The sequence below is a fragment of the Thalassophryne amazonica genome, chromosome 10 (assembly GCF_902500255.1).
Source record: "Thalassophryne amazonica chromosome 10, fThaAma1.1, whole genome shotgun sequence".
NCBI classification, from domain to species: Eukaryota; Metazoa; Chordata; class Actinopteri; order Batrachoidiformes; family Batrachoididae; genus Thalassophryne; species Thalassophryne amazonica.
The window spans coordinates 806-72,894 of NC_047112.1; positions in this window are offsets into that span (position 1 = coordinate 806).

Genomic DNA, 72,089 nt, shown 5'->3' on the forward strand with positions numbered 1-72,089 from the left:
ATTGGACTGAGGAAGGATTTAAGGCTGTCCATTCACAGTTAGAAGCCACGTCCCTTATGGCCTTCCAGAACCGTATTGCTCTGGATATGTTGTTGGCAGAAAAAGGAGGTGTTTGTGCCATGTTCGGAGAACAATGCTGCACATTCATTCCCAACAACACAGCTGCAGATGGCAGCCTCACTCAAGCCATCGACGGGCTGAGGACGTTGAACAGGAAGATGAAAGAGCACAGTGGAGTAAACACCGAAGGCTGGGATTGGTGGCTGGAAGGGATGGGAAAATGGAGGTCTTTGATTTCTTCACTATTAGTGTCTATAGCAGTATTTGCTGCGATTCTAACATTGTGTGGATGTTGTTGTATTCCATGTCTTCGAGGCCTTGTAAATAGAATGATAACCACAGCAATAGGTCCAGGACCAGGAGGGGGACCAGCTTCATATCCACTCCTGGGGCAAAACGACGACGAGGAGGAAGAGGGCTCTCATGACCTGTACCCAGACCAATGGAAGTATGATGACCCAGACACCGATGATGATGACAATGATGACATAACCTCTGGGGTGTAAGCCTGTAGAACATACCATGATGAACCTCTTAGTGAAAATCTCAAAAAAGTGCTAAGCTAGGTGATGCCTACTATATGTTTAACAAGTGATAACAGGAGGGAAATGTTAAAGATTTTATATATATATATATTTTTATCACTGTTAAACATTTGTACCTTTGTCTTCTTTCTTATGAAAACGTTATTGTGCTGTTTTGCACCAGTCTTAAGATAACCCTGAGAATGCACATATTATTCAACTTCGTTTTAGCATGCTGGGGTCAGTCTGAACTGGGAGTAAAGAACTGGAGGTTATTTTGACCGTTGTGAATTTATGGCCTTGTGATATGTGATGCTTAGTGTGAAGAACAGGACACTCTAGGCAGATGCAGAACAGATGATAAGTGCAACAAACGAACGGGATGTGCTGACCTTCGACGATAAGATTAAAGGAAAGAAACTGTTTTTCCTTACAGCTGCACTTATTGACGTATGTGTTTATGTCACGGGAAGAAACTTGTCTTGCGTTGTCCCCCCCACCCTTAGGACAAGTTTTATGATGTGGTTAGGGCTTCTCCAATAAAAGAACAGGAGCGCAGGCCAGACTGTTAAGGATTTTATATATATATATATATATGTTATCACTGTTAAACATTTGTACCTTCGTCTTCTGTCTTATGAAAACGGTGTTGTGCTGTTTGCACTTCACCCTGAGAATGTATGTGTTATTCAACCTTGTTTTAGCTTTGTCTTCTTTCTCATGAGAACGGTGTTGTGCTGTTTTGCACCTGTCTTAACCAAGCCTGAGAATTCAATTTTGTTTTAGCACTCTGGGGTCAATCTGAGCTGGGAATGAAGGGCTGGATGTACTTATTATTATAATATAACTTTGTTTTCGCAGCCTCTTAACGACTGGGAGTAAGAGAACGTTTTGACTGTTGTGATGTGGTGCTTAGTGTGAAGGAGTGTGAAGGACAGGACACTTCAGGCAGATGCAGAACAGCTGATAACTGCAACAGACGAACGAGATGTGCTGACCTGTGTAAAAGAAAGTGTCCTTCCTTACAGCTGCACTTATTGACGTATGCGTTTATGTTACGGGAAGAAACTTGTCTTGCGTCATCACCCCCACCCTTAGGACAAGTTTTTTGTTTATGTGATGAGGGCGTCTCTTAATAAAAAGAGCGGAAAAGCAGGCCAGACTTTAGTGTAGCCTTGGTGTACAGCCTGGCCGCACTCCGCGCGTAATATTTGACTTTCTGTCTCACTGGTGTTTCTTGACTCTGTTTGTCTTGTTAAAGGTTTAAAAATGTTTGGAGGAGAAAATACCCAACATTGACTGGGGGCTCGTCCGGGATCTCAACAATACCGGAGGTGTCCAGCGGAGGTCGTCAAGTCCAGACGTAAATCCTTGGCCAAGGTCCGATCGATTGATCGTGTCTGCAATTGTCGACCACCGTTGGCATCGTCTGGTTGACGAGATTTTCCCGAAGAAGACAGACAGGAAGTCGAGTCAGTGAGTAGAATTTCTTTGTAAATAGTACTGAGTGAGTGGTGATCAGATCACATAAACAGTTAAATTCCGCAAGCGATGATACAGAATCGTCTGTTAATGCAAAGCAGTTAAACTCTGTAAGGAGGGTGCGGACTCCTCTGTTTATATACGCGTACCGGTAGGGGATAAAAGTGATCACATAAAACAGTTAAACTCCGTAAGCGATGATACAGAATCGTCTGTTAATGCAAAGCAGTTAAACTCTGTAAGGAGGGCGGACTCCTCTACGGTTGCGAGGGACGCAAGTAGTTAAATTCCGGAAGGAGGATACGGACTCCTCTGTTTTAATACGTAAAGGAAATCCCGGGTAGAAATACGTGCACTGTAAAAGGTAGTTAAATTTGGCAGGGACGGCGGAGTCCCCTAATGCAGGACATTAGTTAAATTTCACAGGGGGGTGAGCTCCCCTGGCATAAGAATACGCGTACGATTATTAGGAGTGTTTCTATGTGTAAATAGTGTTTTGCGCAAGTGTAAATAACTGTGTGAAAACTGTGTGTGTGTAATACTTTGGACAACGTTAGTGACAACCGTGCGTGTGGAAGCAGAGGCAAGTGATTCCGCTTCCTACGGGGAGGTGAAAGGAATCAACCACACGATGGCAAATTAATTGTCACGTCCAAAGAAAGTGTGAAAACTTCAGATTTAGAACACCCTAGGTGTGCCCCCGTCTGAAGTCCAAATTATAACAAGGGATAATAAAAATGGGGGGTAAGACGTCTATAAATAAGGAAAATTTATCAACTGACGACTGGAAATTTATGGAAGCAAAAAAAAATCCAAGACCAACAAAAAATTGGAGACCTGGATTAATAAACATGACTTTGACGGACGACTGAACCTGATCAGTATACAGAAGCTGAAGAAGGAGTTAGAACAGCAACATAAAGGTGATGAGAAAAAGATGCAGAAAGTAGGGGCAGATTTAGTGGCATTTTGGGAGGAGGAAGCAGAGAACAGACAGAAGGGAGCAGAGAAGCGACGATTAGAGAAAGCAAGGAAAAAGAAAGCTGTAGGTAAGGCAGAAGAAGATGTGATAATTCAGCACAGAGAACCAGAACAGCCTCAACATTCACCGCCGGCTGGATCGTCGGTGACAACAACACCTTTATATCCCTCTCTACCAGAGGATGACGATGTACCGCCACCACAGTATGATTTAGCAGTAAAACCTAAGGTAAAAAGTGAAAAACCAGAAAAACCACAAACACGCAGTCAAGCGAAAGTGCCCACAGCCCCTCCCATGGTGGAACACAGTGACCAGGGAGGTGCCTATCCTATGATAGAAGTACCAAATCCTCGTGCAGGAACAGCAGGACAGCGATCAACCATGCTCGTATATCGGACATGGAATGCTGATGATATCAAAGCAGCAGTCGACATGATACCATCGCCACATGTCGACATTGAGGGATTTATGCAGGATATAGAAAACATTAGAACATCTTACCACCTTAATGGACCTGAGGTCCAACAGGTGTGGATGAAAGCATGTGGCCCTAAATGGAGTCAGGTACGTGGAGACTGGAATCCTGCAGATCAACAAGGCGTACCACTGACACATGATGATCTAGTCTTGAAAACAAGAGTGGAAGCTACGATTACACGTGCAAAAGGTGTGTTAGGACCAAAGATAAATTATACTGAAATTACCAGGACAACTCAGAAAGAAGGAGAGCCATGGATAGAGTTTAGATGCAGATTTGAGAGTGTATTTAGAGTCCATAGTGGCATATTGCCAGGAACACCAGTGTATGAAAACAAATTGAAAAATGTTTCACCTGTGGAGCTGACAATGACCGATTTGATTCATGATGGCAACTCAACAGCTGTCATAACAGTAACAGGTGCCACTGAAGATGTTTTAAAATTGAGATTCACAGGTATGCCATTACATGTGTCACTTTGTAAACCATATTTGACAGAATGGCAAGAATTGGGACTGACAGTCATAACAGCTTTGTCAGCCACTGATTGGAGCAGAGTTGGACCACGAACGGAGTTCAGTCCATCAACTAAATTGTATAAAGTGCCAGTTAATGTCTCATTGGTGCTGACAGCTGGAACACACATTAATGTGTCCACTTCACAATCCTGAGTGTTTCAGTTGAGTCCTGAAGAGGATGATCTTCTCTCTTCTGTACCATCAGGATTGTGGACAACAGGTCCTTCAGACGTAGGACTGATAAAAAATGCACAACCTGTAGTTATAAGACCAAAAACAGAATACAGACCATGTGTAAGACAGTATCCATTGAAACCTGATGCAATTGAAGGAATCAGGCCGGTAATAGAGAATTTATTAACAGCAGGAGTAATAGTGCCATGTCCAGATTCACCATGTAACACACCCATATTTCCTGTAAAAAAAGGCTCCGCCCTCAGTGGGATGGAGATAGATTCAAGATCTGCAGGCAGTAAATGCTGCTGTGATTAAAAGAGCACCATGTGTACCAGATCCGCACACACTGTTAAGCTCATTGAGATTAAATTCTAGTTGTTTTTCTGTAATAGATATCAGTAATGCATTTTTTTTTTTTTTTTCCTGTACCAGTACACCCAGATAGTCAATTCTGGTTTGCTTTTACCTTTAAAGGACAACGATATACATTTACCAGATTACCGCAGGGTTACGCAGACAGTCCAACTATTTATTCTCAAGTCATGTCAGCATGTTTAGCCAATTTCGTTCCACCGGCAGATAGCCAACTATTAGTGTATGTTGATGACATTCTGATTGCCTCTGACACACGAGAAAACTGCATAACTGACACAGTAGCATTATTATGTTTCTTATTTGATAATGGCCACAAAGTGAGTAAAAACAAAGTTCAGTTGTGTAGGGATAAAGTAAAATATTTAGGACATGAATTATCAGCCACAGGGCGTACTATCCTGTCTGACAGGAAGGAAGCAATTTTGCACGCTCCAAAACCACAAACCAAAAAGCAGATGATGTCATTTCTTGGACTGACTAATTACTGCAGGGCATGGATTCCCTGCTATGCAGAATTGACTAGTCCACTTTCTGATTTGATGTACAAGGATGTTATTTCAATGTCAACCGTGTTGGAATGGAACAAAGATGCTGAGGAAGCTTTTGTAAAGTAAAACAAACAGTGTCATCCACAGATTATAGTAAACCATTCATTCAAACAGTTGATTGTAAGAATAAGTTCATGACTAGTGTTTTGGTTCAAGTGTATGGCTCAGAATTGAGGCCAGTTGCCTACTACTCATCTAAATTGGATGCAGTGGCAAGTGCTCTACCACCATGCGTACAGGCTGTTGTTGCAGCCTTTATGGCTGTTCAAAGTAGCAGTAATGTTGTTCTATTCCATCAGTTGACACTGGAAGTTCCACATGCAGTTTCTGCACTTCTGTTGCAGACAAAAATGAGCCTTTTGTCCCCAGCAAGACATCTTTCGTGTATGTCCTTGCTATTATCACAACCACATCTTACGGTAGAGCGCTGTACAACATTGAATCCATCCACATTGATACCCTTACCTGAGGATGGTGAGCCGCACAATTGTCTTGATGTAGCTACGGTCTGTACGAAAGCACGTCCAGACCTCCAGGACACACCCATCCCAAACAGTACAATTGTGTATGTGGATGGTTCTTCCACTGACAAAGCTTATGGACAAACACAATCTGGATATGCTGTTGTCACAAATTCAGAAGTATTGGATTCTGCTTCATTGCCATCGTCATTTTCAGCACAAGCAGCTAAATTAGTTGCTTTAACTGCAGCTTGCTATCTGTTTAAAGGTACGGCTGTAACAATTTATACAGACAGCCAGTACGCTTTCAGTACGCTGTGAAATTGCCTAACCAAATTGCTATATGCAAATGTGCGGCTCACACCAAAGGCTCTGACAGTGTTTCAAAAGGAAATGACGTTGCTGACAAAACCGCGAAGGCGGCAACAGCTCTTTCTATTTTTCTCCTATATGACACCCCTCCGGATATGACCACAAAAGAAACCCATATTGCCAAAAAAAAAATATGTTTAAATGGGCAGCTATTATGAGCCATGGCGTGACGCATGTCTCATCAGGGGGTATGATATCGCAATTGCAATCTATTTTTTGTCTTTATGGGTTCGATGCATATGCAAAACAGCATTGTAGAGCATGCATGACATGTGCAAAACACAACTCACAAGGCAATTTGAGACCCCAAAGAGGTAAATTTCCAACACCACAATATCCCTTTCAAGTGGTTCATATGGATTATATACAGCTGAGTAACATGAAGGGAAGGAATTTTGTTTAGTCATAATTGATGCCTTCTCAAAATGGGTAGAATTGTTCCCTACAAAACATGCAGGTGCACTTACAGTGGCTAAGGCATTGTGCAAAGACATCATTCCATGATTTGGAATACCAGAAACAGTCTATTCAGATAATGGAGCGCATTTTGTTAATACAATAGTGCAATACGTAGGAGAAGCGCTACAGGTCAATCTCAAAAATCATTGTGCTTATCAACCACACAGTGCCGGATTAGTGGAAAGGACAAAGGGCACATAAAAGGGCGCAATAAAAATAAGATTAAGGAAATGTATAGAAGAGACAAAACAAACCTGGATTGAATGTTGGACCTAGTAAAATTGTATATGAGAATAACACCAACACCATCAGGGTTAACACCATTTGAGATACTTTATGGACGACCATATCGTCTACCAATTTTGACATGGATACTAAAACAGCAGATGAGGAACAAACATTAGCAAATTTTATGAAAAAGACATTAACACAGAAAGAGATAACTTAAACACATTTACTGCCGAATAATTTTGATCTTCCACAGGACGGCCTTCCAGTAGTCTAGCCAGGAGACTGGGTGTTCATCAGAGTCCAGTCCTCGTTGGGAAGGTCTATACCAAGTGCTGTTAACAACACCAACTGCAGTAAAGATAGCGGAGAGATCAACGTGGATACATCACTGTAAGATACAGCGTGTGTTGGCGGCCTCCACAGTGGAAGGGGAAGTCTGGCTACAAAGGGAGTCTATTTAATTAGCAATAGATTGTCTCAATGCCAGTGAAGCAGGGAGATCCTTGCACTATTAGGTGAGGTGGTTAACAACACTGTATCCTAGCAATCATGACTGAACTACAGCAGACCCCGGAGCGGCGTGCTCAGCGCCGCCGCTGCCGGACTGTTGGTAGGGCAGCCGGTTGCGTTGTGATCTTAGTGTGTTTCGTGCTCCTCGGATTCCTGGCCTGGTGGAATGGAATTACGTTACTAATTGTTATGTTTGTTCACAGATACCTATATCCTCAACACACCCAGCTCTGGCGGCTAAACCGTACCCTGCTAGGGTGACAGAATGTCTTATCATACGGATGCATAATCAAACTGTATTTCGGGGGCAGCAGTTCTCAGCAAATCTGATAAGATGTAACACCACTTGCCTCAGTGCAACCACTTATATGATAGGGATTTCAACAGAGGACGTACAAGCGTGCCCAAGTGCTGCTCCATTGACTAGACTGAAGGGAAATGCAAAAAATATCATCACGTTAAATTGTCATCACAACGGCCATTCCCAATTTGCTTTTACGGGACAGGGAATAAAAATGTAGGTAAAATTAAGAAACGTCTGTGTACCCAAACGTATGTTTTATCAAATAATTTAAGCCTAACCAAAACATAATATGTGGATGGTACTTATCTTCATCACATTGGACGGGGATGTAATTATACAGGCTCCTGTCCATGGGGAACGGATGAATTATGTGCTTATGTTAGTAAGTTTTTGCTACCACCTATAAATGGTACTCCGGTGTATGATGACATCTATTGGCTTTATGGTTCCAGACTGTACATGAGTCTCCCACCAAATTGGGGTGGTGTGTGTGCACCTACCCAGGTGACTGACCATACATATGTGGTAGGACCTCCACAGAGAAGAATGGCAGCACCAGACGGAGGAGATTGATATACCCAGATGTGTTACCACATGATCACATGTGGGGCTCGGATGTACTAAAGGACCAAAAAATTGTGGTCTGTAGGAGATAAAATAGCACATTCATTGTTCCCCTGGATAGGAGTGGGAAAAAATTCATTAATGATTGAAACTCTGAATTATCGATTGGGTCTGTTCATGAATGTAACTAAAAAAAATAGTAGCAGCTCAAAACACTGAAATAGATGCTTTATGTACCATGGTGATGCAAAATCGCATAGTTTTAGACTTGCTTACTGGTTCACAGGGAGGAGTTTGTGTTCTGCTGAACACAACATGCTGTACTTTCATCCCAGACTCCATTCATTCAGTGGATATGCAGGACGCATTGGAAGAGCTGAATAAACTTCGTGATGCAATGCATAAAGACACCCTAGCCGTGAACCGGTGGAATCCCTGGTCCTGGTTGACTTCAGGACCATGTTGGCAGTTACTATTGAAAATGGTGACACCAGTTATTATAGTCCTAATTCTGATTGGACTTTGCATGTGTTGTGTGATCCCTTATATCAAAACAATGGTTGGCAAAATGGTGTCAAATACATTTGTACAGTGTAATCTGGCCTTCCAACAAACTATGCCAAAATATCAAGCATTGAAACAGTCAGACCTTAGTGGAGAAAACTGTAATGACTGTACTGAGAATTATGATGATATTGAAAAGCTCACAACTCCAGTTCAAGCTTGAACTGTTGACGTGATGAGTTAACACACTCTTAGCCTATGAAGCTTTAGCTGAAAAAGTAATAAGACAAGTGGTGTAGTCGAATAATACAGAAAAAACAGTTCATTTATACCAGTCGGTAGGAGTGATGTATGGTGGTGGTGTGGTGATAACAGAATCTTTGACAGACTGCCACGAAATGTGTCAGGTTATTGTGCATTAATATCATTATTGTTACCCATGACCCCTGAAGACGTTACGACATATGCAGCCTCTCTTATTCCTGAGGATTGGCAGAAAGGCATAGCCAGACATAGAGTAAAAAGAGATTGGAAAGGAGTAGGAAATCCAACATATATTGACGCAATAGGAGTCCCCAGAGGAGTGCCTGACGAGTATAAACTGGTTGATCAAATAGCAGCTGGATTCGAATCTTCCATCTGTTGGTGGTGTTCAATTAATAAAAACGTGGACAGAATAGATTAAGTTAATAAACTAACTAACTAAGCTGGGTGATGCCTACTGTATGTTTAACAGGTGATAAACAGGTGGGAAATGTTAAGGATTTTATATATATATATATATATGTTATCACTGTTAAACATTTGTACCTTCGTCTTCTGTCTTATGAAAACGGTGTTGTGCTGTTTGCACTTCACCCTGAGAATGTATGTGTTATTCAACCTTGTTTTAGCTTTGTCTTCTTTCTCATGAGAACGGTGTTGTGCTGTTTTGCACCTGTCTTAACCAAGCCTGAGAATTCAATTTTGTTTTAGCACTCTGGGGTCAATCTGAGCTGGGAATGAAGGGCTGGATGTACTTATTATTATAATATAACTTTGTTTTCGCAGCCTCTTAACGACTGGGAGTAAGAGAACGTTTTGACTGTTGTGATGTGGTGCTTAGTGTGAAGGAGTGTGAAGGACAGGACACTTCAGGCAGATGCAGAACAGCTGATAACTGCAACAGACGAACGAGATGTGCTGACCTGTGTAAAAGAAAGTGTCCTTCCTTACAGCTGCACTTATTGACGTATGCGTTTATGTTACGGGAAGAAACTTGTCTTGCGTCATCACCCCCACCCTTAGGACAAGTTTTTTGTTTATGTGATGAGGGCGTCTCTTAATAAAAAGAGCGGAAAAGCAGGCCAGACTTTAGTGTAGCCTTGGTGTACAGCCTGGCCGCACTCCGCGCGTAATATTTGACTTTCTGTCTCACTGGTGTTTCTTGACTCTGTTTGTCTTGTTAAAGGTTTAAAAATGTTTGGAGGAGAAAATACCCAACACAGACTTTAGTGTAGCTTTGGTGTACAGCCTGACTGCACTCCTCGCGAGATAAATTTGACTTTCTGTCTCACTGGTGGTTCTTGACTCTGTTTGTCTTGTTAAAGGTTTTAAGAATGTTTGGAGGAGAAAATACCCAACAAGAGCCACCAGGGGGAGCCCTACTTCCTTTGCCCATCTGCTATCCAGCAGATTCCCTTCCGACCCCGTGTCTACCAGTGCTGGGGCGTGAAGGGTTAAATCCCCACAAAGGATCGTTACTGGGATTCGTGCAGATTTGCGGGGTTTCCCCGCGTGCGTGTTATGGCCCACCCTTAGCCCAGTTTCTAAGGACGGGCGTTGTAGTTTGACCGTTTTGGGGCAGTCCTTCTGCATATGCTCACAAGAGCCGCAGACAAAACATTCCCCGCGGGCCAGCCTCCTTTGTCTGATGTTTGTTTTTATTTTGGCCCTGCTCGTGTCCATAGCCTCCTCAGCAGGGGGAGCTGTAGCCACATGGAGCTCTCTGGCAGTGAAGCGTGGGGACGACGTCACCCTTTCGGAACCGGAAGGGGGAGGGACGGCTCGTGCCCGGTCACGCCCCCCGGCTTGCTCCCGACGATGCTCATTCAAACGGTTGTCTAAGCGTATAACCAAATCGACAAGCCCGTCAAAATCCTGCGGTTCCTCCTTAGCCAGCAGGTGCTCCTTCAGGACCAGAGACAGTCCATTTACGAAGGCAGCGCGGAGCGCAACGTTATTCCAGCCGGACCTCGCTGCCGTGATGCGGAGGTCGACTGCATACTCGGCTGCGCTGCGGCGCCCCTGTCTCATTGACAGCAGCACGCTCGAAGCGGTCTCGCCTCTTTTGGGATGGTCAAAAACTTGTTTGAACTCCCGTATAAACTCAGCATAAGACGTTAGGAGCCGTGAATTCTGCTCCCAAAGCGCCGTAGCCCAGGCGCGTGCCTCTCCTCGAAGCAGATTAATAACATAAGCCACCCGGCTGGCGTCTGACTCGTACATGACAGGACGCTGTGAAAAGACGAGCGAACACTGCATGAGGAAATCTGCGCACGTCTCAACACAGCCTCCGTACGGTTCTGGAGGGCTTATGTATGCTTCAGGGGATGGTGGGGGGGGTCGTTGAACGACCAGTGGAACGTCTGTTACAGGCCCAGAGGAGTGGCTGCAGCAGCATCCTGATCGCGCGCTTCCACCCTGGCGGTGACAGACTCCACCCTCCGGTTAAGGAGAACATTCTGCTCGGCCACTAAATCCAGCCGAGCTGTGAAGGCGGTTAAGATTTGCTGCAGCTCACTCAACACGCCTCCCGCTGACGCCTGCACTCCTGGCTCTTCCATTGGCCGTTCAAGCTCGGGTTGACGCCCCTCAGAATCCATGACGATGGCCGAGAAATCCTGTTCGGAAGGTGTCGTAGCACGGACCCACAACAGCGGGTGCAAATGAACGGACAATGAGTAAGCCAAAAAGTAACAATTTAATGTTGTGATAATACACAACTAAATTTACAGAAATTTGCACAGTCAATTAACACCAGGTGACGTGTGGGCAGGCTCGAAGATAGAAGACCCCTGACGAGAGAGAAGCCGCGTCCCACATGGCTTCCACCACCAACGGTCTGAAGAACACCGGAGCCGCCAAGTCCTGAGTCCCCAGGTGGCCTCTGTCTTCGGCTGTCGACCCTGGTACTGCTGGCAGAAAGCAGAGATAAGATGTATGAGTGTGAGTCTGCACACTCAGTAATCCACAGTCCATACACAGTTAGGAGGGAAACACCTCCACCTCCAATCACACACTCGTGCAGCTCCTGGTTTAACCACTTATCTGGGTTGGGATGTGAGGCGAAGCCGTCGCTGTCACACCAAACGCCAATCCCTCAGACAAGGCAACACTCCAGGAAAACGGCTGCAACAGAAGTTCAGGTTATACACACAAAGTGTCTGTCAGCAGAGAAATGACCTTTTCAATGGTAGTCGATTTCTCGGCGAGGAGGTGGAGTTGCAGTCCCGCCTTTATGGTCATGATGATGAGTGACAGCTGGTGCGATGAGTGACAGCTGTCACTTCTTCTGGGTCTGGCGCCCTCTCGTGCTTGGAGCCCGCACTCCCAGCATGGCGCCCTCTGGTGGTGGTGGGCCAGCAGTACCTCCTCTTCAGCGGCCCACATAACACTTAATTAGAAACATGTCTAGAGATCATGACAGTCTGTTGATCTCTTGCTTACACAACCTCCTATAATGTTCAGTATTTCTTCCTTTTCAACCTTGCCAAGAAAGATGCTGTTCACATTGTCCATGATTAGACTTCCAACTGCAGTATCACCCTTTGTTTTTGGAATATTAGCCGCTAAATTTGGGCCATTTCCTAACCCTCTAGTCATCCATGGTTTGTCAACAGCATCCCTCCTGGCAAAATTCATCATAGTTTTTATGATACAACATTGTGAAAATTTTCATAAATGCATCTTACGCTTCATTGACATCATTTACAAATATTCCTGTTGTGTGGGCCGCGGAAGAGGAGGTACTGCTGGCCCACCACCACCAGATGGCGCCCTGCTTGAAGTGCGGGCTTCAAGCACGAGGGCGTCATAGCAACCGGGAGTGACAGCTGTCACCCGTCATCAGCACCAGCTGTCACTCATTCACATCATACCACCACCATCATAAAGGCCGGACTGCAACTCCACCTCCCTGCTGAGAAATCAGCTACCTTGGAGGTAATTTCTCTGCTGTATTCAACTCTGACAAATAGTCTGAACTCTTTTTGCAGCCGTTTTCCTGTGGTGTTGCCTTATTTGGGGAATTGGCGTTTGGTGTGATCAGCGACGGCTTCGCTTCACACTCCAACCAGATAAGTGGTTAGACAGGAGCTGCACGAGTGTGTGATTGGAGGTGGAGGTGCTCCCTCCCTAAAGAACACAGACGGTGGAATTACTGAGTGTGCGTACTCACACTCATCAAAACTGTTTCTGTTCTCTGCCAGCAGTACCAGGTCTGACAGCTGGAGACGGTGGCCACCTGGGGCTCCAGGACTTGGCGGCTCCGGTGTTCTTCAGGTCCGTTGGCGGTGAGGGCTGTGTGGGATCCGGCTCGGTTCTAGACGGACTCAAGCCTGCCCACACGTCACTGAACATTTAATTGTCTGTGGTACCAAAACTGTGTTTGTCTGTATTCCGTTGTGCACTTCACAACATTAAATTGTTACTGTTTGGCTTATCCATTGTCCGTTCATTTAGCGCCCCCTGTTGTGGGTCCGTGTTCCTACACTTTCACAACAATTCCATCCCAATTCTGGTTTTTAAGGTCTTCCTTTAGTGCCAGTAATGCTTTTTCGGATCTGTTTGACTATTCTTTTATTGGTGGTTTCCTTAACATTTTTTTTTCATATATAGCAAACACAGGTAAGTGATCACTCACATCCGTTATTAAGATTCCGCGCACTACTTTTCCAACGATTATATTAGTAAAAATACTGTCAATTATAGTATCACTCTGAGATGTGATTCTTGTTGGTTTTGGTATCATTGGAAATAGACCCAAACTAAACATTGTATCAGTAAAAACATCAAAAGAGTGAAGTCCACTAGGATTATCCATATCGATGTTGAAATCACCACACAAAAACACTTCTTTGGCTTGGTTTTGGTCAAACAGTTCTGTTATAATGTCAGTGAATGACTCTACATTAGTTCCTGGTGCTCTATAGACACAGCTCACAAGTACATTTTTTGATTTCTCATTTACTATTTCCACAGTTATATTTTCCATTATATTATCAACCACTGATGTCATATTGCTAACGACTTTTCACCTCACGGATGAGTTCATATGCAAAGCTACCCCCCCACCTCTTTTATTTTTTCTATTTACATTATATAAATGATATCCTTCGATCTGAAGTTCATCTAACTCATCATTCTTTATCCAGGTTTCAGACACAGCAATTATAGTAAAATTGTCTTTAAACTGTTTTAAGTAATCTTCTGTTTTAGATAAATTACAATTTAAACTTCTGCTATTAAAGTAAATAATGGATAGGTTACCCTTCATCATTATCAATTGTGATCTGTATCCCTATCTATGTTCTAAATCCTCTACTATGCTAGCATAAGTGACCATGTTTTAGTGTAAGTATCACACTCTATCAAACACAGAGTTCTTGTCAATGATACTCCCTGAATACTGAGCATGTTTTCATAACCAGATCCTTACTCTGGATGGCATTACCCTGAGCTCTAGTAATACTGTGAGAAATCTTGGAGTCATTTTTGATCAGGATATGTCATTCAAAGCACATATTAAACAAATATGTAGGACTGCTTTTTTGCATTTACGCAATATCTCGAAAATTCAATTCAATTCAATTCAATCAATTTTTTTATATAGCGCCAAATCACAACAAACAGTTGCCCCAAGGCGCTTTATATTGTAAGGCAAGGCCATACAATAATTATGTAAAACCCCAACGGTCAAAACGACCCCCTGTGAGCAAGCACTTGGCTACAGTGGGAAGGAAAAACTCCCTTTTAACAGGAAGAAACCTCCAGCAGAACCAGGCTCAGGGAGGGGCAGTCTTCTGCTGGGACTGGTTGGGGCTGAGGGAGAGAACCAGGAAAAAGACATGCTGTGGAGGGGAGCAGAGATCGATCACTAATGATTAAATGCAGAGTGGTGCATACAGAGCAAAAAGAGAAAGAAACAGTGCATCATGGGAACCCCCCAGCAGTCTACGTCTATAGCAGCATAACTAAGGGATGGTTCAGGGTCACCTGATCCAGCCCTAACTATAAGCTTTAGCAAAAAGGAAAGTTTTAAGCCTAATCTTAAAAGTAGAGAGGGTGTCTGTCTCCCTGATCTGAATTGGGAGCTGGTTCCACAGGAGAGGAGCCTGAAAGCTGAAGGCTCTGCCTCCCATTCTACTCTTACAAACCCTAGGAACTACAAGTAAGCCTGCAGTCTGAGAGCGAAGCGCTCTATTGGGGTGATATGGTACTACGAGGTCCCTAAGATAAGATGGGACCTGATTATTCAAAACCTTATAAGTAAGAAGAAGAATTTTAAATTCTATTCTAGAATTAACAGGAAGCCAATGAAGAGAGGCCAATATGGGTGAGATATGCTCTCTCCTTCTAGTCCCCGTCAGTACTCTAGCTGCAGCATTTTGAATTAACTGAAGGCTTTTTAGGGAACTTTTAGGACAACCTGATAATAATGAATTACAATAGTCCAGCCTAGAGGAAATAAATGCATGAATTAGTTTTTCAGCATCACTCTGAGACAAGACCTTTCTGATTTTAGAGATATTGCGTAAATGCAAAAAAGCAGTCCTACATATTTGTTTAATATGCACTTTGAATGACATATCCTGATCAAAAATGACTCCAAGATTTCTCACAGTATTACTAGAGGTCAGGGTAATGCCATCCAGAGTAAGGATTTGGTTAGACACCATGTTTCTAAGATTTGTGGGGCCAAGTACAATAACTTCAGTTTTATCTGAGTTTAAAAGCAGGAAATTAGAGGTCATCCATGTCTTTATGTCTGTAAGACAATCCTGCAGTTTAGCTAATTGGTGTGTGTCCTCTGGCTTCATGGATAGATAAAGCTGGGTATCATCTGCGTAACAATGAAAATTTAAGCAATACCGTCTAATAATACTGCCTAAGGGAAGCATATATAAAGTGAATAAAATTGGTCCTAGCACAGAACCTTGTGGAACTCCATAATTAACTTTAGTCTGTGAAGAAGATTCCCCATTTACATGAACAAATTGTAATCTATTAGACAAATATGATTCAAACCACCGCAGCGCCGTGCCTTTAATACCTATGACATGCTCTAATCTCTGTAATAAAATTTTATGGTCAACAGTATCAAAAGCAGCACTGAGGTCTAACAGAACAAGCACAGAGATGAGTCCACTGTCCGAGGCCATAAGAAGATCATTTGTAACCTTCACTAATGCTGTTTCTGTACTATGATGAATTCTAAAACCTGACTGAAACTCTTCAAATAGACCATTCCTCTGCAGATGATCAGTTAGCTGTTTTACAACTACCCTTTCAAGAATTTTTGAGAGAAAAGGAAGGTTGGAGATTGGCCTATAATTAGCTAAGATAGCTGGGTCAAGTGATGGCTTTTTAAGTAATGGTTTAATTACTGCCACCTTAAAAGCCTGTGGTACATAGCCAACTAACAAAGATAGATTGATCATATTTAAGATCGAAGCATTAAATAATGGTAGGGCTTCCTTGAGCAGCCTGGTAGGAATGGGGTCTAATAAACATGTTGATGGTTTGGATGAAGTAACTAATGAAAATAACTCAGAACAATCGGAGAGAAAGAGTCTAACCAAATACCGGCATCACTGAAAGCAGCCAAAGATAACGATACGTCTTTGGGATGGTTATGAGTAATTTTTTCTCTAATAGTTAAAATTTTGTTAGCAAAGAAAGTCATGAAGTCATTACTAGTTAAAGTTAATGGAATACTCAGCTCAATAGAGCTCTGACTCTTTGTCAGCCTGGCTACAGTGCTGAAAAGAAACCTGGGGTTGTTCTTATTTTCTTCAATTAGTGATGAGTAGAAAGATGTCCTAGCTTTACGGAGGGCTTTTTTATAGAGCAACAGACTCTTTTTCCAGGCTAAGTGAAGATCTTCTAAATTAGTGAGACGCCATTTCCTCTCCAACTTACGGGTTATCTGCCTTAAGCTACGAGTTTGTGAGTTATACCACGGAGTCAGACACTTCTGATTTAAAGCTCTCTTTTTCAGAGGAGCTACAGCATCCAAAGTTGTCTTCAATGAGGATGTAAAACTATTGACGAGATACTCTATCTCCCTTACAGAGTTTAGGTAGCTACTCTGCACTGTGTTGTTATATGGCATTAGAGAACATAAAGAAGGAATCATATCCTTAAACCTAGTTACAGCGCTTTCTGAAAGACTTCTAGTGTAATGAAACTTATTCCCTACTGCTGGGTAGTCCATCAGAGTAAATGTAAATGTTATTAACAAATGATCAGACAGAAGGGAGTTTTCAGGGAATACTGTTAAGTCTTCTATTTCCATACCATAAGTCAGAACAAGATCTAAGATATGATTAAAGTGGTGGGTGGACTCATTTACTTTTTGAGCAAAGCCAATAGAGTCTAATAATAGATTAAATGCAGTGTTGAGGCTGTCATTCTCAGCATCTGTGTGGATGTTAAAATCGCCCACTATAATTATCTGAGCTAAGCACTAAGTCAGACAAAAGGTCTGAAAATTCACAGAGAAACTCACAGTAACGACCAGGTGGACGATAGATAATAACAAATAAAACTGGTTTTTGGGACTTCCAATTTGGATGGACAAGACTAAGAGACAAGCTTTCAAATGAATTAAAGCTCTGTCTGGGTTTTTGATTAATTAATAAGCTGGAATGGAAGATTGCTGCTAATCCTCCGCCCCGGCCCGTGCTACGAGCATTCTGACAGTTAGTGTGACTCGGGGGTGTTGACTCATTTAAACTAACATATTCATCCTGCTGTAACCAGGTTTCTGTTAGGCAGAATAAATCAATATGTTGATCAATTATTATATAATTTACCAACAGGGACTTAGAAGAGAGAGACCTAATGTTTAATAGACCACATTTAACTGTTTTAGTCTGTGGTGCAGTTGAAGGTGCTATATTATTTTTTCTTTTTGAATTTTTATGCTTAAATAGATTTTTGCTGGTTATTGGTAGTCTGGGAGCAGGCACCGTCTCTACGGGGATGGGGTAATGAGGGGATGGCAGGGGGAGAGAAGCTGCAGAGAGGTGTGTAAGACTACAACTCTGCTTCCTGGTCCCAACCCTGGATAGTCACGGTTTGGAGGATTTAAGAAAATTGGCCAGATTTCTAGAAATGAGAGCTGCTCCATCCAAAGTGGGATGGATGCCGTCTCTCCTAACAAGACCAGGTTTTCCCCAGAAGCTTTGCCAATTATCTATGAAGCCCACCTCAAAATCAGAAAGGTCTTGTCTCAGAGTGATGCTGAAAAACTAATTCATGCATTTATTTCCTCTAGGCTGGACTATTGTAATTCATTATTATCAGGTTGTCCTAAAAGTTCCCTAAAAAGCCTTCAGTTAATTCAAAATGCTGCAGCTAGAGTACTGACGGGGACTAGCAGGAGAGAGCATATCTCACCCATATTGGCCTCTCTTCATTGGCTTCCTGTTAATTCTAGAATAGAATTTAAAATTCTTCTTCTTACTTATAAGGTTTTGAATAATCAGGTCCCATCTTATCTTAGGGACCTCGTAGTACCATATCACCCCAATAGAGCGCTTCGCTCTCAGACTGCAGGCTTACTTGTAGTTCCTAGGGTTTGTAAGAGTAGAATGGGAGGCAGAGCCTTCAGCTTTCAGGCTCCTCTCCTGTGGAACCAGCTCCCAATTGGGATCAGGGAGACAGACACCCTCTCTACTTTAAGATTAGGCTTAAAACTTTCCTTTTTGCTAAAGCTTATAGTTAGGGCTGGATCAGGTGACCCTGAACCATCCCTTAGTTATGCTGCTATAGACTTAGACTGCTGGGGGGTTCCCATGATGCACTGTTTCTTTCTCTTTTTGCTCTGTATGCATCACTCTGCATTTAATCATTAGTGATCAATCTCTGCTCCCCTCCACAGCATGTCTTTTTCCTGGTTCTCTCCCTCAGCCCCAACCAGTCCCAGCAGAAGACTGCCCCTCCCTGAGCCTGGTTCTGCTGGAGGTTTCTTCCTGTTAAAAGGGAGTTTTTCCTTCCCACTGTCGCCAAGTGCTTGCTCATAGGCAGTCATTTTGACCGTTGGGGTTTTACATAATTATTGTATGGCCTTGCCTTACAATATAAAGCGCCTTGGGGCAACTGTTTGTTGTGATTTGGCGCTATATATAAAAAAAAATTGATTGATTGATTGATTGAAATCAGGAAAAAAAATTGTGGCAGTCAGTAACGGTTACTTTTTAGACCAAGCAGAGGGAAAAAAATATGGAATCACTCAATTCTGAGGAAAAAATGATGGAATCATGAAAAACAAAAGAACGCTCCAACACATCACTAGTATTTTGTTGCACCACCTCTGGCTTTTCTAACAGCTTGCAGTCTCTGAGGCATGGACTTAATGAGTGACAAACAGTACTCTTCATCAATCTGGCTCCAACTTTCTCTGATTGCTGTTGCCAGTGATCACTCCTTTTTAGATGCAGACTGAGCAGATCTGATTTGATGCAGGTGTTAGTTTTGGGGATGAAAATTTACAGGGTGATTCCATAATTTATTCCTCAGAACTGAGTGAGTCCATACTTTTTTCCCTCTGCTTGGTCTAAAAAAGTAACCGTTACTGACTGCCACAATTATTTTTCCTGATTTCTTATAGTGTTTATTAAAGCCAGAAAGTTGCCATTTGAAATGACTTTAGTTTAGTGTCATGTCTGTGATCTGCTTTTTTTCTACAAAATTAAACAACTGAATGAACGTCCTCCGAGGCCGGTGATTCCATAATTATTGCCAGGGGTTGTATATGTTACCTTGTGCTCCTCCCTTTTCTTAAAGTAGGTATTCACCACAGCCATCTCCATCATTTTTGCAAAATCAACTACCATCTGTCCTTCCCCATTCCTATCCTTGATACCGTATCTACCCATTACTTCCTCATCACCTCTGTTCCCTTCACCAACATGCCCATTGAAGTCTGCTCCTATCACCACTCTTTCATGCTTGGGTTCACTCTCCACCACCTCATCTAACGCACTCCAGAAATCTTCTTTCTCCTTCATCTCACAACCTACCTGTGGGGCATATGCACTGATGATATTCATCATCACCCCTTCAATTTCCAACTTCACACTCATCACCCTGTCAGACACTCGCTTAACCTCCAACACACTTTTAACATACGCTTCCTTTAAAATGACCCCAACACCATTTCTCTTCCTGTCCTCACCATGGTACAACAACTTGTACCCACCGCCGATGCTCCTGCTCTTACTTCCCTTCCACTTGGTCTCTTTCACACACAATATGTCTACCTTTCTCCTCTCCATCATATCAGCCAGCTCTCTCCCTTTACCAGTCATACTACCAACATTCAAAGTCCCCACTCTTATTTCCACCCTTCTGGTTTTCTTCTTCTCCCACTGTTTGTGGAAACGTTCTCCTCCTTCGTCGTCTTCACCCAGCAGTAGCCCAATTTCCACCGGCACCCTGTTGGGCAACAGCACTGGTGGTGGACGTTGTTAACCCGGGCCACGACCGATCCAGTATGGAAATTTGATTCTTAGTTTGCATAGTTAGGTTGGCTTGTTTTACGCCGGATGCCCTTCCTGACGCAACCCCTCCTCATTTATCCGGGCTTGGGACTGGCACTCAGAATGTACTGGCTGCACACCCAGTTCATGATTCATGATTATCTTAGTTAAACACCTAAATTCAACCCTAATTCCAATGAAGTTGGGACGTTGTGTAAAATATAAATAAAAACAGAATACAATGATTTGTAAATCCTCTTCAACCTATTTTCAATTGAATACACCACAAAGACAAGATATTTAATGTTCAGTCTGATATGATGATTTGATGAGCAAATGATTTGCTCGTTTTGAAATAGATGCCTGCAACACATTTCAAAAAAGCTGGGACAGTGGTATGTTTACTACTGTGTTACATCACCTTTCCTTCTAACAACACTCAATAAGCGTTTGGGAACTGGATGAAACTTAATGTCACCTCTGTCATCTTACAAAGCGAAAATAGCTATATGTTTTAGTTTTAAAGTAATGCACTAATTTTGAAGGTTTTAGCATTTAAAGATGCGCATGCTGCAAAGCATGATGGGAAAATTAGCTTCCTGATATCAGTGGTTGGTCAGTATATAACACAGAAGTTACTGTTATGCGTGGTGGGTTTTACAAATAAACCTGTATTTTTTTCATTTGTAAAAAAGGCAATTAAAAAACCCTGAAAATTCTGTTTAAGTGATTCAGCACTTTTAGTGAATGTGTGGCAACTGCTCTTCACACTGCCATGAACACTGCCATGTACTGGATGGCCAGTAGATGGCAGTTTTCCCATAGTGCACGGTGGCATGTGTGTCTGTAAAGGTTAAACCTTAAAAAATAGTGCATTACTTTAAAACTAAAACATATAGCTGATATTTTCACTTTGTTAAAAACAACATAGGTGACGTTAATTTCAATAACTTGTCCAGAATTAGTTTGTTTAAAATTTTAACTATAAATCAAAACTGTCTGCCTGTGCATGACTCGTGTGATATGCCTGCAAGTCTGTATGGTGTGAAAGTAAATGATTCTCTCTCTCTCTCTGGTCACCAGGTCTCTTTTGCTGAATGAAGGCCGATCTGAGACAGAAGCACTAACTTGTTGTTGTGTCAGTAGCTGCCAGTGTACTGGAGTCACAGGTAACTTTTTGGTTAGCTGTGCCCACCACTGGTTGTGTCAGATCAGCAATGATAAGGTTTTGTCTTTGTTTCATCAAAGTCATTAGAATTTGTCAAACAACTGGCATTGATGGTGAAGTGTTTGAAATTCTGTGAGTGGAATCCCTGCATACAGGCGGGAGTCTGCATCACTCTCTAAGATGCAGTCAGCTACAGGGTGTGGCGGTCCTAGTAGTGGTGGATGCATTTCACAAGTGATGGTGGGTCCTTTTGAACAGGTGTTATCCTCCATCTCTGGGCATCACATGATGACTTCCTCACTCTGATCCATCTCATCCTGTTCATCTGAGGGCAGCAACACAGGACATGATGATCATGAAGTGATGCATTGGGGTTTTCATAACAACACTTTAATTACACTATGAACCTTCCATCAACCCCCAGCCCAGTCTCAAGTTTTTTTTCGTGCTCCCATGACGAAATGAGTAAAATTTTCGAGACGGAGCTTTTTAAACTCACTATTCCTAACCCTATTCCCACCCCAACCCTAACCTTAACCATAACATAATCTTACTCCTTCCCCCCACCCTAACCATAACCACCCCAACCCCCTGCTTCATTTTAATTTCATGCAGCCATCATGGAATGAATGAGACTGAATTTGTGCTGCCGTGACGGAATGAGGTGGTTTTCATCACAATATCACGAACCAATAGATTAATGTATATTTTGTGTTGCTAAAGCACGACTTGCCGTGAGACCAGGTTGCAACCCCATGACTTCCCACTGGTAAAAGCATCACCTCTGTGCTCCAGAAACCAAGAGACAACCTGGTACATAACAGCTACAATATTAAATTCAGATCAAGATTATAATACTGCATCATTGAATGTTTTATGTCTATTCTGAAATTATGGCATTTTTACCGAGCAGCGTGAGGCGGCAGAGCTGCCGAGCGAAGCGAGGATGTTGACAGATGGGCGTGACGTCAGAGTCGTAGTCCATCCAACTCACTTTCTGCCATGACCGCAAACTGGAAGCACGCTTTTGTCACCGCAAACAGGAAGTTAAAACAGGAAGTACACAAGAAGCATGATGGGAGAAACCGAGGTGCACAATGGTTGAAAGCCGTTACCTGGTTAACGCTGTCGTTGTTTGGCGGTCATCAAGCCGGCAGAGGTGTCAAGTAACGAAGTACAAATACTTCGTTACTGTACTTAAGTACACTTTTTAGGTATCTATACTTTACTCCATTACTTATTTTTCTGCCTACTTCTGACTTCTACTCATTACATTTTCACACAAGTATCTGTACTTTCTATTCCTTACATTTTTAAAACAAAGAGCCTCGTTACTCTTGGCTTCAGTTTAATGTTTATATATATATTTCACGTCATGTGCGTCTGTAATCAACTTTTCTGCAGCGCGGCTTTGCTTTGAACCGTGAACCAATTGAAGCAGTGGTTCGCAGATTGAAGCAATGCTTCGACCATTGCTTCGTTTATTCTTTCTTTCTTTCGCTTAATTTTCCCCCGCTAAAACCCTAAAGAGCATACTTCTGTGAGTATTATTTACCTTTTCTATGTTAAACCGACCTGTTATGGTCTTCTGAAACAGTTGATGGATGTATTTTATAACTTAAAAACGGGAGCGACGCTAACGCGTTAGCATGTCTTTGGCATTTTCAATGTTAAAAGTTAGCATTAAGCAGCTCTCATCACGTTCGGGTGCATTTGTTTTCAAATTGTAATATTTCTTAAATTTATTTTTGTTTATATATTAATAATCTAATGATTATTATATACAATTCTAGAGAAAGAGGCAAAAAGAACCTGAATAGAAACACAACAGAAAATATAAAAGCAACTAACAAAGAACATACATAAATAAATACATACATAAATAAATAAGTGTTTCCTGTGAACACTTAGTGACTCTCACACCTCCACTTCATCCCTGTCTTATTTAATGACAGTTTGTTTCGGTCAAACCATATTTTCATTGTGTTAATTTCTTCAGTGATTTCCTCCAGAACGATCTGACAAACTAGAAAACTGCTGCATCCTAGTAAGAGCAGAATATTACTGGAATGAATTTGAATAAGGAAAGTTGTGTTTTTTTGTTTTTTTTCCTCACTAAATGGATGCTGCACTCACTGCAGTTTATTGTCTGGAATAGTCCCAGATTGCATTTCACAGCTTCTAGAATTGAAACAACAACGTGCAGGTGGTGTTGGGGGGTAATTTTGGGTTTTGGGTCTTGGGCCACATGTAGAATGAATCAGTTTTTAAATTAAGCTTTCAATTCATATAGTGGCATCTACCTTTTTTTTTTTTTTTTTTTTTAAAAGGTTACTTTATACTTTTATACTTTAAGTAGGTTTTGGAGCACATACTTTTTCACTTTTACTTGAGTAAAGAGGTCAAGTTGATACTTCAACTTTTACCAGAGTGTTTTTAAACTGCAGTATCTATACTTCTACTTAAGTAACAAATGTGTGTACTTTTGACACCACTGCAAGCCGGACACCAGCGACCGGCAGGTGCAGGAATACACTAAGCAAGCCGCATTACCACCGTACGTGTACAGCATGTTGGCACAGAAATACACTGAACAAGCCGCATTACCACGTACGTGTACAGCATGTTGGCACAGAAATACATGAAACAGCCGCATTACCACGTAAGTGTACAGCACTCGTTGCACAGAATACACTGAACAAGCCGCATTACCACCGTACGTGTACAGCAGTGTGGCACAGAAATACACTGAACAAGCCGCATTACCACCGTACGTGTACAGCATGTTGGCACAGAAATACACTAAGCAAGCCGCATTACCACGTAACTGTATAGCTTTGATCAAAAGTAGTTCAGAAAAAATAATTAATGTAATAATTAGCCCTTCCTGTACTAATTAAAAGGCAACAGAATAATAATGGAACTACCCTCTGGACTTGTACAACTACCTGTTTTCATCCAATTGAGGGGGTATTAAAGGATTTTCAAAGAATTCTGAAGTTTGAATTATCTGAAAGGCAAATATATAAAGCCCTGTGAACTGCACCTTTTACTAATATTATTAACTATGTATTTGTTCAAACATCATGCTACCAAAACATTGACTGATATTATTCTATTAACTATGGTATTTGTTCAAACATCATACTACCAAAACATTTGACTGATATTATTATATTAACTATGGTATTTGTTCAAACATCATGCTACCAAAACATTGACTGATATTATATATTAAAAACTATGGTATTTGTTCAAACATCATGCTACCAAAACATTTGACTGATATTATTATATAACTATGGTATTTGTTCAAACATCATACTACCAAAACATTTGACTGATTATTATATTAACTATGGTATTTGTTCAAACATCATGCTACCAAAACATTTGACTGATATTATATTAACTATGGTATTTGTTCAAACATCATACTACCAAAACATTTGACTGATATTATTATATTAACTATGGTATTTGTTCAAACATCATACTACCAAAACATTTGACTGATATTATTATATTAACTATGGTATTTGTTCAAACATCATGCTACCAAAACATTTGACTGATATTATTATATAACTATGGTATTTGTTCAAACATCATGCTACCAAAACATTTGACTGATATTATTATATTAACTATGGTATTTGTTCAAACATCATGCTACCAAAACATTTGACTGATATATTATATTAACTATGGTATTTGTTCAAGCATCATGCTACCAAAACATTTGACTGATATTATATATAACTATGGTATTTGTTCAAACATCATGCTACCAAAACATTTGACTGATATTATATTAACTATGGTATTTGTTCAAGCATCATGCTACCAAAACATTTGACTGATATTATTATATTAACTATGGTATTTGTTCAAGCATCATGCTACCAAAACATTTGACTGATATTATTATATTAACTATGGTATTTGTTCAAACATCATGCTACCAAAACATTTGACTGATATTATTATATTAACTATGGTATTTGTTCAAACATCATGCTACCAAACATTTGACTGATATTATATTAACTGGTATTTGTTCAAGCATCATGCTACCAAAACATTTGACTGATATTATTATATTAACTATGGTATTTGTTCAAACATCATGCTACCAAAACATTTGACTGATATTATATTAACTATGGTATTTGTTCAAGCATCATGCTACCAAAACATTTGACTGATATTATTATATAACTATGGTATTTGTTCAAACATCATGCTACCAAACATTTGACTGATATTATTATATTAACTATGGTATTTGTTCAAACATCATGCTACCAAACATTTGACTGATATTATTATATTAACTATGGTATTTGTTCAAACTCATGCTACCAAAACATTTGACTGATATTATTATATAACTATGGTATTTGTTCAAACATCATGCTACCAAAACATTTGACTGATATTATTATATTAACTATGGTATTTGTTCAAACATCATGCTACCAAAACATTGACTGATATTATTATATTAACTATGGTATTTGTTCAAACATCATGCTACCAAAACATTTGACTGATATATTATATTAACTATGGTATTTGTTTCAAACATCATGCTACCAAAACATTTGACTGATATTATTATATTAACTATGGTATTTGTTTCAAACATCATGCTACCAACACATTTGACTGATATTATTATATTAACTATTGGTATTTGTTCAAACATCATGCTACCAAAACATTTGACTGATATTATTATATTAACTATGGTATTTGTTCAAACTCATGCTACCAAAACATTTGACTGATATTATTATATAACTATGGTATTTGTTCAAACATCATGCTACCAAAACATTTGACTGATATTATTATTAACTATGGTATTTGTTCAAACATCATGCTACCAAAACATTTGACTGATATTATTATATTAACTATGGTATTTGTTCAAACATCATGCTACCAAAACATTTGACTGATATTATTATATTAACTATGGTATTTGTTCAAACATCATGCTACCAAAACATTTGACTGATATTATTATATTAACTATGGTATTTGTTCAAACATCATGCTACCAAAACATTTGACTGATATTATTATATTAACTATGGTATTTGTTCAAGACATCATGCTACCAAAACATTTGACTGATATTATTATATTAACTATGGTATTTGTTCAAACATCATGCTACCAAACATTTGACTGATATTATTATATTAACTATGGTATTGTTCAACATCATGCTACCAAAACATTTGACTGATATTCTTATATTAACTATGGTATTTGTTCAAACATCATGCTACAAAACATTTGAATGAATATTATATTAAACTATGGTATTTGTTCAAACATCATGCTACCAAACATTTGACTGATATTATTATATTAACATGGTATTTGTTCAACCATCATGATACCCAAACATTTGACTGATATTATTATATTAACTATGGTATTGTTCCAAACATCATGCTACCAAAACATTTGACTGATATTATTATATTAACTATGGTATTGTTCAACATCATGCTACCAAACAATTTGACTGATATTATTATATTAACTATGGTATTTGTTCAAACATCATGCTACCAAAACATTTGACTGATATTATTATATTAACTATGGTATTTGTTCAAACATCATGCTACCAAAACATTTGACTGATATTATTATATTAACTATGGTATTTGTTCAAGCATCATGCTACCAAAACATTTGACTGATATTATTATATTAACTATGGTATTTGTTTCAAAATCATGCTACAAAAATTTGACTGATATTATTATATTAACTATGGTATTTGTTCAACCATCATGCTACCAAAACATTTGACTGATATATTATATTAACTATGGTATTTGTTCAAACATCATGCTACCAAAACATTTGACTGATATTATTATATTAACTATGGTATTTGTTCAAGCATCATGCTACCAAAACATTTGACTGATATTATTATATTAACTATGGTATTTGTTCAAACATCATGCTACCAAAACATTTGACTGATATTATTATATTAACTATGGTATTTGTTCAAACATCATGCTACCAAAACATTTGACTGATTTATTATATTAACTATGGTATTTGTTCAAACATCATGCTACCAAAACATTTGACTGATATTATTATATTAACTATGGTATTTGTTCAAACATCATGCTAACCAAACATTGACTGATATTATTATATTAACTATGGTATTTGTTCAAACATCATGCTACCAAAACATTTGACTGATATTATTATATTAACTATGGTATTTGTTCAAACATCATGCTACCAAAACATTTGACTGATATTATTATATTAACTATGGTATTTGTTCAAACATCATGCTACCAAAACATTTGACTGATATTATTATATTAACTATGGTATTGTTCAAACATCATGCTACCAAAACATTTGACTGATATTATTATATTAACTATGGTATTTGTTCAAGCATCATGCTACAAAACATTTGACTGATATTATTATATTAACTATGGTATTTGTTCAAACATCATGCTACCAAAACATTTGACTGATATTATTATATTAACTATGGTATTTGTTCAAGCATCATGCTACCAAAACATTTGACTGATATTATTATATTAACTATGGTATTTGTTCAAACATCATGCTACCAAAACATTTGACTGATATTATTATATTAACTATGGTATTTGTTCAAACATCATGCTACCAAACATTTGACTGATATTATTATATTAACTATGGTATTTGTTCAAACATCATGCTACCAAAACATTGACTGATATTATTATATTACTATGGTATTTGTTCAAACATCATGCTACCAAAACATTTGACTGATATTATTATATTAACTATGTATGTTCACAATCATGCTACCAAAACATTTGACTGATATTATATATTAACTATGGTATTTGTTCAAACATCATGCTACCAAAACATTTGACTGATATTATTATATTAACTATGGTATTTGTTCAAACATCATGCTACCAAAACATTTGACTGATATTATTATATTAACTATGGTATTTGTTCAAACATCATGCTACCAAAACATTTGACTGATATTATTATATTAACTATGGTATTTGTTCAAACATCATGCTACCAAAACATTGACTGATATTATTATTTAACTATGGTATTTGTTCAAACATCATGCTACCAAAACATTTGACTGATATTATTATATTAACTATGGTATTTGTTCAAACATCATGCTACCAAAACAATGGAGGTGTTTATCTCAATTCAATATTTTGTTGCAATGCTCCTCATTACTTTGGGCAAAAATATATTTAATGTATCTTTCTTCTGGCACTACTTTGGACTTTTGGTGGAACTTTTATGATAAATTGTGTTCTATCAAAACATCCATTGCCATGATTTATTACAGATATGAAGAGGCAGTAAACTTCAAAGGATGGAAGAACTAATAGATCACAACTATCTGCCAGCAGAAGATGTGAAGACATGGGAACACAACTATGCTGATCCCAGTCATCAGAATCCCGATGACCACAATACACAGCCATATCCGAGGGACCAACTTAGTGATAAAACTTATGCTGGCTCTATTCCTCAGCACAGCCAGACTGGCCATCTCAGTCAGCAGAATCCTGATGACCAGTGTACACAGCCATATTCCACGGGCAAACTTTCTGATAGACCTTCTGGTGCCTCTCTGTCAACACATCCAAAGTGGTAAACAAAGTCTGAAAGGTCATACTAGTCAGCGGCAACCTGGTAGCATTCCCAGTGACCATCATCCTTGTCAGCAGAGCCAAACAAAATTCCACAGAGTCCTGGTGACATTTCCAAACAGTCTCATGCCAGTTTTGATGTCAAAGATTCACAACCTTCATATGAGATAGTGGATGTTCCAGGAGATGGGGATTGCTTTTTTCACTGCCTAGCAAAATACCTTCAAGGTGTTAATATCTTACCATCCCAAGTTCTACGAGGACATGTATGTTGTTACATTTTGAACAACTGGCAAATGTGGGAAGATATAGCACAAAGAACACATTATGATGGCATAACTCCTGCTTTGTATTACAGAGATATGCTATTATGAAAAGGTTGGGCTACTTCCTGTGAAGTTCTTGCATCATCATTCATCTTCCAGATTCCAATTACAGTGTGGATGAAGAGCCAAATCCTTTGGAATAACCAACATGTGCAAGTTTTGACACCTGAAACTTATACTGCATCAGGATTCTACCACATGTCCATGTATACTTGCATGATCACTATCAGATCATGCAGCTGCCACCAGATCAACCAGTTACATACATCCCTCTTCATGCTCCAGTTCCTTCAACACACGGAGAAGTGAAAGAGTACCATACCTCAAGTGCACCGAAGCCAAAAAGAAAGAAGAAGCAGTCAAACAAAACAAGTTCGAGAAAACAAGATAATCAGCCCTATGTAAATAAAGCATTCTTTACCTCACTCCGAAAGGCAAAGAGACTGGAAGTCAAGACTCTTGATATTGTGAATGACATTATGCTGTCTGAAGAAAATTTGCAAGTCACATCACTAGAGGACATTGCAGCCACCTTTAACAATTTGGATAGAGATGATCAAAACAGAGTCCATAGGAAGCTGCAACAGAGAGTGTTTCAGGCTGAAGAACAATACAAGGTACAATTACATGATTTGCCTGATCCACTAATCTGTGAGGAGGATATGGCCTCAGACAGTGGACTCATCTCTGTGCTTGTTCTGTTAGACCTCAGTGCTGCTTTTGATACTGTTGACCATAAAATTTTATTACAGAGATTAGAGCATGCCATAGGTATTAAAGGCACTGCGCTGCGGTGGTTTGAATCATATTTATCTAATAGATTACAATTTGTTCATGTAAATGGGGAATCTTCTTCACAGACTAAGGTTAATTATGGAGTTCCACAAGGTTCTGTGCTAGGACCAATTTTATTAAGTTTAAACATGTTTCCCTTAGGCAGTATTATTAGACAGCATTGCTTAAATTTTCATTGTTACGCAGATGATACCCAGCTTTATCTATCCATGAAGCCAGAGGACACACACCAATTAGCTAAACTGCATGATTGTCTTACAGACATAAAGACATGTATGACGTCTAATTTCCTGCTTTTAAGCTCAGATAAAACTGAAGTTATTGTACTTGGCCCCACAAATCTTAGAAACATGGTGCCTAACCAGATCCTTACTCTGGATGGCATTACCCTGACCTCTAGTAATACTGTGAGAAATCTTGGAGTCATTTTTGATCAGGATATGTCATTCAATGCGCATATTAAACAAATATGTATGACTGCTTTTTTGCATTTCAATCAATCAATCAATCAATTTTTTTATATAGCGCCAAATCACAACAAACAGTTGCCCCAAGGCGCTTTATATTGTAAGGCAAGGCCATACAATAATTATGTAAAACCCCAACGGTCAAAACGACCCCCTGTGAGCAAGCACTTGGCTACATTGGGAAGGAAAAACTCCCTTTAACAGGAAGAAACCTCCAGCAGAACCAGGCTCAGGGAGGGGCAGTCTTCTGCTGGGACTGGTTGGGGCTGAGGGAGAGAACCAGGAAAAAGACATGCTGTGGAGGGGAGCAGAGATCGATCACTAATGATTAAATGCAGAGTGGTGCATACAGAGCAAAAAGAGAAAGAAACAGTGCATCATGGGAACCCCCCAGCAGTCTACGTCTATAGCAGCATAACTAAGGGATGGTTCAGGGTCACCTGATCCAGCCCTAACTATAAGCTTTAGCAAAAGGAAAGTTTTAAGCCTAATCTTAAAAGTAGAGAGGGTGTCTGTCTCCCTTATCTGAATTGGGAGCTGGTTCCACAGGAGAGGAGCCTGAAAGCTGAAGGCTCTGCCTCCCATTCTACTCTTACAAACCCTAGGAACTACAAGTAAGCCTGCAGTCTGAGAGCGAAGCGCTCTATTGGGGTGATATGGTACTACGAGGTCCCTAAGATAAGATGGGACCTGATTATTCAAAACCTTATAAGTAAGAAGAAGAATTTTAAATTCTATTCTAGAATTAACAGGAAGCCAATGAAGAGAGGCCAATATGGGTGAGATATGCTCTCTCCTTCTAGTCCCCGTCAGTACTCTAGCTGCAGCATTTTGAATTAACTGAAGGCTTTTTAGGGAACTTTTAGGACAACCTGATAATAATGAATTACAATAGTCCAGCCTAGAGGAAATAAATGCATGAATTAGTTTTTCAGCATCACTCTGAGACAAGACCTTTCTGATTTTAGAGATATTGCATAAATGCAAAAAAGCAGTCCTACATATTTGTTTAATATGCGCTTTGAATGACATATCCTGATCAAAAATGACTCCAAGATTTCTCACAGTATTACTAGAGGTCAGGGTAATGCCATCCAGAGTAAGGATCTGGTTAGACACCATGTTTCTAAGATTTGTGGGGCCAAGTACAATAACTTCAGTTTTATCTGAGTTTAAAAGCAGGAAATTAGAGGTCATCCATGTCTTTATGTCTGTAAGACAATCCTGCAGTTTAGCTAATTGGTGTGTGTCCTCTGGCTTCATGGATAGATAAAGCTGGGTATCATCTGCATAACAATGAAAATTTAAGCAATACCGTCTAATAATACTGCCTAAGGGAAGCATGTATAAAGTGAATAAAATTGGTCCTAGCACAGAACCTTGTGGAACTCCATAATTAACTTTAGTCTGTGAAGAAGATTCCTCATTTACATGAACAAATTGTAATCTATTAGACAAATATGATTCAAACCACCGTAGCGCAGTGCCTTTAATACCTATGACATGCTCTAATCTCTGTAATAAAATTTTATGGTCAACAGTATCAAAAGCAGCACTGAGGTCTAACAGAACAAGCACAGAGATGAGTCCACTGTCCGAGGCCATAAGAAGATCATTTGTAACCTTCACTAATGCTGTTTCTGTACTATGATGAATTCTAAAACCTGACTGAAACTCTTCAAATAGGCCATTCCTCTGCAGATGATCAGTTAGCTGTTTTACAACTACCCTTTCAAGAATTTTTGAGAGAAAAGGAAGGTTGGAGATTGGCCTATAATTAGCTAAGATAGCTGGGTCAAGTGATGGCTTTTTAAGTAATGGTTTAATTACTGCCACCTTAAAAGCCTGTGGTACATAGCCAACTAACAAAGATAGATTGATCATATTTAAGATCGAAGCATTAAATAATGGTAGGGCTTCCTTGAGCAGCCTGGTAGGAATGGGGTCTAATAAACATGTTGATGGTTTGGATGAAGTAACTAATGAAAATAACTCAGACAGAACAATCGGAGAGAAAGAGTCTAACCAAATACCGGCATCACTGAAAACAGCCAAAGATAACGATACGTCTTTGGGATGGTTATGAGTAATTTTTTCTCTAATAGTTAAAATTTTGTTAGCAAAGAAAGTCATGAAGTCATTACTAGTTAAAGTTAATGGAATACTCAGCTCAATAGAGCTCTGACTCTTTGTCAGCCTGGCTACAGTGCTGAAAAGAAACCTGGGGTTGTTCTTATTTTCTTCAATTAGTGATGAGTAGAAAGATGTCCTAGCTTTACGGAGGGCTTTTTTATAGAGCAACAGACTCTTTTTCCAGGCTAAGTGAAGATCTTCTAAATTAGTGAGACGCCATTTCCTCTCCAACTTACGGGTTATCTGCTTTAAGCTACGAGTTTGTGAGTTATACCAAGGAGTCAGGCACTTCTGATTTAAAGCTCTCTTTTTTAGAGGAGCTACAGCATCCAAAGTTGTCTTCAATGAGGATGTAAAACTATTGACGAGATACTCTATCTCACTTACAGAGTTTAGGTAGCTACTCTGCACTGTGTTGGTATACGGCATTAGAGAACATAAAGAAGGAATCATATCCTTAAACCTAGTTACAGCGCTTTCTGAAAGACTTCTAGTGTAATGAAACTTATTCCCCACTGCTGGGTAGTCCATCAGAGTAAATGTAAATGTTAATAGATAATAACAAATAAAACTGGTTTTTGGGACTTCCAATTTGGATGGACAAGACTAAGAGTCAAGCTTTCAAATGAATTAAAGCTCTGTCTGGGTTTTTGATTAATTAATAAGCTGGAATTGAAGATTGCTGCTAATCCTCCGCCCCGGCCCGTGCTACGAGCATTCTGACAGTTATTTGCGCAATATGTCTAAAATGAGAAAGGTCTTGTCTCAGAGTGATGCTGAAAAACTAATTCATGCATTTATTTCCTCTAGGCTGGACTATTGTAATTCATTATTATCAGGTTGTCCTAAAAGTTCCCTGAAAAGCCTTCAGTTAATTCAAAATGCTGCAGCTAGAGTACTGACAGGGACTAGAAGGAGAGAGCATATCTCACCCATATTGGCCTCTCTTCATTGGCTTCCTGTTAATTCTAGAACAGAATTTAAAATTCTTCTTCTTACTTATAAGGTTTTGAATAATCAGGTCCCTTCTTATCTTAGGGACCTCATAGTACCATATCACCCCAATAGAGCGCTTCACTCTCAGACTGCAGGCTTACTTGTAGTTCCTAGGGTTTGTAAGAGTAGAATGGGAGGCAGAGCCTTCAGCTTTCAGGCTCCTCTCCTGCGGAACCAGCTCCCAATTCTGATCAGGGAGACAGACACCCTCTCTACTTTTAAGATTAGGCTTAAAACTTTCCTTTTTGCTAAAGCTTATAGTTAGGGCTGGATCAGGTGACCCTGAACCATCCCTTAGTTATGCTGCTATAGACTTAGACTGCTGGGGGATTCCCATGATGCACTGAGTGTTTCTCTTTTTGCTCTGTATGCACCACTCTGCATTTAATCATTAGTGATTGATCTCTGCTCTCTTCCACAGCATATCTTTTTCCTGGTTCTCTCCCTCAGCCCCAACCAGTCCCAGCAGAAGACTGCCCCTCCCTGAGCCTGGTTCTGCTGGAGGTTTCTTCCTGTTAAAAGGGAGTTTTTCCTTCCCACTGTCGCCAAGTGCTTGCTCACAGGGGGTCGTTTTGACCGTTGGGGTTTTTCTGTAATTATTGTATGGCTTTTGCCTAACAATATAAAGTGCCTTGGGGCAACTGTTTGTTGTGATTTGGCGCTATATAAATAAAATTGATTTGATTTGATCATTTGAAGGAAGCTCTATCTGCCATCAGGACCTTTGAGCATGAGCAAATGTCTTATATTTTCAATCACTGTAAGATCTGCAATGAAAGGCATTTAGCAACAAAGGATTGGCGTAATGGCATTTGTCTCAGGTGCAGCAAAGACAAGAATGACATCAAAATGTTTTCCAGAGCAAATAACATGGACCCTGGTCTCGTGCCTCAACAATTAAAGAATCTAACACTTATTGAACAGCAATTGATATGCAGAATCTCTCCAACTATGTCTTACATTTGCTGAAACATGGTGACTTAGGAGCTTCCTTTCACTGTGTCACATTTCCACAAGAAATCAACGGACCTGTGAAAATATTTCCAAGGCTACCAGAAGAAATCAATGTGCTTCGACTTCGAAAAACCGGTCGCGCCGACAACAGTAAAGAACTTACAGTGCATTGCTATGTTGTTCAAGAAGCACTTCATTATTTGAAAGGTAACTGTCCTCCTTTCTTTGACATTGATATATCTCAGGAATGACTCAACTTACAGTAGTGTTCAGAATAATAGTAGTGCTATGTGACTAAAAAGATTAATCCAAGTTTTGAGTATATTTCTTATTGTTACATGGGAAACAAGGTACCAGTAGATTCAGTAGATTCTCACAAATCCAACAAGACCAAGCATTCATGATATGCACACTCTTAAGGCTATGAAATTGGGCTATTAGTAAAAAAAAAAAAAAGTAGAAAAGGGGGTGTTCACAATAATAGTAGCATCTGCTGTTGACGCTACAAACTCAAAACTATTATGTTCAAACTGCTTTTTTATCAATCCTGTGAATCACTAAACTAGTATTTAGTTGTATAACCACAGTTTTTCATGATTTCTTCACATCTGCGAGGCATTAATTTTGTTGGTTTGGAACCAAGATTTTGCTGGTTTACTAGTGTGCTTGGGGTCATTGTCTTGTTGAAACACCCATTTCAAGGGCATGTCCTCTTCAGCATAAGGCAACATGACCTCTTCAAGTATTTTGACATATCCAAACTGATCCATGATACCTGGTATGCGATATATAGGCCCAACACCATAGTAGGAGAAACATGCCCATATCATGATGCTTGCACCACCATGCTTCACTGTCTTCACTGTGAACTGTGGCTTGAATTCAGAGTTTGGGGGTCGTCTCACAAACTGTCTGGGGCCGTTGGACCCAAAAAGAACAATTTTACTCTCATCAATCCACAAAATATTCCTTTATTTCTCTTTAGGCCAGTTGATGTGTTCTTTGGCAAATTGTAACCTCTTCTGCACATGTCTTTTATTTAACAGAGGGACTTTGCGGGGGATTCTTGCAAATAAATTAGCTTCACACAGGCGTCTTCTAACTGTCACAGCACTTACAGGTAACTCCAGACTGTCTTTGATCATCCTGGAGCTGATCAATGGGTGAGACTTTGCCATTCTGGTTATTCTTCTATCCATTTTGATGGTTGTTTTCCATTTTCTTCTACGCATCTCTGTTTTTTTTTGTCCATTTTAAAGCATTGGAGATCATTGTAGATGAACAGCCTATAATTTTTTGCACCTGCGTATAAGTTTTCCCCTCTCCAATCAACTTTTTAATCAAACTACGCTGTTCTTCTGAACAATGTCTTGAACATCCCATTTTCCTCAGGCTTTCAAAGAGAAAAGCAGGTTCAACAGGTGCTGGCTTCATCCTTAAATAGGGGACACCTGATTCACACCTGTTTCTTCCACAAAACTGATTAACTCACTGACTGAATGCCACACTATTATTGTGAACACCCCCTTTTCTACTTTTTTTTACTAATAGCCCAATTTCATAGCCTTAAGAGTGTGCATATCATGAATGCTTGGTCTTGTTGGATTTGTGAGAATCTATTGAATCTACTGGTACCTTGTTTCCCATGTAACAATAAGAAATATACTCAAAACCTGGATTAATCTTTTTAGTCACATAGCACTACTATTATTCTGAACACTACTGTACCTTCTATAGACAGGGAGGTAGATGGAATTAAAACATTAGATACAACCACCACTGCAAAGAGTTTCTCGGAAGAAGAACGAGGTCCTGCTTTTGGCCAAGTACATCCTGGTGATGTTGGGAACTTGGAAACGACATCTGGAGCACTCCTACCTGAACAGTCTGTCAATATCCAACAACAAGTTGAGAATATAGTGAAAGATGTTGTTGGTGAAGGTTATGATGAGGTAACCTCAAGAAGAGGAAGAGCCACACTTCCCTGGCCTACAAGGGGAAATGAACCAGTGTCTGAATTTGTCACCACACTTCTTTTACATTGCATTCCCTTGTTTATTTCCATAGGTGATTTTCGAATGAACCCACCTTGTACTTGTGAATCTATGGCTCATTGGGCTGATCACCTTTATGGTATGTTATGCCAAATCATGTGGTATGAGCCACTGGCATGGCCTATGTTGGAGAGTCAATAGGGAGCAGCTCCAACTTGCGAAGATGAGGAAAACCCACTATTAAAGCTCCTTCAAGATGCTGCAGATAGCCAAGAAAATTTACTCCAAGACCATCTACGCCTGTGCAACAAAGTGTGCCTTTGTATATGTTCTCAATACTGCTTGCGAACAAAAAGAGGAAGTAAAGAAAAGCATTGCAGAATGGAATTTGATAGAGTCTAAACCTGGAAAGGAACTGAGAGAAGAGCCAGCAGTTGTTCATGACAAAAACAACTGTTTAAGGCTGGAAATGGCTCGTGATCACCCAACTTTAGTCCATCTTCAAGGCTGGAGGGCAAATGGAGATGTGAGCATAATCCTATCGAAAAGTAATCCAGCAAATCCATCAATAAATGACATTATTTCTACAGAACGATATGTTTCAGGATATGCTTGCAAAGGACATGAATCGGCCAGTGCCCTAGCTGATGTTTTTAAAGATATGGTCAACTCCGCTGATAACAGCTCAGGAGCAACAGCAAAAACTATGGTGACAAAGTTACTTATGAAAACACTAAAATGTGACATCTCAGCTGTTGAAGCATCATATGAACTTTCATGTTTGCCCCTATATCGCTGCAGCCACAAATTCAAATCTATTACTTTAAGTGGTCTGAGAATGCTAGAGAAGAAAGGGGAGACAGCAACAAAATCGACACCTCTTGATCTGTATCTCTCTAGAAGAAAAGATGACACCTCGTCATTTTGGCAATTCGTAGCCAAATCGGGTGTTGTTCCAATAGTCTCTGGTGCTGGAATTTATGCATCCTAGCCTCTTTCTGAAGATTACTCTAAAACAACCCTTGTTCTCCACTGGCCAAACTGGCATACCATCGATGAAATCAAAGGTGAATCTTCTTGGATTGAAAAAAATGATGGAGTTCCTTGAAAGCGATATATGCCCAAATTATGTGAAAGCCAAAGTTGAACAAAGTAAGAATCAACACCTAGAAGAACTTCATAATGAATCTGACAGTGAGAGCAAGACATGGAGGAACTAGATCAACCATCCTGGTGTGAGCTAATCCGTCCTAACCCACTTTTCAAAGATGATTTGATTTGTAAACACGAATCGTTGCTGATTGGACAGCGGTCCATCCAATCAGCGATGACTCGTGTCGCCCGTAGGTACCTACCTTTTCCGTTTTGGTTAATGTTGTTGTCGTTTCTCTTTTGCTGTTGTGTTGTGCAATTTACTGTTGTGCTGTGCGACTTGGTGTTGTGTTTTGCACTTCAGGGCCACGTATAAGATAACTTTTCATTTAGCTTCGATAACCATTAATCTGATAACATTTTGGTTAGCTGTGCCCACCACTGCAGGTAAGGCACCACTGAAAAGCAAATTTTTTCTTAGTTTTGTGTCTTTTGTGTCTTCCCTAGTGGATGAACCATTAACTTGTCATAACTCCTTCATGCATTACCTGATTGACTTGAATCGTCATATGTGTAATGAGGGTCAGCCCCTTAACGCACCTTACCCCTCTGTTTGTGCTCTGAGTACCCCCTAGTGGATGACGCATCAGCATGTCATAACTCCTACATGCATTGGCTGATTTGCTTGAAACTTGAACTGTGTGATGAGGGTCGGCCCCTGTATGCACCTGCCCACATCTGGTCACATGCACCTGCCCACATCTGGTCACAAGGGGAGGCACTGGCCCAGGCAGGTGGTGGCGTGGACACGAACGCCCGTATATGACTGCTTGCATTATAATAGTTATTATTATTATTGTTCACACTTTTGAAATTCAAATTTCCCATGCTCAAAAACTCAAACTTTGCATATTCGTCTGGCCAGATCCAATGTTCGATATTTTGGGGGTCACGCACATGGTCGCAGTGAAATGGCGAAATAGCACCCCCTACCATTTTTCAAAAAAACCCTCCACTTTGTTTTTTTTTTTTTTTTTTGTCGTAGCCTCACGAAATTTGTTACACATATTTACCATGCTGGGACGCACAAAAAAGTCTGTTAACGTTGTGGTAAAATGTCAACAGGAAGTCGGCCATTTTGATTTTTTAGTTTCGATTTTGAGGTAATTTTTGCCATTTTTTGGCCTTTTCCACTACTTACATTTGAACAAACTTCAATCAATCAATCAATCAACTTTTTTTTATATAGCGCCAAATCACAACAAACAGTTGCCCCAAGGCGCTTTATATTGTAAGGCAAGGCCATACAATAATTATGAAAAACCCCAACGGTCAAAACGACCCCCCTGTGAGCAAGCACTTGGCTACAGTGGGAAGGAAAAACTCCCTTTTAACAGGAAGAAACCTCCAGCAGAACCAGGCTCAGGGAGGGGCAGTCTTCTGCTGAGACTGGTTGGGGCTGAGGGAGAGAACCAGGAAAAAGACATGCTGTGGAGGGGAGCAGAGATCGATCACTAATGATTAAATGCGGAGTGATGCATACAGAGCAAAAAGAGAAAGAAACAGTGCATCATGGGAACCCCCCCACAGTCTACGTCTAAAGCAGCATAACCAAGGGATAGTCCAGGGTCACCTGATCCAGCCCTAACTATAAGCCTTAGCGAAAAGGAAAGTTTTAAGCCTAATCTTAAAAGTAGAGAGGGTATCTGTCTCCCTGATCTGAATTGGGAGCTGGTTCCACAGGAGAGGAGCCTGAAAGCTGAAGCCTCTGCCTCCCATTCTACTCTTACAGACCCTAGGAACTACAAGTAAGCCTGCAGTCTGAGAGCGAAGCGCTCTAATGGGGTAATATGGTACTACGAGGTCCCTAAAATAAGATGGGACCTGATTATTCAAAACCTTATAAGTAAGAAGAAGAATTTTAAATTCTATTCTAGAATTAACAGGAAGCCAATGAAGAGAGGGTGAGATATGCTCTCTCCTGCTAGTCCCCGTCAGTAATCTAGCTGCAGCATTTTGAATTAACTGAAGGCTTTTTAGGGAACTTTTAGGACAACCTGATAATAATGAATTACAATAGTCCAGCCTAGAGGAAATAAATGCATGAATTAGTTTTTCAGCATCACTCTGAGACAAGACCTTTCTGATTTTAGAGATATTGCGTAAATGCAAAAAGGCAGTCCTACATATTTGTTTAATATGCGCTTTGAATGACATATCCTGATCAAAAATGACTCCAAGATTTCTCACAGTATTACTAGAGGTCAGGGAAATGCCATCCAGAGTAAAGATCTGGTTAGACACCATGCTTCTAAGATTTGTGGGGCCAAGTGCAATAACTTCAGTTTTATCTGAGTTTAAAAGCAGGAAATTAGAGGTCATCCATGTCTTTATGTCTGTAAGACAATCCTGCAGTTTAGCTAATTGGTGTGTGTCCTCTGGTTTCATGGATAGATAAAGCTGGGTATCATCTGCGTAACAATGAAAATTTAAGCAATACCGTCTAATAATACTGCCTAAGGGAAGCATGTATAAAGTGAATAAAATTGGTCCTAGCACAGAACCTTGTGGAACTCCATAATTAACTTTAGTCTGTGAAGAAGATTCCCCATTTACATGAACAAACTGTAATCTATTAGACAAATATGATTCAAACCACCACAGCGCAGTGCCTTTAATACCTATGACATGCTCTAATCTCTGTAATAAAATTTTATGGTCAACAGTATCAAAAGCAGCACTGAGGTCCAACAGAACAAGCACAGAGATAAGTCCACTGTCCGAAGCCATAAGAAGATCATTTGTAACCTTCACTAATGCTGTTTCTGTACTATGATGAATTCTAAAACCTGACTGAACCTCTTCAAATAGACCATTCCTCTGCAGGTGATCAGTTAGCTGTTTTACAACTACCCTCTCAAGAATCTTTGAGAGAAAAGGAAGGTTGGAGATTGGCCTATAATTAGCTAAGATAGCTGGGTCAAGAGATGGCTTTTTAAGTAATGGTTTAATTACTGCCACCTTAAAAGCCTGTGGTACATAGCCAACTAACAAAGATAAGTTGATCATATTTAAGATTGAAGCATTAAATAATGGTAGGACTTCCTTGAGCAGCCTGGCAGGAATGGGGTCTAATAAACATGTTGATGGTTTGGATGAAGTAACTAATGAAAATAACTCAGACAGAACAATCGGAGAGAAAGAGTCTAACCAAATACCGGCATCACTGAAAGCAGCCAAAGATAGCGATACATCTTTGGGATGGTTATGAGTAATTTTTTCTCTAATAGTCAAAATTTTGTTAGCAAAGAAAGTCATGAAGTCATTACTAGTTAAAGTTAATGGAATACTCAGCTCAATAGAGCTCTGACTCTTTGTCAGCCTGGCTACAGTGCTGAAAAGAAACCTGGGGTTGTTCTTATTTTCTTCAATTAGTGATGAGTAGAAAGATGTCCTAGCTTTACGGAGGGCTTTTTTATAGAGCAACAAACTCTTTTTCCAGGCTAAGTGAAGATCTTCTAAATTAGTGAGACGCCATTTCCTCTCCAACTACGGGTTATCTGCTTTAAGCTACGAGTTTGTGAGTTATACCACGGAGTCAGACACTTCTGATTTAAAGCTCTCTTTTTCAGAGGAGCTACAGCATCCAAAGTTGTCTTCAATGAGGATGTAAAACTATTGACGAGATACTCTAACTCCCTTACAGAGTTTAGGTAGCTACTCTGCTCTGTGTTGGTATATGACATTAGAGAACATAAAGAAGGAATCATATCCTTAAACCTAGTTACAGCGCTTTCTGAAAGACTTCTAGTGTAATGAAACTTATTCCCCACTGCAGGGTAGTCCATCAGGGTAAATGTAAATGTTATTAAAAAATGATCAGACAGAAGGGAGTTTTCAGGGAATACTGTTAAGTCTTCTATTTCCATACCATAAGTCAAAACAAGATCTAAGATATGATTAAAGTGGTGGGTGGACTCATTTACTTTTTGAGCAAAGCCAATAGTCTAATAATAGATTAAATGCAGTGTTGAGGCTGTCATTCTCAGCATCTGTGTGGATGTTAAAATCGCCCACTATAAGTATCTTATCTGAGCTAAGCACTAAGTCAGACAGAAGGTCTGAAAATTCACAGAGAAACTCACAGTAACGACCAGGTGGACGATAGATAATAACAAATAAAACTGTTTTTTGGGACTTCCAATTTGGATGGAAAAGACTAAGAGACAAGCTTTCAAATGAATTAAAGCTCTGTCTAGGTTTTTGATTAATTAATAAGCTGGAATGGAAGATTGCTGCTAATCCTCCGCCCCGGCCCGTGCTACGAGCATTCTGACAGTTAGTGTGACTCGGGGGTGTTGACTCATTTAAACTAACATATTCATCCTGCTGTAACCAGGTTTCTGTTAGGCAGAATAAATCTATACGTTGATCAATTATTATATCATTTACCAACAGGGACTTAGAAGAGAGAGACCTAATGTTTAATAGACCACATTTAACTGTTTTAGTCTGTGGTGCAGTTGAAGGTGCTATATTATTTTTTCTTTTTGAATTTTTTTGCTTAAATAGATTTTTGCTGGTTATTGGTGGTCTGGGAGCAGGCACCGTCTCTACGGGGTGGGGTAATGAGGGGATGGCAGGGGGAGAGAAGCTGCAGAGAGGTGTATAAGACCACAGCTCTGCCTCCTGGTCCCAACGCTAGACAGTCACAGTTTGGAGGATCCAAGAGAATTGGCCAGATTTCTAGAAATGAGAGCTGCTCCATCTAAAGTGGGATGGATGCCGTCTCTCCTAACAAGAGCAGGTTTTCCCCAGAAGCTTTGCCAATTATCTATGAAGCCCACCTCATTTTTTGGACACCACTCAGACAGCCAGCAATTCAAGGAGAACATGCGGCTAAACATGTCACTCCCGGTCTGATTGGGGAGGGGCCCAGAGAAAACAACAGAGTCCGACATTGTTTTTGCAAAGTTACACACCGATTTAATGTTAATTTTAGTGACCTCCGATTGGCGTAACCGAGTGTCATTACTGCCGACGTGAATTACAATCTTACCAAATTTACGCTTAGCCTTAGCCAGCAATTTCAAATTTCCTTCAATGTCGCCTGCTCTGGCCCCCGGAAGACAATTGACAATGGTTGCTGGTGTCGCTAACTTCACATTTCTCAAAACAGAGTCGCCAATAACCAGAGTTTGATCCTCGGCGAGTATATCGTCGAGTGGGGAAAAACGGTTAGAGATGTGAACGGGTTGACGGTGTACACGGGGCTTCTGTTTAGGGCTACGCTTCCTCCTCACAGTCACCCAGTCAGCCTGCTTTCCCGACTGCCCGGGATCTGCCAGGGGGGAACTAACGGCGGCTAAGCCACCTTGGTCCGCACCGACTACAGGGGCCTGGCTAGCTGTAGAATTTTCCACGGTGCGGGTCTCCAATTCGCCCAGCCTGGCCTCCAAAGCTACGAATAAGCTGCACTTATTACAAGTACCGTTACTGCTAAAGGAGGCCGAGGAACAACTAAACATTTCACAACCAGAGCAGAAAAGTGCGGGAGAACTTTCCCTAGGAAACTTGTCCTAGGGATTTCATCTAATCATCTTCAAATTTGGTGCACATCATCAAGACCCAATGCTGATCAAAAGTTATCAAAACAATTTCTGTAGGTCAAAAGGCGTGGCTGCTAGGGTTCGTCAAACTTTAGCGAGCGTTTCAGAGCACGCCGTTTCACTTCGAACGGCTGTCACACCCACTGGATATGATGAGGACTCTGCCCTGAACATCTGCATATATTAACATTCCACCTAACTCATAGTGCCCCCCAAATGGTAACACGAATGTCCTATTTTTACTTTAACAAGTGCTGATGTCGTATAGTTAACCCAATCAACTTCATCTCACTTCTAAAACATGCAGAACAAGATGGTGAATATACATGATAATCACCGTGAAGCTACGAGTAACGGCGTCCATGTGACGTGTGATGAATATCGACCCTTCGCCATGAAATTACGTTCTTCCTTTTGACGGCTTTAATTTTGTCATATCATTGTGAAAATTGATACACAGGTCGAGCACGACAACCTCTTACAATTCAAAGGGGCGTTGTCTATGGGTGGGGCAAAACAGACCAGCAGCTTTTCTCTATGTCGAAGGGTGTGGCCACTATGGTGCTGCCATTTTGACCCTTCACTATGGAACATTATACTTAAACAGGCACTGATGTCACATACTTAACCCCATCAACTTCATTCCACTTCTAAAACATGCAGAACAAGGTGCTGAACGTAGGCGATGATCGCCGTGAAGTTACGAGTAACAGCGTCCGTGTGGCGGCGTACCGAATATCGACCCTTCGCCATGAAATTACGTTCTTCCTTTTGTCGGCTTTAATTTTGTCATATCATCATGAAAATTGATACACAGGTCAAGCACGACAACCTATTAGAATTCATCGGAGCATCACCCTTGGGTGGGGCAAAATGCCTCAATAGCGCCCCCTTGCAACTTTCAAAAACCCCTTCCCATAGGGGTTTTTATAGGAAGATGAAAATTGGTACACATGTATAGACGTACAAAAAAGTCTCTTGCACATTGGTCTACTCCAAACAGGAAGTTGGCCATTTTGAATTTCCGTGTCATTTTGGCGTGAGTTCCACACGTTGTATTTGAACGAACTCTTCCTAGGGATTTTGTCCAATGCACTTCAAATTTCTTTCAGAGCATTCAGAGACTATACTGATCAAAAGTTTCTGTGTAGGCTCTCAGTTGTCCAGTTGGTTTCCATAGTAGAAAAGCTTGAATCTTCGACTGGACTGGGTTGCTTGACGCGAGGATGTTTCGCTTCAAATCGCAGAAGCTTCTGTTGGGTATTTTCTCCTCCAAACATTCTTAAAACCTTTGATAAGACAAACAGAGTCAAGAAACACCAGTGAGACAGAAAGTCAAATTTTACGCGCGGAGTGCGGCCAGGCTGTACACCAAAGCTACACTAAAGTCTGGCCTGCGCTTCGCTCTTTTTATTAGTGAATCCCTCATCACATCATAAAACTTGTCCTAAGGGGGGGGGGGGGGACAACGCGAGACAAGTTCCTTCCGGAACATAAACACATACGTCAATAAGCGCAGCTGTAAGGAAAAACAGTTTCTTTCTTTACTCTTATCATCGGAGGTCAGCACATCTCGTTCGTCTGTTGCAGTTATCAGCTGTTCTGCATCTGCCTGGAACACTAAGCATCACATCACAATCAGTCAAAATTCAACCTTCAGTTCTTTTACTCCCAGTCGTTAGCGGCTACGAAAACAAGTTGTGTAATAATAATAATAAGTACATCCAGCTCCAACAAGGTTGAATAACACGTACATTCTCGGGTTTAAGTGCAAACAGCACAACACCGTTCTCATCAGAAAGAAGACAAAAGGTACAAATGTTTAACAGTGATAACATATATATATATATAAAATCCTTAACATTTCCCACCTGTTTATCACCTGTTAAACATACAGTAGGCATCACCCAGCTTAGTTAGTTAGTTTATTAACTTAATCTATTCTGTCCACGTTTTTATTAATTGAACACCACCAACAGATGGAAGATTTGAATCCAGCTGCTATTTGATCAACCAGTTTATACTCGTCAGGCACTCCTCTGGGGACTCCTATTGCGTCAATATATGTTGGATTTCCTACTCCTTTCCAATCTCTTTTTACTCTATGTCTGGCTATGCCTTTCTGCCAATCCTCAGGAATAAGAGAGGCTGCATATGTCGTAACGTCTTCAGGGGTCATGGGTAACAATAATGATATTAATGCACAATAACCTGACACATTTCGTGGCAGTCTGTCAAGATTCTGTTATCACCACACCACCACCATACATCACTCCTACCGACTGGTATAAATGAACCGTTTTTTCTGTATTATTCGACTACACCACTTGTCTTATTACTTTTTCAGCTAAAGCTTCATAGGCTAAGAGTGTGTTAACTCATCACGTCAACAGTTCAAGCTTGAACTGGAGTTGTGAGCTTTTCAATCCATCATAATTCTCAGTACAGTCATTACAGTTTTCTCCACTAAGGTCTGACTGTTTCAATGCTTGATATTTTGGCATAGTTTGTTGGAAGGCCAGATTACACTGTACAAATGTATTTGACACCATTTTGCCAACCATTGTTTTGATATAAGGGATCACACAACACATGCAAAGTCCAATCAGAATTAGGACTATAATAACTGGTGTCACCATTTTCAATAGTAACTGCCAACATGGTCCTGGTTCACGGCTAGGGTTGTCTTTATGCATTGCATCACGAAGTTTATTCAGCTCTTCCAATGCGTCCTGCATATCCACTGAATGAATGGAGTCTGGGATGAAAGTACAGCATGTTGTGTTCAGCAGAACACAAACTCCTCCCTGTGAACCAGTAAGCAAGTCTAAACCATGCGATTTTGCATCACCATGGTACGTAAAGCATCTATTTCAGTGTTTTGAGCTGCTACTATTTTTTTTTTTTAGTTACATTCATGAACAGACCCAATCGATAATTCAGAGTTTCAATCATTAATGAATTTTTCCCACTCCTATCCAGGGGAACAATGAATGTGCTATTTTATCTCCTACAGACCACAATTTTTTTGGTCCTTTAGTACATCCGAGCCCCACATGTGATTATGTGGTAACACATCTGGGTATATCAATCTCCTCCGTCTGGTGCTGCCATTCTTCTCTGTGGAGGTCCTACCACATATGTATGGTCAGTCACCTGGGTAGGTGCACACACACCACCCCAATTTGGTGGGAGACTCATGTACAGTCTGGAACCATAAAGCCAATAGATGTCATCATACACCGGAATACCATTTACAGGTGGTAGCAAAAACTTACTAACATAAGCACATGATTCATCGTTCCCCATGGACAGGAGCCTGTATAATTACATCCCCGTCCAATGTGATGAAGATAAGTACCATCCACATATTATGTTTTGGTTAGGCTTAAATTATTTGATAAAACATACGTTTGGGTACACAGACGTTTCTTAATTTACCTACATTTTTATTCCCTGTCCCGTAAAAGCAAATTGGGAATGGCCGTTGTGATGACAATTTAACGTGATGATATTTTGGCGTTTCCCTTCAGTCTAGTCAATGGAGCAGCACTTGGGCACGCTTGTACGTCCTCTGTGAAATCCCTATCATATAAGTGGTTGCACTGAGGCAAGTGGTGTTACATCTTATCAGATTTGCTGAGAACTGCTGCCCCCGAAATACAGTTTGATTATGCATCCGTATGATAAGACATTCTGTCACCCTAGCAGGGTACGGTTTAGCCGTCAGAGCTGGGTGTGTTGAGGATATGGGTATTTGCGAACAAAACATAACAATTAGTAACGTAATTCCATAGCCAATAAATGAACATATCTGTACCACATATTAGTATGGTATATATGAGGGTGTCCATCTGTCTCATTCACATTATGAATAAACCTCTTCTGACGTTGCTTGCGTTGTTCTCTGGCTTGGTCCACAGTGAGCTGCAATTCTTGGGTCAACCACCAGGCCAGGAATCCGAGGAGCACGAAACACACTAAGATCACAACGCAACCGGCTGCCCTACCAACAGTCCGGCAGTGGCGGCGCTGAGCACGCCGCTCCGGGGTCTGCTGTAGTTCAGTCATGATTGCTAGGATACAGTGTTGTTAACCACCTCACCTAATAGTGCAAGGATCTCCCTGCTTCACTGGCATTGAGACAATCTATTGCTAATTAAATAGACTCCCTTTGTAGCCAGACTTCCCCTTCCACTGTGGAGGCCGCCAACACACGCTGTATCTTACAGTGATGTATCCACGTTGATCTCTCCGCTATCTTTACTGCAGTTGGTGTTGTTAACAGCACTTGGTATAGACCTTCCCAACGAGGACTGGACTCTGATGAACACCCAGTCTCCTGGCTAGACTACTGGAAGGCCGTCCTGTGGAAGATCAAATTATTCGGCAGTAAATGTGTTTAAGTTATCTCTTTCTGTGTTAATGTCTTTTTCATAAAATTTGCTAATGTTTGTTCCTCATCTGCTGTTTTAGTATCCATGTCAAAATTGGTAGACGATATGGTCGTCCATAAAGTATCTCAAATGGTGTTAACCTGATGGTCTGGTGTTATTCTCATATACAATTTTACTAGGTCCAACATTCAATCCAGGTTCGTTTTGTCTCTTCTATACATTTCCTTAATCTTATTTTTATTGTGCCCTTTGTCCTTTCCACTAATCCGGCACTGTGTGGATGATAAGCACAATGATTTTTGAGATTGACCTGTAGCGCTTCTCCTACGTATTGCACTATTGTATTAACAAAATGCGCTCCATTATCTGAATAGACTGTTTCTGGTATTCCAAATCATGGAATGATGTCTTTGCACAATGCCTTAGCCACTGTAAGTGCACCTGCATGTTTTGTAGGGAACAATTCTACCCATTTTGAGAAGGCATCAATTATGACTAAACAAATTCCTTCCCTTCATGTTTACTCAGCTGTATATAATCCATATGAATCACTTGAAAGGGATATTGTGGTGTTGGAAATTTGCCTCTTTGGGGTCTCAAATTGCCTTGTGAGTTGTGTTTTGCACATGTCATGCATGCTCTACAATGCTGTTTTGCATATGCATCGAACCCATAAAGACAAAAAATAGATTGCAATTGCGATATCATACCCCCTGATGAGACATGCGTCACGCCATGGCTCATAATAGCTGCCCATTTAAACATATTTTTTGGCAATATGGGTTTCTTTTGTGGTCATATCCGGAGGGGTGTCATATAGGAGAAAAATAGAAAGAGCTGTTGCCGCCTTTGCGGTTTTGTCAGCAACGTCATTTCCTTTTGAAACACTGTCAGAGCCTTTGGTGTGAGCCGCACATTTGCATATAGCAATTTGGTTAGGCAATTTCACAGCTTTCATTAGTGCAGTTAGGAGAGTGGCATGAGTCACTGGCTTTCCAGATGATGTCACCATTCCACGCTCTTCCCACAGTTTTGCAAACACATGCACTGTGCTAAAAGCGTACTGGCTGTCTGTATAAATGTTACAGCCGTACCTTTAAACAGATAGCAAGCTGCAGTTAAAGCAACTAATTCAGCTGCTTGTGCTGAAAATGAGGATGGCAATGAAGCAGAATCCAATACTTCTGAATTTGTGACAACAGCATATCCAGATTGTGTTTGTCCATAAGCGTTTTTAGTGGAAGAAACCATCCACATACGCAATTGTACTGTTTGGAATGGGTGTGTCCTGGAGGTCTGGGCGTGCTTTCGTCTACATCAAGACAATTGTGCGGCTCACCATCCTCAGGTAAGGGTATCAATGTGGATGGATTCAATGTTGTACAGCGCTCTACCGTAAGATGTGGTTGTGATAATAGCAAGGACATACACGAAAGATGTCTTGCTGGGGACAAAAGGCTCATGTTTGTCTGCAACAGAAGTGCAGAGACTGTATGTGGAACTTTCAGTGTCAACTGATGGAATAGAACAACATTACTGCTACTTTGAACAGCCATAGAGGCTGCAACAACAGCCTGTACACATGGTGGTAAAGCACTTGCTACTGCATCCAATTTAGATGAGTAGTAGGCAACTGGCCTCAATTTTGAGCCATACACTTGAACCAAAACACTAGTCATGAACTTATTCTTACAATCAACTGTTTGAATGAATGGTTTACTATAATCTGGTAGTGCCAAAACTGTGGATGACACTAATGTTTGTTTTACTTTTACAAAGGCTTCCTCAGCATCTTTGTTCCATTCCAACACGGTTGACATTGAAATATCATCCTTGTACATCAAATCAGAAAGTGGACTAGTCAATTCTGCATAGCAGGGAATCCATGCCCTGCAGTAATTAGTCAGTCAAGAAATGACATCATCTGCTTTTTGGTTTGTGGTTTTGGAGCGTGCAAAATTGCTTCCTTCCTGTCAGACAGGATCGTGCGCCCTGTGGCTGATAATTCATGTCCTAAAAATTTTACTTTATCCCTACACAACTGAACTTTGTTTTTACTCACTTTGTGGCCATTATCAAATAAGAAACATAATAATGCTACTGTGTCAGTTATGCAGTTTTCTCATGTGTCAGAGGCAATCAAAATGTCATCAACATACACTAACAGTTAGCTATCTGCCGGTGGAACAAATTGGCTAAACATGCTGACATGACTTCAGTTGGTTCAGAATGCTGCAGCTAGAGTACTGACGGGGACTAGCAGGAGAGAGCATATCTCACCCGTGTTGGCCTCCCTTCATTGGCTTCCTGTTAATGCTAGAATAGAATTTAAAATTCTTCTTCTTACTTATAAGGTTTTGAATAATCAGGTCCCATCTTATCTTAGGGACCTCATAGTACCATATACCCCATTAGAGCGCTTCGCTCTCAGACTGCGGGCTTACTTGTAGTTCCTAGGGTTTGTAAGAGTAGAATGGGAGGCAGAGCCTTCAGCTTTCAGGCTCCTCTCCTGTGGAACCAGCTCCCAATTCAGATCAGGGAGACAGATACCCTCTCTACTTTTAAGATTAGGCTTAAAACTTTCCTTTTCGCTAAGGCTTATAGTTAGGGCTGGATCGGGTGACCCTGGACCATCCCTTGGTTATGTTGCTTTAGACGTAGACTGTGTTTCATAATTATTGTATGGCCTTGCCTTGCAATGTGGAGCGCCTTGGGGCAACTGTTTGTTGTGATTTGGCGCTATACAAGAAAAAAGTTGATTGATGATTGATTGATGACTTGAGAATAAATAGTTGGACTCTCTGCGTAACCCTGCGGTAATCTGGTGAATGTATATCGTTGTCCTTTAAAGGTCAAGCAAACCAGAATTGACTATCTGGGTGTACTGGTACAGAAAAAAAAAAAAAAAATGCATTACTGATATCTATTACAGAAAAACAACTAGAATTTAATCTCAATGAGCTTAACAGTGTGTGCGGATCTGGTACACATGGTGCTCTTTTAATCACAGCAGCATTTACTGCCTGCAGATCTTGAATCATTCTCCACCCCACTGAGGGCGGAGCCTTTTTTTTTACAGGAAATATGGGTGTGTTACATGGTGAATCTGGACATGGCACTATTACTCCTGCTGTTAATAAATCCTCTATTACTGGCCTGATTCCGTCAATTGCATCAGGTTTCAATGGATCCTGTCTTACACATGGTCTGTATTCTGTTTTTGGTCTTATAACTACAGGTTGTGCATTTTTTATCAGTCCTACGTCTGAAGGACCTGTTGTCCACAATCCTGATGGTACTGAAGAGAGAAGAGCATCTTCTTCAGGACTCAACTGAAACACTCAGGATTGTGAAGTGGACACATCAATGTGTGTTCCAGCTGTCAGCACCAATGAGACATTAACTGGCACTTTATACAATTTAGTTGATGGACTGAACTCCGTTCGTGGTCCAACTCTGCTCCAATCAGTGGCTGACAAAGTGTTATGACTGTCAGTCCCAATTCTTGCCATTCTGTCAAATATGGTTTACAAAGTGACACATGTAATGGCATACCTGTGAATCTCAATTTTAAAACATCTTCAGTGGCGCCTGTTACTGTTTTGACAGCCTGCTTGAGTTGCCATCATGAATCAAATCGGTCATTGTCAGCTTGCACGGTGAACTATTTTTCAATTGTTTTCATACACTGGGTTCCTGGCACTATGCACTATGGACTCTAAATACACTCTCAAATCTGCATCTAAAACTCTATCCATGGTTCTCCTTCTTTCTGAGTTGTCTGGTCATTTCAGTATAATTTATCTTTGGTCCTAACACACCTTTGCCGTGTAATTCATAGCTTCCACTCTGTTTCTAAGACTAGATCATCATGGTCCGTGGTACGCCTTGCTGGTCTGCAGGATCCAGTCTCGCGTACCTGACTCCATTTAGGGCCACTGCTTTCATCCACACCTGTTGGACTTCAGGTCCACTAAGGTGGTAAGAACTTCTAATGTTTTCTATATCCTGCATTAAATCCCTCAATGTCGACATGTGGCGATGGTATCATGTCGCACCTGCTGCTTTGATATCATCAGCATTCCATGTTCGATATACGAGCATGGTTGATCGATATCCTGCTGTTCCTGCACGAGGATTTGGTACTTCTATCATAGGATAGGCACCTCCTGGTCACTGTGTTCCACCAGGGAGGGGCTGTAGGCACTTTCGCTTGACTGCGTGTTTGTGGTTTTTCTGGTTTTTCACTTTTTACCTTAGGTTTTACTGCTAAATCATACTGTGGTGGCGGTACATCGTCATCCTCTGGTAGAGGAGATAAGGGTGTTGTTGTCACCGACGATCCAGCCGGCGGTGGTTGCTGAGGCTGTTCTGGTTCTCTGTGCTGAATTATCACATCTTCTTCTGCCTTACCTACAGCTTTCTTTTTTCCTTGCTTTCTCTAATCGTCGCTTCTCTGCTCCCTTCCGTCTGTTCTCTGCTTCCTCCTCCCAAAATGCCACTAAATCTGCCCCTACTTTCTGCATCTTTTTCTCATCACCTTTATGTTGCTGTTCTAACTCCTTCTTTAGCTTCTGTATACTGATCAGGTTCAGTCGTCCGTCAAAGTCATGTTTATTTATCCAGGTCTCCAATTTCTTTGTGTTTTTGGATTTTTTGCTTCCATATAATTTCCAGTCGTCAGTTGATAAATTTTCCCTTATTTATAGACGTCTTACCCCCATTTTTATTATCCCTTGTTAATATTTGGACTTCAGACAGGGGCACACCTAGGGTGTTCTAAATCTGAAGTTTTCACACTTTCTTTGGACGTGACAATTAATTTGCCGTCGTGTGGTTGATTCCTTTCACCTCCCCGTAGGAAGCGGAATCACTTGCCTGCTGCTTCCACACGCACGGTTGTCACTAACGTCTGTCCAAGTATTACACTTCACACAGTATTTACACTTACACCAAACACTATTTACACATAGAAACACTTTTAATAATCGTACGCGTATTCTTATGCCAGGGGAGCTCGCCCCTCCCGTGAAATTAACTAATGTCCTGCATTAGGGGACTCCGCCGTCCCTGCCAAATTTTAACTGCTTTTTACAGTGCACGTATTTCTACCCGGGATTCCTTTACGTATTAAAACAGAGGAGTCCGTATCCTCCTTCCGGAATTAAACTACGTGGTCCCTCGCAACCGTAGAGGAGTCCGCCCTCCTTACAGAGTTTAACTGTGTTTCATTAACAGACGATTCTGTATCATCGCTTACGGAGTTTAACTGTTTATGTGATCACTTTTATCCCCTACCGGTACGCATATATAAACAGAGGAGTCCGCCACCCTCCTTACAGAGTTTAACTGCTTTGCATTAACAGACGATTCTGTATCATCGCTTGCGGAATTAACGTTTATGTGATCTGATCCACCACTCACTCAGTACTGTTTACAAAGAAATTTTTACTCACTGACTCGACTTCCTGTCTGTCTTCTTCGGGAAAATCTCGTCAACCAGACGATGCCAACGGTGGTCGACAATTGCAGACACGATCAATCGATCGGACCTTGGCCAAGGATTTACGTCTGGACTTGACGACCTCCGCTGGACACCTCCGGTATTGTTGAGATCCCGGACTGAGCCCCCAGTCAATGTTGGGTATTTTCTCCTCCAAACATTCTTAACAGACCTTTGATAAGACAAACAGAGTCAAGAAACACCAGTGAGACAGAAAGTCAAATTTACGCGCGGAGTGCGGCCAGGCTGTACCCAAAGCTACACTAAAGTCTGGCCTGCGCTTCGCTCTTTTTATTAGTGAATCCCTCATCACATCATAAAACTGTTCCTAAGGCGGGGGGGGGACAACGCGAGACAAGTTTCTTCCCGTAACATAAACACATACGTCAAATAGCCGCAGCTGTAAGGAAAAACAGTTTCTTTCTTTACTCTATAGTCGGCGGTCAGCACCATCCGTTCGTCTGTTGCAGTTATCAGCTGTTCTGCATCTGCCTGGAACACTAAGCATCACATCACAATCAGTCAAAATTCAACCTTCAGTTCTTTTACTCCCAGTCGTTAGCGGCTACGAAAACAAGTTGTGTAATAATAATAATAAGTACATCCAGCTCCAACAAGGTTGAATAACACGTACATTCTCGGGTTTAAGTGCAAACAGCACAACACCGTTCTCATCAGAAAGAAGACAAAAGGTACAAATGTTTAACAGTGATAACATATATATATATAAATCCTTAACAGCTTCCTCAGCTAAAATTCTTGCTCTGGAAGTCTGACTTCTGTCTGACTCTTGTAGAGAAGAATAAAACAGAAGCCAACAAAAGCTGGAGTTTTAAACCTAACCAGACCCCTCCTACTGAGAGGCAGACTGCTATAGGCTAGTGACTAAACAATAGCTCTAATTAGCAACTATTGTGCTGTAGTTAGCACACCTAATGACAGGACAGCTGTCCCTCTAATGATGGGATGGATGCCTTTCTGATGGCTCCCTTGATGACGTGAATGACTCATTACCATGAACAAAAGACTGAAACTGCTTTGACCTGAGTACCCCATTGTAAACAGGGGATAAAGTGTGTCTCAGACCCCCTCCCCGGTTAAGGCTGGGTAAACGTTTCACAAAGAATGCCTCTTTGACCCCTCTCTCAAACCATTTCTTCTCTCTGGCTAATATTTTAACTTCCTTGTCCTCAAACGTGTGGTTAGTGTCTTTAAGGTGGAGGTGAACCGCAGACTGAGGTCCACTGGCGCCCTCTCTGCGGTGCTGGTATAGCCTTTTGTGTAAAGGTTGCTTCGTTTCACCTATGTAGTGTTCGTTACAGTTTTCCTGACATCTGATAGAATACACTACATTGCTCTGTTTGTAACTAGGGATCATGTCCTTAGGGTGAACTAATTGCTGTCTCAAGGTGTTAACCGGTTTAAAGTAAACTGGGATTTTGTGCTGTCTGAAGATCCTCTGTAGTTTTTCCCCTACTCCTGCTAAATAAGGGAGAGACACTCCTCTTCTTCTTGTCTCCGTCTCCTGTCTATCTGGTCTCTTTGTTCTCTGGGACTTCTGCACTTTGTCCAGGGACCATCGTGGGTACCCACATCAATCAAAAGATCAAAAGTTACTGAAAGCTTTTCGAAGGGTGTGGCTGCGATGGCACCGCCATTTTGACCCTTCGCCATGGAACATCAAGTCATGATAACGCCTTCATGCTTTGCCTGATTGACTTGAAACTTCACATGTGTGATGACAGTTGGCCCCTGAACACACATGGCCCCTCTGTTTGTACACTGAGTGCCCCCTAGTGGATGAACAATCAACATGTCATAACTCCTTCATGCATTACCTGATTGAACTGAAACTTCACATGTGTGATCACGGTTGCCCCTGTACACACCTGCCCACATCTGGTCACAAGGGGACACACTGGCCTGGGTAGGAGGTCGCGCGGAACAAGGGCCCGTATATGACTGCTTGCAGTCCTAGCTATTATTATTATTACTATTATTATTATTATTTTAATTTGGGGGAATTTCCACATTCCATTAACATGGATAATAGCAAGATAATAAGAGTTGAACACTTTGTTTGCAAACATGCTATTCATGTTCAGCTGTGATTGGACACTTCAATGAGACACTGACTGCGACACTGTTGGTCCTTCGTGTGTTTGGTCATTACTTTGTGCCTCTAACTGCTCTTCAATAGTCATGCTGAGACAGGACCCTCAGTCAGGCACTGCAGGACAGCATGCAGGTTTCACTCATGCTCCTCCAGACAAGATACAGTGATAATCACATCACTGAGCTTGTGTTCTGGTTTGAGTTACTAAAATGCTTGTTTTGGAAGGTTGCTTATGAAAACTGAAGGAAATATGATGAAGGTGATGAAAATGTGCAGGTGGTCTTTCAAATAGAATTAAAAATTTCTACATGATGTGAACCAAATAAACAACAAATTTATTTTGAATGTTTGTGACACATGATGTGTGCACATGAATCCAGATACATATATAAGTTTCACCAACTGTTTAGTATCTGCATAATTTTTCTGTGACTCAGAGAGAAGAATCCTGGTGTTGACTTACCTCAAAGGTTAGCCCAGGAAAGGCTAGAACAGGCAACAAAAAAACTGATCACACAGAGATTCTACCATCATGAAAGTCCTGAAATACTGCTAATATTCATGTGGCTGAAATTAGATGCATGAAACAATCAAAACGTGATAAGAAAATTGCTTTTCTATGAGATGAAGGTCATAGCATTTAAGAAAAAATTTAATATTTGAAGAATATAACCAGAATGTGGGAAGAGATTCACGCACCATTTGCTCTTTTCCTGGTGGTATTTCAGACAATGATGTCTCTTTTGTGGCACTCGGTAAACTTTTAGATTCAGGCTGAGCGACTGGAGGCCCAGGATTGGCAAGGGCCTTGTTCTTCACTAGAGTGGACAGGACTGAGGACAACAATGGGCACAAAGGACAGAAGAAAAGACAAATCAATCAATCAATCAATCATCAATCAATCAATCAATCATCAATCATCAATCAATCAATCAATCACTTTATTTATCCCCGAGGTGCAATTTTAAAAAGGCACGACAGTAGCTTGGAAGACTTTAAAAAATAAATAAATAACATACACACAGTACACAACCATCAACAATACACAGACCTGCAACCACATTCAACAGCTAAAAAGGTTATACGTGCTGGATTGTAAAGTGCTTTTAAATAAGTGCTATTAAAATGTGCTTCAAACATCAGATTCCAAGCCATGAGGGGTTAAAGTTCAGTTTAGGAGCTGGACAGCCCTGGGGATAAAGGTTGTCTTTCTCCTCTGAGTCCGACAGCCTGAACAAGAAGTCTGCGTCCTGAAGGGAGCCACTCAACTCTGAAGAAAGCACATGGGTGGAGTCGTGTAATATTTTGCGAGCAGTTTTTACTGTCAGTTGATCACATAAAGAGGTGAGAGACCAACAGGTTGCCCAATGATTTTAGAGCAAACCTTGGCCACATGCAGCAGACGATTTCTGTTTTGCAGGGTGATGGAGTGGAACCAGCAAGTGAAAGAGAAGGTGATTACATTTTCAATGAATGCAAATAAAATGTAGTGAGAATGACCTTGTTTACATTGAATGATTTCAGCTTTCTAAGAAGGTACTGTCTCGGTGACATTTCTTGAGCAATTCATCCGTGTTAGGGGAGAACCTCAATGAGTTGTCAAAGAGTGTCCTGAGATTTATATTCCTCCACTATCTCCACAGGCTCCTGATGGATGATTGTGGTGGCAGCCTCAGCCAGCTGTCTCTGTTTGGATGAAAAAGTTATAATCATCTCCTTGGTCTTATTAATGTTCAGCTCAAGACAGGAGTTTTCACACCACAGGACAAAGTCCTGGAGCTGAGCTGTGCTGAGTGTTACTGGAGAGCAGAGACAGGAGGACTGGTCAGCAAATTTCACAAAATGACAGTTTGGCTGGGTGGATCTGCAGTCATCAGTGTAGAGAATGAGAGAAGTGGGGAGAGGACACAACCCTGTGGAGAACCAGTGGAAGTGGAGAGGGTGTCGGACAGGATGTGATTCACCAACACCCTCTGAGTCCTGTTAGTGAGAAAGTCTAAAATCCATCGGAAGTTTATGGTTCAGATGGAAATGTGAGATGAGCTTTTCAGCTAGGATATGAGGCTGCATGGAATGAATGCTGATGAGAAATCTGCAAACAGAAGTCTGGCAGAGGAGCAGGGGGTCTCCAGATGCTTGTGAATAGTGTTGAGTATAAATATTTTTGCATCGTCGACACCTCTGCCAGTCTGATATGCAAATTGCAGAGGGTCCATCATTGAGTTAGTTGCTTGGTGATGTGATCTTTGATGATCCTCTCCAAAGCTTTCATGACCAGAGAGGTAGAGCCACAGGTCTGAGATCATTTAGAACCTTGGGTGCCCTTCTCGGGATAGGAATCACTGTTGAGTGTTTCCACATCACGGGGACTGTGCTGCTGGTCAGGGCCCTGGAACAGGTGCTGGAACACACCTCCCAGTGCTCAGCACAGTGCCATAGGGTCCGCCCAGATGTTGTCTGGCCCTGGAGCAGTGTTTTTCTGGTCTTTTCAGTGCTTTCACCACCTCTGATATGCTGATGGTGATGACAGGATCGCCGCTCTGAGACTGGAGACAATAGATTCCACCTGGGTGCAGTTATCCTTTCAAATCTGGTGAAGAAAGAGTTGAGTCATTCGGAGGAAGTGAAACTATGACCTTCCACCTGGATGGGCTTGTGGCTCATAGAGACAGAGTTCACTGCAGCATATTGTTCCCTCCAGGCTGTGTGGAGGTTCCCTTTTACAAGCTCTGCTCCACTTTGTTTTTATATTCTGTTTAGCAAATTTTATGGCTTGTTTGACCTCTCTGTTGACCTCCTTTTTCTCATCTTCAGAGCCAGTAAAGAAGATTCTTTTTTCTTATTCAGAATGTTTTTAAGATCTTTGGTCACCCAGGGTTTGTTGTTAGGGAAAATGTAGATTTTTTTGGGAAGGGATAATATTGTCTACACAGAAACAGCTGGATGCTGAGACTGTATCAACCTACTGACTGATGCTGGTGCAGGAGGATGTGAGGGTGTCCCAGTCTGTGATTTAAAAACACCCTTGTAACCTGCCAGTGCTGTCTGGTGTCCACTGCTTAATCTCTCTGATGACCTTTTCCGTCCTTTTTATAACAGGTGTGTAGGCAAGAGCAAGTAGGATGCTGCTGTGGTCAGCAGAGCCGAGTGGGCCGAGGGCGTCTGCTCTGTAGGCATCTGGGATTGAATCATAACATTTATCCAGTGTTTTTCCCAAGCGGGTGGTGCAGTGAACATACTAATGAAATCCTTTAATTGAGTTATCAATTGAACAGTGAATAAAATCTCCCATGATGAATTTAGGAGCATCAGGTGATATCATATCTAATTTATCCAGCGTGTTTTTAATGTATTCTACAGCTGAAGATACACTTGCTTTAGGGTGAATATAAACCACAATGAAAAATAGTTGAAGGAATTCCCTAGGAAGGTAAAAGGGATGCAGTGAGACAGCCAGGATTCAATGTCAGGATTACATAGTCTCTCTCTGACAAGTACTGTTTTGCACCAGCGTGGATTAATGTAGATGCCACAGTCTGTGCAGTGTCTCGGTAACCTCACAGGCGACCCGAAGCCATCAATGTGCACGCTGTCATCACTCTCACTCAGCCATGTTTCAATGAAAGCAAAAACAGAAGCAGTCCGATATTCATACACGTGAAAAACGTTTGCTTGCAGTTCATCAGTCTTGTTGCGCAGTGAGCGCACATTTGCAAGAATCGATGAGAGGAGTGCACGGTGCTTGCCTTCTCCTGGCTTAAGTCTCACTTTGACTTCACTCTTTTATCACCCCCGCCTCATTGCCTTCTTGTGCGAGACGTCCGTCCGGAGGGGAGGGTGTCTGTGATGTAACTCCTCTGGCAGCTTAGCTGTGATGGTAGCTCAGTCCGAGCGGTGCTGCAGTCATAACGCCAGCAAAAAGTCCCTGGAGTACGTAATCCACAGGCTGTCTGGGAGGCTGCAGCCATTTGTTGATGAAGGCAGGTGGTCCAAGATGAGGATGAGAAGCGTGATAATCCACAAGGTCCTTATTAAGTCCATTCTTCAGAGTGATAGACACTAAAAAAGCTGGCTAATTAGTGTTAGCTCGCAAGTCCACTGGTGTGAGGTGACGAGGCTCACAGAAAACACGCGACAGCAGTGCTGAACAACACTGCAGCAGCGGACAGTGAGTTGCTCCACTATATAATAAAGTTCTCGTAGCCCTTAAGCCATGAATGCAACTAAAAACAAACCTACAAGCTACAAGAGTACAAGCTCTTGTAGCTTGTACTCAAGCTCAAAGATCTTGTTCTGACATACGAGGTCTATTAGAAAAGTATCTGACATTATTATTTTTTTCAAAAACCATATGGATTTGAATCACGTGTGATTGCGTCAGACAAGCTTGAACCCTCGTGCGCATGCGTGAGTTTTTCCACGCCTGTCGGTTGCGTCATTCGCCTGTGAGCAGGCTTTGAGTGAGGAGTGGTCCAAGTTTCATTACAGTAGAAGTCTTTCGGAAAGTGCTGTAACTAGGTTTAAGGATATGATTCCTTCTTTGGTATGTTCTCCAATGCCATATACCAACACAGTGCAGAGTAGCTACCTAAACTCTGTGAGTGAGATAGATTATCTCGTCAATAGTTTTACATCCTCATTGAGCACAACTTTGGATGCTGTAGCTCCTCTGAAAAAGAGAGCCTTAAATCAGAAGTGCCTGACTCCGTGGTATAACTCACAAACTCGCAGTTTAAAGCAGATAACCCGTAAGCTGGAGAGGAAATGGCGTCTCACTAATTTAGAAGATCTTCATTTAGCCTGGAAAAAGAGTCTGTTGCTCTATAAAAAAGCCCTCCGTAAAGCTAGGACATCTTACTATTCATCACTAATTGAAGAAAATAAGAACAACCCCAGGTTTCTTTTCAGCACTGTAGCCAGGCTGACAAAGAGTCAGAGCTCTATTGAGCTGAGTATTCCTTTAACTTTAACTAGTAATGACTTCATGACTTTCTTTGCTAATAAAATTTTAACTATTAGAGAAAAAATTATTCATATCCATCCCAAAGACATATCTTTATGTTCGACTGCTTTCAGTAACTGGTATTTGGTTAGGCTCTTTCTCTCTGATTGTTCTGTCTGAGTTACTTTCATTAGTCACTTCCTCCAAACTATCAACATGTCTATTAGACCCCATTCCTATCAGGCTGCTCAAGGAAGCCCTACTGTAAATTAATGCTTCGATCTTAAATATGATCAATCTATCTTTATTAGTTGGCTATGTACCACAGGCTTTTAAGGTGGCAGTAATTAAACCATTACTTAAAAAGCCATCACTTGACCCAGCTATCTTAGCTAATTATAGGCCAATCTCCAACCTTCCTTTTCTCTCAAAATTCTTGAAAGGGTAGTTGTAAAACAGCTAACTGATCATCTGCAGAGGAATGGTCTATTTGAAGAGTTTCAGTCAGGTTTCAGAATTCATCATAGTACAGAAACAGCATTAGTGAAGGTTACAAATAATCTTCTTATGGCCTCAGACAGTGGACTCATCTCTGTGCTTGTTCTGTTAGACCTCACTGCAGCTTTTGATACTGCTGACCATAAAATTTTATTACAGAGATTAGAGCATGCCATAGGTATTAAAGGCACTGCGCTGCAGTGGTTTGAATCATATTTATCTAATAGATTACAATTTGTTTATGTAAATGGGTAGTCTTCTTCACAGACTAAGGTTAATTATGGAGTTCCACAAGGTTCTGTGCTAGGACCGATTTTATTCACTTTATACATGCTTCCCTTAGGCAGTATTATTAGAAAGCATTGCTTAAATTTTCATTGTTACGCAGATGATACCCAGCTTTATCTATCCATGAAGCCAGAGGACACACACCAATTAGCTAAACTGCAGGAATGTCTTTCAGACATAAAGACATGGATGACCACTAATTTCCTGCTTTTAAACTCAGATAAAACTGAAGTTATTGTACTTGGCCCCACAAATCTTAGAAACATGGTGTCTAACCAGATCCTTACTCTGGATGGCATTACCCTGACCTCCAGTAATACTGTGAGAAATCTTGGAGTCATTTTTGATCAGGATATGTCCTTCAATGTGCATATTAAGCAAATACACTCAACAAAATATGCTCCCATTTTGTATGAGATGAACTCAAAGATCTAAAACTTTTTCCACATACACAATATTCCCCTCAAATATTGTTCACAAACCAGTCTAAATCTGCGATAGTGAGCACTTCTCCTTTGCTGAGATAATCCATCCCACCTCACAGGTGTGCCATATCAAGATGCTGATTAGACACCATGATTAGTGCACAGGTGTGCCTTAGACTGCCCACAATAAAAGGCCCCTCTGAAAGGTGCAGTTTTGTTTTATTGGGGGGGGGGGGGGATACCAGTCAGTATCTGGTGACCATCATTTGCCTCATGCAGTGCAACACATCTCCTTCGCATAGTTGATCAGGTTGTCAGTTGTGGAATGTTGGTCCACCTCTTCAATGGTTGTGCGAAGTTGCTGGATAATGGCAGGAACTGGTACATACTGTCGTATACGCCAGTCTAGAGCATCCCAATTCTGTAATTATTGTATGGCTTTTGCCTAACAATATAAAGTGCCTTGGGGCAACTGTTTGTGATTTGGCGCTATATAAATAAAATTGATTTGATTTGATCATTTGAAGGAATCTATCTGCCATCAGGACCTTTGAGCATGAGCAAATGTCTTATATTTTCAATCACTGTAAGATCTGCAATGAAAGGCATTTAGCAACAAAGGATTGGCGTAATGGCATTTGTCTCAGGTGCAGCAAAGACAAGAATGACATCAAAATGTTTTCCAGAGCAAATACATGGACCCTGGTCTCGTGCCTCAACAATTAAAGAATCTAACACTTATTGAACAGCAATTGATATGCAGAATCTCTCCAACTATGTCTTACATTTGCTGAAACATGGTGACTTAGGAGCTTCCTTTCACTGGTCACATTTCCACAAGAAATCAAACGGACCTGTGAAATATTTCCAAGGCTACCAGAAGAAATCAATGTGCTTCGACTTCGAAAAACCGGTCGCGCCGACAACAGTAAAGAACTTACAGTGCATTGCTATGTTGTTCAAGAAGCACTTCATTATTTGAAAGGTAACTGTCCTCCTTTCTTTGACATTGATATATCTCAGGAATGACTCAACTTACAGTAGTGTTCAGAATAATAGTAGTGCTATGTGACTAAAAAGATTAATCCAAGTTTTGAGTATATTTCTTATTGTTACATGGGAAACAAGGTACCAGTAGATTCAGTAGATTCTCACAAATCCAACAGACCAAGCATTCATGATATGCACACTCTTAAGGCTATGAAATTGGGCTATTAGTAAAAAAAAAAAAAGTAGAAAAGGGGGTGTTCACAATAATAGTAGCATCTGCTGTTGACGCTACAAACTCAAACTATTATGTTCAAACTGCTTTTTTATCAATCCTGTGAATCACTAAACTAGTATTTAGTTGTATAACCACAGTTTTCATGATTTCTCTCACATCTGCGAGGCATTAATTTTGTTGGTTTGGAACCAAGATTTGCTGGTTTACTAGTGTGCTTGGGGTCATTGTCTTGTTGAAACACCCATTTCAAGGGCATGTCCTCTTCAGCATAAGGCAACATGACCTCTTCAAGTATTTTGACATATCCAAACTGATCCATGATACCTGGTATGCGATATATAGCCCAACACCATAGTAGGAGAAACATGCCCATATCATGATGCTTGCACCACCATGCTTCACTGTCTTCACTGTGAACTGTGGCTTGAATTCAGAGTTTGGGGTCGTCTCACAAACTGTCTGGGGCCGTTGGACCCAAAAAGAACAATTTTACTCTCATCAATCCACAAAATATTCCTTTATTTCTCTTTAGGCCAGTTGATGTTCTTTGGCAAATTGTAACCTCTTCTGCACATGTCTTTTATTAACAGAGGGACTTTGCGGGGGATTCTTGCAAATAAATTAGCTTCACACAGGCGTCTTCTAACTGTCACAGCACTTACAGGTAACTCCAGACTGTCTTTGATCATCCTGGAGCTGATCAATGGTGAGACTTTGCCATTCTGGTTATTTCTTCATCCATTTTGATGGTTGTTTTCCATTTTCTTCTACGCATCTCTGTTTTTTTTGTCCATTTTAAAGCATTGGAGATCATTGTAGATGAACAGCCTATAATTTTTGCACCTGCGTATAAGTTTTCCCCCTCCAATCACTTTTTAATCAAACTACGCTGTTCTTCTGAACAATCTTGAACATCCCATTTTCCTCAGGCTTTCAAAGAGAAAAGCAGGTTCAACAGGTGCTGGCTTCATCCTTAAATAGGGGACACCTGATTCACACCTGTTTCTTCCACAAAACTGATTAACTCACTGACTGAATGCCACACTATTATTGTGAACACCCCTTTTCTACTTTTTTTTACTAATAGCCCAATTTCATAGCCTTAAGAGTGTGCATATCATGAATGCTTGGTCTTGTTGGATTTGTGAGAATCTATTGAATCTACTGGTACCTTGTTCCCATGTAACAATAAGAAATATACTCAAAACCTGGATTAATCTTTTTAGTCACATAGCACTACTATTATTCTGAACACTACTGTACCTTCTATAGACAGGGAGGTAGATGGAATTAAAACATTAGATACAACCACCACTGCAAAGAGTTTCTCGGAAGAAGAACGAGGTCCTGCTTTTGGCCAAGTACATCCTGGTGATGTTGGGAACTTGGAAACGACATCTGGAGCACTCCTACCTGAACAGTCTGTCAATATCCAACAACAAGTTGAGAATATAGTGAAAGATGTTGTTGGTGAAGGTTATGATGAGGTAACCTCAAGAAGAGGAAGAGCCACACTTCCCTGGCCTACAAGGGGAAATGAACCAGTGTCTGAATTTGTCACCACACTTCTTTTACATTGCATTCCCTTGTTTATTTCCATAGGTGATTTTCGAATGAACCCACCTTGTACTTGTGAATCTATGGCTCATTGGGCTGATCACCTTTTATGGTATGTTATGCCAAATCATGTGGTATGAGCCACTGGCATGGCCTATGTTGGAGAGTCAATAGGGAGCAGCTCCAACTTGCGAAGATGAGGAAAACCCACTATTAAAGCTCCTTCAAGATGCTGCAGATAGCCAAGAAAATTTACTCCAAGACCATCTACGCCTGTGCAACAAAGTGTGCCTTTGTATATGTTCTCAATACTGCTTGCGAACAAAAAGAGGAAGTAAAGAAAAGCATTGCAGAATGGAATTTGATAGAGTCTAAACCTGGAAAGGAACTGAGAGAAGAGCCAGCAGTTGTTCATGACAAAAACAACTGTTTAAGGCTGGAAATGGCTCGTGATCACCCAACTTTAGTCCATCTTCAAGGCTGGAGGGCAAATGGAGATGTGAGCATAATCCTATCGAAAAGTAATCCAGCAAATCCATCAATAAATGACATTATTTCTACAGAACGATATGTTTCAGGATATGCTTGCAAAGGACATGAATCGGCCAGTGCCCTAGCTGATGTTTTTAAAGATATGGTCAACTCCGCTGATAACAGCTCAGGAGCAACAGCAAAAACTATGGTGACAAAGTTACTTATGAAAACACTAAAATGTGACATCTCAGCTGTTGAAGCATCATATGAACTTTCATGTTTGCCCCTATATCGCTGCAGCCACAAATTCAAATCTATTACTTAAGTGGTCTGAGAATGCTAGAGAAGAAAGGGGAGACAGCAACAAAATCGACACCTCTTGATCTGTATCTCTCTAGAAGAAAAGATGACACCTCGTCATTTTGGCAATTCGTAGCCAAATCGGGTGTTGTTCCAATAGTCTCTGGTGCTGGAATTTATGCATCCTAGCCTCTTTCTGAAGATTACTCTAAAACAACCCTTGTTCTCCACTGGCCAAACTGGCATACCATCGATGAAATCAAAGGTGAATCTTCTTGGATTGAAAAAAATGATGGAGTTCCTTGAAAGCGATATATGCCCAAATTATGTGAAAGCCAAAGTTGAACAAAGTAAGAATCAACACCTAGAAGAACTTCATAATGAATCTGACAGTGAGAGCAAGACATGGAGGAACTAGATCAACCATCCTGGTGTGAGCTAATCCGTCCTAACCCACTTTTCAAAGATGATTTGATTTGTAAACACGAATCGTTGCTGATTGGACAGCGGTCCATCCAATCAGCGATGACTCTGTCGCCCGTAGGTACCTACCTTTTCCGTTTTGGTTAATGTTGTTGTCGTTTCTCTTTGCTGTTGTGTTGTGCAATTTACTGTTGTGCTGTGCGACTTGGTGTTGTGTTTTGCACTTCAGGGCCACGTATAAGATAACTTTTCATTTAGCTTCGATAACCATTAATCTGATAACATTTTGGTTAGCTGTGCCCACCACTGCAGGTAAGGCACCACTGAAAAGCAAATTTTTTCTTAGTTTTGTGTCTTTGTGTCTTCCTAGTGGATGAACCATTAACTTGTCATAACTCCTTCATGCATTACCTGATTGACTTGAATCGTCATATGTGTAATGAGGGTCAGCCCCTTAACGCACCTACCCCTCTGTTTGTGCTCTGAGTACCCCCTAGTGGATGACGCATCAGCATGTCATAACTCCTACATGCATTGGCTGATTTGCTTGAAACTTGAACTGTGTGATGAGGGTCGGCCCCTGTATGCACCTGCCCACATCTGGTCACATGCACCTGCCCAATCTGGTCACAAGGGGGCACTGGCCCAGGCAGGTGGTGGCGTGGACACGAACGCCCTAGAGACTGCTTGCATTATAATAGTATTATTATTATTGTTCACACTTTTGAAATTCAAATTTCCCATGCTCAAAAACTCAAACTTTGCATATTCGTCTGGCCAGATCCAATGTTCGATATTTTGGGGGTCACGCACATGGTCGCAGTGAAATGGCGAAATAGCACCCCCTACCATTTTTCAAAAAAACCCTCCACTTGTTTTTTTTTTTTTTTTTGTCGTAGCCTCACGAATTGTTACACATATTTACCATGCTGGGACGCACAAAAAAGTCTGTTAACGTTGTGGTAAAATGTCAACAGGAAGTCGGCCATTTTGATTTTTTAGTTTCGATTTTGAGGTAATTTTTTGCCATTTTTTGGCCTTTTCCACTACTTACATTTGAACAAACTTCAATCAATCAATCAATCAACTTTTTTTTATATAGCGCCAAATCACAACAAACAGTTGCCCCAAGGCGCTTTATATTGTAAGGCAAGGCCATACAATATTATGAAAAACCCCAACGTCAAAACGACCCCCTGTGAGCAAGCACTTGCTACAGTGGGAAGGAAAAACTCCCTTTTAACAGGAAGAACCTCCAGCAGAACCAGGCTCAGGGAGGGGCAGTCTTCTGCTGAGACTGGTTGGGGCTGAGGGAGAGAACCAGGAAAAAGACATGCTGTGGAGGGGGAGCAGAGATCGATCACTATGATAAATGCGGAGTGATGCATACAGAGCAAAAAGAGAAAGAAACAGTGCATCATGGAACCCCCCCACAGTCTACGTCTAAAGCAGCATAACCAAGGGATAGTCCAGGGTCACCTGATCCAGGCCCTAACTATAAGCCTTAGCGAAAAGGAAAGTTTTAAGCCTAATCTTAAAAGTAGAGAGGGTATCTGTCTCCCTGATCTGAATTGGGAGCTGGTTCCACAGGAGAGGAGCCTGAAGCTGAAGCCTCTGCCTCCCATTCTACTCTTACAGACCCTAGAACTACAAGTAAGCCTGCAGTCTGAGAGCGAAGCGCTCTAATGGGGTAATATGGTACTACGAGGTCCCTAAAATAAGATGGGACCTGATTATCAAAACCTTATAAGTAAGAAGAAGAATTTTAAATTCTAGTTCTAGAATTAACAGGAAGCCAATGAAGAGAGGGTGAGATATTCCTCTCTCCTGCTAGTCCCCGTCAGTAATCTAGCTGCAGCATTTTGAATTAACTGAAGGCTTTTAGGGAACTTTTAGGACAACCTGATAATAATGAATTACAATAGTCCAGCCTAGAGGAAATAAATGCATGAATTAGTTTTTCAGCATCACTCTGAGACAAGACCTTTCTGATTTTAGAGATATTGCGTAAATGCAAAAGGCAGTCCTACATATTTGTTTAATATGCGCTTTGAATGACATATCCTGATCAAAAATGACTCCAGATTTCTCACAGTATTACTAGAGGTCAGGGAAATGCCATCCAGAGTAAAGATCTGGTTAGACACCATGCTTCTAAGATTTGTGGGGCCAAGTACAATAACTTCAGTTTTATCTGAGTTTAAAAAGCAGGAAATTAGAGGTCATCCATGTCTTTATGTCTGTAAGACAATCCTGCAGTTTAGCTAATTGGTGTGTGTCCTCTGGCTTCATGGATAGATAAAGCTGGGTATCATCTGCGTAACAATGAAAATTTAAGCAATACCGTCTAATAATACTGCCTAAGGGAAGCATGTATAAAGTGAATAAAATTGGTCCTAGCACAGAACCTTGTGGAACTCCATAATTAACTTTAGTCTGTGAAGAAGATTCCCATTTACATGAACAAACTGTAATCTATTAGACAAATATGATTCAAACCACCACAGCGCAGTGCCTTTAATACCTATGACAATGCTCTAATCTCTGTAATAAATTTATGGTCAACAGTATCAAAAGCAGCACTGAGGTCCAACAGAACAAGCACAGAGATAGTCCACTGTCCGAAGCCATAAGAAGATCATTTGTAACCTTCACTAATGCTGTTTCTGTACTATGATGAATTCTAAAACCTGACTGAACCTCTTCAATAGACCATCCCTGCAGGTGATCAGTTAGCTGGTTTTACAACTACCCTCTCAAGAATCTTTGAGAGAAAGGAAGGTTGGAGATTGGCCTATAATTAGCTAAGATAGCTGGGTCAAGAGATGGCTTTTTAAGTAATGGTTTAATTACTGCCACCTTAAAAGCCTGTGGTACATAGCCAACTAACAAAGATAAGTTGATCATATTTAAGATTGAAGCATTAAATAATGGTAGGACTTCCTTGAGCAGCCTGGCAGGAATGGGGGTCTAATAAACATGTTGATGGTTTGGATGAAGTAACTAATGAAAATAACTCAGACAGAACAATCGGAGAGAAAGAGTCTAACCAAATACCGGCATCACTGAAAGCAGCCAAAGATAGCGATACATCTTTGGGATGGTTATGAGTAATTTTTTCTCTAATAGTCAAAATTTTGTTAGCAAAGAAAGTCATGAAGTCATTACTAGTTAAAGTTAATGGAATACTCAGCTCAATAGAGCTCTGACTCTTTGTCAGCCTGGCTACAGTGCTGAAAAGAAACCTGGGGTTGTTCTTATTTTCTTCAATTAGTGATGAGTAGAAAGATGTCCTAGCTTTACGGAGGGCTTTTTTATAGAGCAACAAACTCTTTTTCCAGGCTAAGTGAAGATCTTCTAAATTAGGTGAGACCGCCATTTCCTCTCCAACTTACGGGTTATCTGCTTTAAGCTACGAGTTGTGAGTTATACCACGGAGTCAGACACTTCTGATTTAAAGCTCTCTTTTTCAGAGGAGCTACAGCATCCAAAGTTGTCTTCAATGAGGATGTAAAACTATTGACGAGATACTCTAACTCCCTTACAGAGTTTAGGTAGCTACTCTGCTCTGTGTTGGTATATGACATTAGAGAACATAAAGAAGGAATCATATCCTTAAACCTAGTTACAGCGCTTTCTGAAAGACTTCTAGTGTAATGAAACTTATTCCCCACTGCAGGGTAGTCCATCAGGGTAAATGTAAATGTTATTAAAAAATGATCAGACAGAACGGGAGTTTTCAGGGAATACTGTTAAGTCTTCTATTTCCATACCATAAGTCAAAACAAGATCTAAGATATGATTAAAGTGGTGGGTGGACTCATTTACTTTTTGAGCAAAGCCAATAGTCTAATAATAGATTAAATGCAGTGTTGAGGCTGTCATTCTCAGCATCTGTGTGGATGTTAAAATCGCCCACTATAAGTATCTTATCTGAGCTAAGCACTAAGTCAGACAGAAGGTCTGAAAATTCACAGAGAACTCACAGTACGACCAGGTGGACGATAGATAATAACAAATAAACTGTTTTTTGGGACTTCCAATTTGGATGGAGAAAGACTAAGAGACAAGCTTTCAAATGAAGTAAAGCTCTGTCTAGTTTTTGATTAATTAATAAGCTGGAATGGAAGATTGCTGCTAATCCTCCCGCCCCGGCCCGTGCTACGAGCATTCTGACAGTTAGTGTGGACTCGGGGGTGTTGACTCATTTAAACTAACATATTCATCCTGCTGTAACCAGGTTTCTGTAGGCAGAATAAATCTATACGTTGATCAATTATTATATCATTTACCAACAGGGACTTAGAAGAGAGAGACCTAATGTTTAATAGACCACATTAACTGTTTTAGTCTGTGGTGCAGTTTGAAGGTGCTATATTATTTTTTCTTTTGAATTTTTTGCTTAAATAGATTTTTGCTGGTTATTGGTGGTCTGGGAGCAGGCACCGTCTCTACGGGGTGGGGTAATGAGGGGATGGCAGGGGGAGAGAAGCTGCAGAGAGGTGTATAAGACCACAGCTCTGCCTCCTGGTCCAAACGCTAGACAGTCACAGTTTGGAGGATCCAAGAGAATTGGCCAGATTTCTAGAAATGAGAGCTGCTCCATCTAAAGTGGGATGGATGCCGTCTCTCCTAACAAGAGCAGGTTTTCCCAGAAGCTTTGCCAATTATCTATGAAGCCCACCTCATTTTTTGGACACCACTCAGACAGCCAGCAATTCAAGGAGAACATGCGGCTAAACATGTCACTCCCGGTCTGATTGGGGAGGGGCCCAGAGAAAACAACAGAGTCCGACATTGTTTTTGCAAAGTTACACACCGATTTAATGTTAATTTTAGTGACCTCCGATTGGCGTAACCGAGTGTCATTACTGCCGACGTGAATTACAATCTTACCAAATTTACGCTTAGCCTTAGCCAGCAATTTCAAATTTCCTTCAATGTCGCCTGCTCTGGCCCCCGGAAGACAATTGACAATGGTTGCTGGTGTCGCTAACTTCACATTTCTCAAAACAGAGTCGCCAATAACCAGAGTTTGATCCTCGGCGAGTATATCGTCGAGTGGGGAAAAACGGTTAGAGATGTGAACGGGTTGACGGTGTACACGGGGCTTCTGTTTAGGGCTACGCTTCCTCCTCACAGTCACCCAGTCAGCCTGCTTTCCCGACTGCCCGGGATCTGCCAGGGGGGAACTAACGGCGGCTAAGCCACCTTGGTCCGCACCGACTACAGGGGCCTGGCTAGCTGTAGAATTTTCCACGGTGCGGGTCTCCAATTCGCCCAGCCTGGCCTCCAAAGCTACGAATAAGCTGCACTTATTACAAGTACCGTTACTGCTAAAGGAGGCCGAGGAACAACTAAACATTTCACAACCAGAGCAGAAAAGTGCGGGAGAACTTTCCCTAGGAAACTTGTCCTAGGGATTTCATCTAATCATCTTCAAATTTGGTGCACATCATCAAGACCCAATGCTGATCAAAAGTTATCAAACAATTTCTGTAGGTCAAAGGCGTGGCTGCTAGGGTTCGTCAAACTTTAGCGAGCGTTTCAGAGCACGCCGTTTCACTTCGAACGGCTGTCACACCCACTGGATATGATGAGGACTCTGCCCTGAACATCTGCATATATTAACATTCCACCTAACTCATAGTGCCCCCCAAAATGGTAACACGAAATGTCCTATTTTTACTTTAACAAGTGCTGATGTCGTATAGTTAACCCAATCAACTTCATCTCACTTCTAAAACATGCAGAACAAGATGGTGAATATACATGATAATCACCGTGAAGCTACGAGTAACGGCGTCCATGTGACGTGTGATGAATATCGACCCTTCGCCATGAAATTACGTTCTTCCTTTTGACGGCTTTAATTTTGTCATATCATTGTGAAAATTGATACACAGGTCGAGCACGACAACCTCTTACAATTCAAAGGGGCGTTGTCTATGGGTGGGGCAAAACAGACCAGCAGCTTTTCTCTATGTCGAAGGGTGTGGCCACTATGGTGCTGCCATTTTGACCCTTCACTATGGAACATTATACTTAAACAGGCACTGATGTCACATACTTAACCCCATCAACTTCATTCCACTTCTAAAACATGCAGAACAAGGTGCTGAACGTAGGCGATGATCGCCGTGAAGTTACGAGTAACAGCGTCCGTGTGGCGGCGTACCGAATATCGACCCTTCGCCATGAAATTACGTTCTTCCTTTTGTCGGCTTTAATTTTGTCATATCATCATGAAAATTGATACACAGGTCAAGCACGACAACCTATTAGAATTCATCGGAGCATCACCCTTGGGTGGGGCAAAATGCCTCAATAGCGCCCCCTTGCAACTTTCAAAAACCCCTTCCCATAGGGGTTTTTATAGGAAGATGAAAATTGGTACACATGTAT